Source organism: Nicotiana sylvestris, chromosome 3 (genome assembly GCF_000393655.2).
Source record: "Nicotiana sylvestris chromosome 3, ASM39365v2, whole genome shotgun sequence".
Lineage (NCBI taxonomy): Eukaryota > Viridiplantae > Streptophyta > Magnoliopsida > Solanales > Solanaceae > Nicotiana > Nicotiana sylvestris.
In genome coordinates, this window is record NC_091059.1 from 210,748,771 (window position 1) to 210,820,859 (window position 72,089).

Below are 72,089 nucleotides of genomic sequence, written 5' to 3' on the forward strand. Positions count from 1 at the left end.
AATGAAGAATTTTCTAAAAAAAGGATTTTCTTCTTTGTTTATATATATATTATTTATATATATATTATTATAATAATAAAAAGATTAAGCAAGCAAGAAAACGGATGCGCGAGGCTAACGCTATAGGCTTGAGCGCGTTAGCGCTTAATCAATCCGTTGCTTGTTCCTTTCGTGACTCAAACAGCCGGTACGCTTTCCGGCTCGCAACGACTCAAAGGGGCGGGGGCTATATATTTGCTTGCAAAGCAGGCTGTTCGCCTTTCGGAAAGGGTGAGCCTATTTGATTCAAAAGGCGCTACTAAACTACTCTAGTACAGCTAGTGTTAGTAGTACAACAGAATGCCGTTCACCCCGCAAGCCCTTCGTATGCAAGCCCTACTGAAGTACCAAAGGCGAACGGCATTAGTACAGCTGTTAAGAATACTCTCCGATGTTGACTTTGTAAACTAATAGGCCGGTAGGTTACTTTTGAATCAAAGTAGCGACGAAAGGGGGAAATAGCTCAGTCGGTTAGAGTGCTGGTCTGTCACGCCAGAAGTCGCGGGTTCGAACTCTATACAAAGGGCCTTTCCTTTCAAATGACAACTGCCTCTTCCTGCTGCGAGGGCCTTGAAACCAAACCGCCCCCCGCCCGAAAATGCCCATTCCTTTCTCGTTGGGGGTCAAAATGCTCGCTGTCCTATTACAGCCAGCTCCCAATGAGAAAAGATTCATTTTTAAGAAGTTCATTTGATGACTTAACAAGTCTCACCACCTTCTTTTGAACTATATCTATTTCTTTTAGCACTCTAGACACACTGACGGGAGCAAAAAAATATAGAAGTCCCGCGGAGCTGATGACCGCGGGTGGAGAATTACTCGATAAATAGAAGACCATGCTACCGTTTTGGGCCAACAAGGTCAAAATCTTCGTCAACGCAAGGAAAGGACATGACAATCAGTCCGAATCCAAGCAACACCCATGGAACCCACCCAGCGTAAGGAAAAATATGGCACCAACGGATGTGGCCATACCCAGAAAAGAAAGTTGGCCTAACTCCAGTTTGTTTGATGAAGTTGAATAGTAAAAAATCTTTGGGCGAAAGGCAAATAGGGCTCATCCTTGATTTCATGAAATGCTTCCTTCGCTTCCATGCCAAATTGAAACTCATCTTTCTTCCTCAACATGAGGCTTGTAGACTCGTGACGCAACACGACTGAACGACTTAATGTTTCAGGTTCACAGGAAGATTCTGGACAGAAGTATTCAAACTCTTGGGGTCAAATCAAAGCTGAACTTCTCCACGAGTCTTCATCCCCATTTCAGTTAGGGCAGATGGCCGAAAGGATCAATGCGTTATTGGAGGAGTACCGCTCCGTGGGGCACTTTGTGAGTGCCAACCGGGTGCAGCTGCTGGACGTAGCACAATTCTGCTAAAACTTGCAAAAAAGCTCTGCATCTGTCTGTTCGAGTTAGCGATAGGCCAGCAACCTTTGGCTCCCCACACGGTTGTGGCCGGCTACACGGGAAGGAGCCCCTCTGCTTACAAGTTTGCTAAGGATTGGCAGCAGCAAACTGAGATTGCTAAGGCTTAAACCTTGGAAAGGGCAGCTAATGTTCGAAAGGCCCAACGGATCACCATAGGATAGAACCCTTGCGACCTGCTCCCCTCTGACTTAGGACTCACTACCCGCTTGAAAGCCCTACTTCTGTCTTGCTTAAGACTAGAACCCGGACTGCATTCACTCTTTCTCTTTCTTCTCTACTTGGTAGCTGCTTCTTCACCGTTCAAGTAGCTGTGCTGTATCAATATGGCAACTCGGTTGCATCATGGAAAGTTCATTAAAAAATCTTCCAACATCTCAATATTCTCCTTTTTTCAACACCTCCAATCTCCGCACCATGTTCGTTCTGTGACTCTCCATATTTTCCAAATTTCAAACCGCTACGCCCCAGCAAGAAAACGGATGCGCTAACGCCCTTATTAGAATAGGCTTGAGCGCTAGCGCGCCCCTATCTCGTCAGCCGTTGCTTGTTCGGTCGAGCACTTCGTTCCTTACTTTCCAGTCTTTTTCTGAAGTTCCTTCTAGATTACTGTCAAATAGGTTCTTCTGCCGCTTCATTGGTTGATCGGCATACGAGGGTGTCAGCACTAAGAAAGCAAATCGGACAATAAAGATCAGTACTAAGTTAGAAGGAAACTAAGCATCAGGCCCTAAGCCAAAAAAAATGGGATAGTACCGTCAGTGTCATCACTGAATCGGGTACATCTGGGTTGGTGGAAACTAGGTCCGCGTGTCAAAGAAGATCTCCGTTATTGAGTCCCTTCTAAGCAGGCTCAGGATATGGGCAGCGCATATGACAGACGATCAGGGAATTTTCTTCTTAATAGAGTACCAGACTTCTCACACGGCTATATGACCAAAGATCAGGTCTCCGACCAAACTTCCCTTAGCTACTTTGAAACAACACATTTCACACTTAATTAAAAGGGCTTAACGATGCCATAGTCTGTACACGCCTGACTTATCCCTTATTCAGGATTGGTTATTTTCTCATACCGAAACGAACTTAGTTTCTCTAATTCCAACCGGAGCGATGTTGGGAACTTGCACTCCTGATAACAAACAAAAGCTGGATTCTATCTCTTCCTTCTGTGAAGCGTATCTCTTTGTTGGTTGATTGGCTTGTGGTGCTGCTCTAACCACGCTGTGGAGTTGAACCACAGTTCTTCCTTACCTTTCGTGGTGAAATTCCACTTCCCTTTTTCATAGCTATTATGGAGGAACCGCTGCCCTCACTCAATTCTAATCTCGAAATCTTTACCCGATCAGGAAATGCTTATCTTATATGGCACCATAGGTCTGAGTTTCGTTTCCTATATGCGCTTTCGTTCCATCCGACTTCAAGAACTTGTAGGGGGCCACCCACCCTTTCCCCTTTACCCTCTCACTCCCTAAGGAATGAAAGGCCACATCTAAGCCCAAACCACTGGAATACGAATGAGATCTAGAATTACACCATATAATAGTACATGGCTTTTCTTCTCGAACCCACCTCCTCCAAATAAATTGCACCTCCATAATTCAATTCAAGATAGATAGAATGGAGAATGCTGCTGACAAAGATGAGCCCTACCAGTCTCTCCTTTTTTTATTCCATCAAAGGCCAATTCTAATTTCTCCTTAGAAATTTCATCTATAAGCCTTTTATAAGGCAGGCTTCGGTGGGTCCCCCGGTTCTCTATTTGCTTACGGTGGTCCAAGTACGTATCCAATGAGAATGACCTACCTTTAGGATAGAAGAGCACCCCCTAATCTGGTGCCTTTTCTCTAAAATGGAATCTTCTTAAACCCTGTCCAAATGAAGGGCTTCCTCTATTTTAAGCTCCGTTTGGAATTGGGTCTCAGTTATTGCCTCATAAATATCACTGAGCTCCCGATACCTCTGTCCATCCTCCTGTAACGGATGATAAACCTCAGCAATAGGTGCTGAGGGTTCACCAGGGTTGGGAGAGTCCGAGGCCGGTTGGTTGAGACTAGCTTCAGAATTACCAGGGGAACTGCTTCCAAATAAATCAGTCCACCTGAAGCCCCTTCCTACAGTGCTCTCACCTGATTCTGAGCCAGAGGCCCCCGAAGGAGCCATCATTATCATCTTATTTTCCAGATCAAGACCTACAAAAACCATTGCAAGTAGGAAACCTCCGGAATACCACCCGAACCGACGAACAACCAAGTGAACAAGAATTCGTTGGTATAAGCGCCCCAATAAGATATAAAAAATTAGACCAAAAGATTGTAGTAATAGAGAAGCGAAGCCAATAATACCAAAAAATGAGAAGTGAAAAGACCCTTCCTCGAAGACGAGGAGATAAGGGACGAAGGATATTCATGGTAGTGTAGTTAGTATGATCTCTATTTCCTGTGCAACCCTTGTCCATAGTGATATCCTAATTCGGCTACCTCTCCCACTCATCAAGGCAGACATCAGAAATGAAACTATTTCCAAGGGAATCAAACTCTTGAAGTAACAAGACCCATCGCATCAGTCTAGCTTTGGAGTCCTTATTCGTCATCAAGTACTTGAGTGCGGCATGGTCAGTATGAATAATAACCTTATCACCCATAAGATACGGCCAGATGTTTTCCATAGCAAACATAATAGCCAAAAGTTCCTTCTCGGTCACCGTATAGTTCACTTAAGCATCAACCATTGTCTTGCTCGCATAGTACGCCGGATGAAACATTTTGTTCACTCTTTGACCCAACCCCCCCCCCCCAACCGCAATATCACTCGCATCACACATGAGCTCAAAGGGCAAGCTCCAATTAGGCGTGGTAATGATAGGAGTGGTGGTCAACTTATGCTTGAGAAGTTCAAAGGCTTGCATACACTTGTCATCAAACACGAACTTAGCATCTTTTTCCAACAACTTGCACAAGGGATTCACTACCTTCGAAAAGTCTTTGATAAATCTCCGGTAGAACCTCACATGCCCAAGAAAACTTCGAACTCCCTTGACAGATGTAGGGGGAGGGAGCCTTGAAATCACAATGATTTTTGCTTTATCCACCTCAATGCCATGCTTCAAAATTTTATGCCCAAGAACTATTCCTTCTTCCACCATAAAGTGGCATTTCTCCCAACTGAGGACAATATTGGTTTCTTCACAACGGGCCAACACCCTATCAAGATTCTTCAAGCACTCATCAAATGAATCCCCCACAACACTAAAGTCGTCCATGAACACCTCCAAAATGTCTTCCACCATATCGGTGAAAATGGCCATCATACACCGCTGAAATGTAGCCGGTACATTACACAATCCAAAAGGCATCCTAGAGAAGGCAAAAGTGCCATATGAACAAGTGAATGTGGTCTTCTCCTGATCTTTCGGAGCAATCAAGATTTGGTTGTACCCAGAATACCCATCCAAGAAGCAATAGAAGGCACGCCCAACAAGTCGGTCTAACATTTGGTCAAGGAAAGGCAAAGGAAAGTGATCCTTGCGGGTCACTTTATTCAACTTGCGGTAATCCATGCATACCCTCCAACCGGTGATGGTTCTTGTAGGAATCAACTCATTTTTGGAATTTTTAACCACGGTCATGACACCCTTCTTCGATACACATTGTACCAGCGGAGTCCAAGAGCTATCAGAGATGGGGTACACAGCCCCGGCATCCAACCACTTGATCACCTCCTTTTTCACAACTTCCTGCATTGCCTCGTTCAACCTCCTTTGATGCTCCAAGGAGGTCTTTGCATCATCTTCCAAAATAATCTTGTGTATACAGAATGTGGGGCTTATTCCCCGAATATTAGCTAAAGTCCATCCAATTGCCTTTTTCCACTTTTGAAGCACCGCCAATGTGGCATCAACCTGCATGTTAGTAAGTCAAGAAGAAAGAATAACTGGCAAAGTAGAATTTGAGCCTAAGAACTCATACCTAAGGTGTGGAGGCAGTGGTTTCAGCTCCAACACCGGAGGCTTCTCAATTGAAGGTATATTTGGTGGAGTCTTTCTATTCTCGAGATCCAAAGACAATTTTCTAGGCTCATAAGAATAAGATCCCATTCCATGTAAAGCATTCACGCACTCCACTCGGCTTGCATCCTCATTGACATCAAGATTCAATAATACGGCCTCCAATGGGTCCTCCACATTGATCATTGCACTGGTGTCATCAATTATCACTGTTGTGACGAGGTCAATAAAAGAGCACACCTCAGTACTATTGGGCTGCTTCATAGACTTGCACATATGAAAGACCACCTTTTCATCACCCACTCGGAAGGTGAGTTCCCCTGCTTCCACATTAACCAATGCCTTCCCCATAGCTAGGAAAGTTCTTTCCAATATGATAGGAACTTCATAGTCCACCTCGCAGTCCAAGATCACAAAGTCAGCTGGCAAGATAAATTTGTCCACCCGAACAAGCACATCATTAATAATACCCAATGGTCTCTTCATCGATCTATCCTCCATTTGTAACCTCCTTAAAGTTGTCCGAGGTTGCCCAATACCCAAAGTTTTGAAAATTGAGTAGGGCATCAAAATGATACTAGCTCCCAAATCACATAGATCCTTGGCAAAGTCCGCACTCCCAATGGTGCAAGGAATGGTGAAAGCACCAGGATCTTCAAGCTTCAGGGCCATTGAATGCACTATAGCACTAACTTGGTGAGTCATCTTTATAGTTTCACAATCCATGGAACGCTTCTTTGTGACCAAGTCTTTCATGAATTTTGCATAGCCCGGCATTTGTTCAAGAGCCTCCACCAAGGGCACATTAATGGACAAGCTCTTCATTATATCAATGAACTTTTTAAACTGATTATCAATTTTCTGCTTCGCAAGCCTTTGAGGATAAGGTGGAGGTGGCCTTGGCAAATGAGCCCTAGCTTTTAGCACAACCGACTCCGGCATATCAATTATGTGTTCCCTAGACGGGTTCACATCATTTTGAGTTTCCACCTCGACATCTTGAATATCAATCCTCACTTCATTGTTCACATTTTCATCAACCACATCTTCAACTACCAAAGGGACTTCATCCTCTTGCAACTCAGCATCATCATCCAAGATTTGCTTTTGTTTGGAGGCATTCACATCACCGCCTCTCCCACTTCTTGTTGTAACTGCCATAACATGGTTGTTCCTACCCTTCGGGTTCACTACCGTATCACTTGGTAGAGCACCTTTAGGGCAAGTATTTAAAGACTGTGAGATTTGGCCTAACTGCACCTCCAAGTTTCTGATAGAGGTATTGTGGGAAGCCAACTGTGCATCAGAATCCGCATTCTTCTTCATCATCTGTTCGAACATCATTTCAATTCTACCCATATCATTGCCAGAAGAACTAGGACCTTGAGATGGAAATAGGGGCGGATTGTTCCGTTGTTGGTACATTTGGGGCCTTTGAAAGCCTTGCCCCCGGTTTCCTTGGTTTCCATTGTTCCATCCACCTTGATTGTTATTGCCACCCCAATTATTGTTATTACCATTCCAATTCCCTTGGTTGCCTTGATTGTTGTTCTGATTGCCCCAATTGTTGTTTTGGTTGATGTTCCCCCAATTACCACTGTTTTGTTGTTGGTTGCCCCAATTGCCTTGATGTCTCCACTGTTGTTGGTTGGAAGAGTTGCCCTGATGGCCTTGGTAGTTGTTTACACATTGAACCTCTTCACTTTGGTCATCATAACCATCATTTTGAAATCCATAACAGTCAACATCAAATTGCTCAGAATTCCCTTGGTTTTGTTGCCTTCTCTTATTGACAAGCATATTGACACCCTCCATGGCATTCACTTGGCGAGGGTTTTGGACTTATTGCAACTGTGCCTTAGCCAATTGGTTCATAGTAGTTGTCAACTCCGCTATAACTTGCCCATGGTCATGCAATTCTTTGTGCAAATGAGTAACCGTGAGGTCACCCTAGGTACATTTGCTCTACTTTGCCATACAGAAGAAGTGTCAGCCATCTCATCAAGTATATCACATGCCTCATCACACGACAGTTTCATAAAGTTGCCCCCAGCTAGTTGGTTCACTATGCATTGGTTTGTGGTGTTAATATCCCGGTAGAAAGTTTGTTGGATTATAGCCTCGGTCATATCATTGTTGGGGCATTCCTTTACCATCGTTCTATAACACTCCCAAATCTCATGCAAAGGTTCTGTGGGCTCTTGCTTGAAGGACAATATCTCATCACGCAATGCCACCATATGTCCCGGCGAGAAATATTTAGTAATGAATTTATCTGCCAACTCATCCCAAGTTACGATGGAATGGTTGGAAAGTCTCTCGAGCCAATCTAATGCCTTCCCCCAAAGTGAGAATGGGAAGAGTCTCAACCTAAGAGCATCCTTGGACACATTCGTCTACTTGCTCCCCCAACATGTATCCACGAATCCCTTGAGATGTTTGTAGGCATTTTGATTTGCAGCGCCCGTGAAATACTCACGCTGCTCAAGTAAGGTCAACATCACATTGGTTATCTGAAAATTGCCCACCCAAATTTGGGGTGGGACAATAACACTCGCATAGCCCTGGTTCGGAAGTACTCTGGGAGCCACTCTTGGAGGTGGCAGAGAAGGGTCTGGAATATTGTCATTGGGATTAGCATTGGCATTGTGGCCTCTACGTTGTCCTTGAGTTACAAGAGGCACCTCATCATCTCCGACATCATCTACCTCCTCCCCCACAATCACATTTCCAAGAGGATCATTAGCTTTGTTCGCTGCCATTTGGTACCTAAGTTGTGACACAAACAAGTAAGTAACAAAGAAGGAAATAAGAACAATACACAAAACTAACTAAATAGATAGCCAAAACTGTTAGCTCCCCGGCAATGGTGCCAAAAAGTGACCGCGGCCTACTCCGCACTACTATTGAGTAGCGAGAGAGGGTCGGAGCAGCTTTTACCCAATTTAGAGTCCGAATCGATTTGCACAGAGAGCTAGAATTTGGAATCGAGTATTTATCTAGTGTAGATTTACGTATGTGTTCCAAATTACACTTTTACTCATTTTTGGGATTTTCTTTTTTACTTCTACTATTATCAAAATACAAATGGTAAATGCAACTAGATTAAGCTAAGAGTTAAACTAAAAAGGGTTGTTCAAATAGTTTAAAGGCACTAAAGTAATGACTTTCACCTAGGTGATTAATTGACGGGTAATTGAATCTAAGACACGATTGACATAATTGGGGAGTATGATATAACCGTTGCACGATATTACCCACTATACACCTCTTGGTGGTTCGAGTGATTTTGCCTGAATTGACTTTCTCAAGACCAATTGGGTATGCAAATTTGCACAAGCAATTAGGGTTCAAGTCGGGTATTACTCTCTCGAGGTTTAACCCTTTAATTGGGGCTATCAATCTCTTGAGTACGCTCCAATTCCTTGTTGGACCAATTTCGGACACTTAGGCTCTCTTTCTCAAGAAGAGCCCTAGTCAACTAAACACAAACTAGTGTTTGCAACCACTAATTCAGCAATTAACCATGAAATTGGCCCAAATATCAAACACCCATAGTTAATCTAGCCCTAAAATACAAGACCCATCAATTACCCACACTAGGGTTGAGCCACAACCCTAGCTTATGGGTCTAGCTACTCATAATTAAAGAAGAAAAACAAGAAATAGATGAAGAACAACTCATATTAATTAATCACTAAGGTAAATAATAAAATTCAATGATGAAAGGTAGATAAAATTGCCCAAAATGGCTAAGAAAGTCGAACCCACAAGCGCATCAACGTTACAAAACTATTTGATGCCCTAAAAATGGGAAAAGAAGCTATTTATACTAAGCTAAAAAATCTAGACAAAATTACCCTTACAGGGTTAGTGCGGACTGCACAAAATGGAGTACAACCGCACTAGGGCTCTAATCTTGAAAATATAGCTCTCTGAACTCGGGCAATGCGTACCGCACAGAATGGACTGCAGCTGCAGAGGCTTCTAGTGCGGTTCGCACAGGATGGACTACTGACCGCATTGACTTGGAACTTCACATATGGCATCTCTCTGATCCTTGGGTCTGCGAACCGCACTAAATTGAGTGTGGCTACATTAACTCCAGTGCGGATCGCACAAAACCTAGTGCGGCTGCGTTGCCTCTTTGCCTGGAAATCAGCCTCTCTTAATCTCCTAGTGCGGACGACACAAAATGGTGTGCGGCCGCACTGGGCCTGTTTTGCCTGAGCTTGTCTTGTCTTTGGCACTTGTGCAAGTTTCACTCTTTTTGAGCTGATCTTTGACATCTTGTCACTTTGTTGATCAAACCTGCAATCAAACACAACTTGTGAGCTTTTTGGGACTATTTTGTACAAATTCCAATCAAAACATAAGTAAGAAGGAGTATAAAAGGTATCAAAATCCCTAGTTATCAACTCCCCCAAACTTAAGCCTTTGCTTGTCCTCAAGCAAACAAAATAAGACCCACCCTTTAAGAGAGCATCCAAGAAAATTTCAGCTGGCCAGTAGTCTTTCTGAATGTGATAGCTGAGAACTGTGATTCTTCGCTCGATCAATTCTTGCCATCACGCTCTGGCTTTAGCATCTGCCGAGCACATCTAAGCGAAAAATAGAAAAAACTGGATTTCAATTGGATACCCTTTTTCTCTGTTCCAGGTACAAGTCAAGTTGAATTTACAAAAGAGAATTCAGTGTTAGAAGTATTCAAATCCATAAATTCACTACGAAACAAGGCCGGAACCAAGCCCTAAATTTGAGACTTTGGAAAACTGCAAATAGTAAACTTAAACTATCAATCATATTAATATTACATCCATCTCCACATAGAAGTGTTGGAAAAGAAAGCTATCTGAGGACCTCAGGGAGTTTTTCCAGAGCTGAATTGCATGTGCACTTCTACCAGAGCAGAATCACGTGTGTACTTGGTGTATAACCTCAACAGTATCTTCCACCAGAACCCCAAATCGGCAACTAATATGTCCTTTAGACTTTGCTAGAAATGGCCGAACACTTAAAAATAGGTGGAAAACCAGCTTAAGCTGGTTGTACTTTTAAGTTCGTTCAATTCACACAGCCAGGGTGATTGAGGTGCGTACTTCGCAAGTTTTTTACTTTCTTCACACAACAAAACAAAGGCATGATAGTACTGTACTCAACTGCTCGTGCCGTATGGCTCTTCTACATTCTATAATCTATAATATGTTCATTCATACCAATATACCTGCTAAAACAACCAATAAATTTTCAACCCCTCTCACAGCCATCAAACCTGCAACTCCAAATTCCTCTCCACCCTCTACTCGGCAACGCAATTCACATGCTCACAGCTAGTTAGAGCAAAAAAATCCACCCTAATCTTTCTCTTAAAACTCACCTCAGTCTCGTAAATGTCCTTCCCAAATCCTAGCGTAAGGTGTATGATCCGCCGAATCCATTGCTGACTTCACCACGATCGATTAGGTGACAGGGTTCTGCAAAGTTTGTTTTTTCATACAAGCAGCGTGGTTATAGTACTCATATTGTGCTAGCCATTCAATTCGTACTGCATTGGCAGAATTGCTATACACTCTATAAAAAGAGGCTCGATAAGCCTTCGTGCTCTACAAAAAAAATAAAAAACAGAAATTTTCTACCAGTGTATATCGAGAAGCCATGGCCCTCCCTGCTCAAATTCTCGACATTCCCTAGTGACTTGCTGAAATTAAAGTTGAATACAAAATGTATAAAATTTTCTTCGAAAGACTTGAATAATGTTAAATGCTTTCTTGAGGCATCTTTGCTCCGTGTACCCGGGTGCTATTGAAGCCCGAATGGAAACAAGCCGTCAAAGAATTCAGGAACTAGAAGAAAGACTCCAGGGACTACGCCAGGAGCAGCAGGCACTAATCGTGGAGGCAATCTTCCTTGGTGCCCGAGAAAACTAAAAGAGTCCGTCGACTCTTTTTAGTTTTAGAAGGTTTCAATAAGTGTCTTGAGACGTTTGTTTTCATGTCTAGTGTTCTTTTTTTAGTGTAGATCTACTCTGGTGCCTACTGGAGATAGACTTCTATCTATGCTAACTATCTTTTTTTGGTTTTATTTGTTATGTTTGCATGTATAGTATGGTAAAACCTAAAGTGTAAAATGTTTACCATTTAATGCTATGCTAATAGAATAATTAAAAAAGACTTATTCCCTAAATGACTCCTCTAACTTTGTCCAAAAAAACTGGAATACGAATGAGATCCACAATGCCATCATTGTATGGCCGATAGTAGTACAGTAAATGATGCCTTCCTCTTCAGCACCACGCATAATTGGCTCACGTAAAGGCAGAAGAAAGAAAGCCCGAATGAAAGAAAGCTGACCAGGAGTGCCAAACCACTCTAGTATCTTCACCCTTGCACCCCTTATGCTATTATACTTGGACTAGGGGCCTCCTTCTCTTGTGCTTTTATACACATGGAAGTACCTTTTCTTATCAATTCGCCTTCATAAAAAAAAATAGTAAAATTTGGTGTCTATTATTTTAGTGTTCACCCTCTCATCCCAAACTTACCCTTTTTCCACGGAAGCCCTCCCCTCACTTTATTGTTCTTCATGAGTGGGAAGAAAGCAAAACCTTTCTTATCCAATACCAATCCGGGAATACTAGGCTAAGCATGTAGCCTAACCGCTTCACTCGTCAAAAACAGGCTTAGTTGAATGGTACTAACTAAGAATGCTATTGGATGAGGAAATTTTGACTCCGGAAGACCTAGAAAGATGGAACTACTTTCGGCGGGTCCTTCTATTATCTCCTTCACGGTACCCAATCCGAACTAATGAGTGCCTGTAGCAGCATTGAGTGATCCCCTTCTCCGATACTGATACCTTATGGATTACATATTGTGCCAACTCCCATCTGTTGCCTCACTCTACAACCGGATACTTTTCTTGGCACTGGTTGAATTACTTGGAACCCTAAGAAAGGATCGACTGTCACTCGCTTTACTTTACCAGTATAGCACTTCTTGCTAGATCTGATTGAGAGTGACTTCTTCCGCTGACTAAGGTGTTTCGTTTGTGCGTTTGCAACATTTGAAAGGAAAGTGGTCTCTCTTCCATTCGGAGCAAGCATCGTAATCGTACCGCTATAAAACAATCCATAGGAAGCGGAGCAACCTCTACGTATTGCCCATTCACCATCCTTGGTGAGTCTGATTTTCTGTGCTACGTTATTCTTAGATCTAGCGAAATCATTAGTATTGGTTTTAGAGTCCACTGGCTGTCTAGAAAGCCGATTGTCAACTTGAATGTTTACACAAGAATCTCCAATCCAAGCCTCTTTTGTCAATCCGGGGCAATACGAGTGGCATAAGCTATTTCTTATAAACAGGCTTTCGAGAATAAATTGGAGGACTACCGATTGATTGACCCCGGAAGTAAAGAATGACGGTTCGACGAGCTCTTATTCGCCCCTGGCGGACCTGTATACTCTTGTCCTGTTGGGTATAAAGGACACGGGGAGCTGCCTTGGGTATCTCCGAGGACTTGAGCTAAGGGATTGTTTACTGAACGTCCCATACTTTACCTATCATTCGGTGAAGTGCCCCCTTCCATTTCTTAGGTAAGAGGAATCTACCCGTAATGCGTGAACCAGTGCCCTTTTCTTTTGTACTAATCAACTATATGAAATATAGAAAAGAAGGTCTTCAATCTTCACACTTATGCGTGTTTGGAACATTTTGAGGTCAGCTTTGAGTGGTTGATTTTTTCCAACTTCCATATCAATTATGGAGAGAGAGAGATCGAAGGTCTTGTCGTGCGTCTTGGAGCGAATAATTGCTTAAAATAAAGGCCGTTAAGGTCACATTGACATAGAATAATACGGATTAGCTCGCCCAGTGAGAAAGGCCCTGACCCTGCCAACCAAGTATCAAAAAGAAAGAGAGAAAAATCGGATATGAATAAGGGATAGGCAAGTCCCATTCAATCGATTCCTAATTCAATAGGGGAATCAAACATTTAACTATTTACGATGTCTCCCGCGGGGACGGAAATCAAAATCGGGCAGGATTCGCTCAATCAAAGACAGTTCAATTCGATCTTAGCCGATCTAAGGTTTACCGTCTCTCCGGCCCCGTTTCGGTGCACTATTGGAGAGCTCACTGGGCCCGCCGCTTTCTCAATCGAAAATGGAAACTAGCCTACTGAACGATTCCATCTATCACTTACGTCATTTCTCAAGGTCAGAAATCTCTAATTTATAATTTAAGCATGAAGTCATCGTTCCGTCATCCAACATGCTTCTATCTAAGTGATTTCATACCTTACTACTCCCCTCCGTCACCCTTCTAAGCTCCTTTGCCCTATGCCTTTAGTCTGCTTTGAATGATCCTTTCACTCTTCGAAGGTGAGCGAAGTACTTCGAGGGATTATATGGAAGGAACCTCTGCTAAGAATGGAATGCATTGATTTGGGGCACTTCTTCTCCTTATTTAGCTTTCAAGTGGGAGAGGACTTCCATAGAGTCATTTATGTTAACCCCTGCTTTGTGGTACTATCTCAGTCTAAGGCTTTGGGAGCCTGCATTTGTGGGAGCTGAGGCCACATTCACTACCATCGCAGTCTGGGTCCAACTAGGAGGTCTTCCCATTGAATTCTATTACATACATGACCACATTGAATAGGCTAGGAAAGGAAAGGAATGGAATCTTCGCGTGGACAAAGAGAGAGAAGAGAGGGCTAGGTCAACCTTATGGATAGCGTAGCGTAAGGACGGGATAGGAAAGAGAAATGCTCAATGAAGCGCTCAAGAGAAGGGTGTAGGGCGTTGAGCAGGGCTAGTCAGCGCCCCGAAGTACACAAAATACCGGCTGGTACAAAGCAGGTCAGGAAGCTTGACATGACAGAAGTTCGAGTCGAACCAGACTAGCAGATAGTGGGGCGATTGGTAGTTCGGGCAGTGGAAGGGCTTGGAAGGCAGCTGTAAGGGATTGAAAGCGCGTAGTCCCTCGATTCAGGGATCGGTAGCGTCTTCCTCGGTCGGTAGGTGGGCATGAATGGAGCTTCCAGGAGTTAGTGCATTGGATTCCTGGGCAACTGCATCTAGTAGAGCTGACTGAAGACCAAAGCAATCTCCTTTCTAGTCTAGTCTAGGCTTCTAGCCTTGGAAATGAGTCCTTAAACTCCCCTAGCTGCATTAGCGGTCTTAGCACTTTCCCTCTTTTTTCGGACGAGTCAAGCAAGTCCAGGAAGAGTGAATCGTCGAATAGGGGGAAGTAATATCACGGCAAAAGCCTTTTGGGTCGGAAGAGCAAGCTTCTTCTTTTCGATCTGGTAGGAGGGGAAGGAGGACAGAGCTTTCGATTAAGCATTTGTGTGGGTCTAGCTCTGCTTTCTAAGGGCTTCTTTTCTTAGCTTCACCGGCTGGAAAGATAATTCATGTGCATCAACAAAGGTCTAACAGTTTCATTGTAGGCACATCTTTCTCTTAGTGAAAGCCGCGTTCACACAGCCCTATGCCCCCCCCTTGTGGTATTCATCCGGATTTCTCTGTCCCAAGCCGGTCTGTTCACAAATCTCGGATGTTACTTTTTTGCACGAATCCGACCTTTTCGGGGTTGAAGGCGTAAGCGCAGCTATTAAATAAAATCCGCATCTGCTATTGACTCGTCCCGCTTGAGGTTTGTCGAAGATAAGTATCAAGTCCTCTATGGCTGAACTAGACTAGATTTCGAGGATGAGTAGTGGATAAAAAGTCATCCCGAGGTATACTCACAAACTCTTTCACGAGCTGGACTCGAACCAGCATCTCTGGGAGCAAAAGACAGGCCCAGAGAACAACCTTTCATTTTGATCGTGACAAAAAAAAGAAAGAAGAGAGGGAACTTGGAGTTGGCGCCCACATAACGGATTGCTTGCTTACCAAGCCATCCTGGCTTTCACTCCTCCAGTTAGATTATTCTGCTTTGTCTCACCCAGGCGGCCTACCCGCTTTCCTTTCGTTCAGCTGCCCTCGTGATTTGATCATCATTAGGTGGTGAGAAAGCACGCCTTATGATGAAGGGAGAGAATTATGACCGATCAAGACAGCAGTCTTCCCCCTAATAGAGGGTGCTATGGAAGAAATTAGGCACTAAACTGAGGTTTAGTAGTGCTTATCACTCAGGACGGCCAGACTCCAGTCGTCATTTTATTGGAAGACTTGCTGAAGAGCTTAGTGCAATGGAGATCGAGCAAGGGGGATAAGTTCTTCCAACTGCTGAGTTTGCCTATAAAAAGGATGTGAATCGGCCTATGTTAAGTAAGGGGGGAAGTAAGCATTCGAAGTGGTGTATGGTAAGAGGACTAACAATAAGGGGGAAGCGCAGCGATCAAAGCTTTGGTTTAGGGTCCACTTGGTTTAAACGAAAGAAGAGATCTTTCTAGCGATTCAGTTCCTAGAGGGTTCCAAACCTAGCCTTCCAATATGAGAGCGAGACAAGCAAGCCTGAATCCATCCAATGAAGGAAGTGACGCTTGCTACGATCAATATCCGAACAAGACCTTGACTTTGAATCTAGATTATGGGTGGGACCCCCTCTCCCGCGCGATTTGATCTTTCTCCCATTTGCCGAGTCGAGCTATCACCCCGATTGGAATAGATATACACAGCCCCTCTACCCCCTACTCTAGTCAGCTTTCTATCTCTTTCTCCAACCTTCGATGATCCTCCTGCAGGCAAATCATCGAAGTCAAGAAGAAGTGATGGGCCTGATCTTCCGATATCGATATCTGATCCCTAAGCTGAGCTCCAAAGTTTGGATTTCTTCCTAAAGCTAAAGTAAGGGCAAGGCCCCGGTCGGTTCTCCCTTTCTTTCCTGGTTATCTGTTCTCTAGTCGTATAATCATACCATTCTGCCATACTATTTTCATAATTCATTCCACGTGGAAAATCGTCTAGCTAGGGAACTCTTCATCAGACGATTTCTCATATGATTATTTTCGTGAATTCGACGTAGAAGAAGTTCGCCTTGCCTCCCTTTATTAAGTACTGGGCTAAGGGCGGACCCCTAACCTAAGAGTTCTGGTTATGACCAGCCGAAAACAGGCCCTCTAGATGCCTTATAACCGTCCTTTTAGCCTATTCCCGCTTATGCGTACTTCATGGCTGATAGGCCTACAGACGCTTGACGCCCCGGAATAGCCTTGCTTTCGCGTTCCCCCTCCTTCCTTAGATCAGGTTAGCACTTATGCTGCTTCACAGTCAGCAGTGGAAGAGGGCGTAGCTTTGATTGCTCAAGTTGCCCTCTCATGGTTGAATGTGAAAAAGAATTGCTTTTGTTTAGCAACAGTCTTATAAGGATGATGCTTCCCCTGTGCCTTATCAATAATTAATAAGGAAGACCGGGCTAAAGGTAACTACTTTTTGCTCACCCGGTGAAAGGCATAGTAGGTAAAAAGGCTATTGGTTGCTTTACTTCCTTACCTCGGGTAGGTTGAAAAAGCTGCTAAGAAGAAAAGTTTTCTTTTCTCTTGCGACCTTCCACGCCAAGGAGGGTTGAAGGGATCGATCCCAATAGCCTTTCACGAGGGGAAAGACCCATTCTTTATAGCCGTTACGAAAGCTCCCGAAGAGAAAGAGGTCTTTGCTGCTTTCAAGCGTGAACCAGGTCCAGGTCTTGCATTTGGCATTCCCGCTGTTGACGTCCCATCGAGTAAGCTAGTTAAGGGTGAAAGGGATTTAGGAATGAATAGCAGGCAAAGTCCTTGCTAGGAATTCCGGGTAACTTTCTGTATTCCTTAAGGTTACAGGTGAAGCTGACTTCCTGCGGTAGCCCCTTGGACCTTAGCCTCTTAAGGGTTGGGTTCTAGTGGCGGGCTCTTGGGTCGTCCGTACCCATATCTAGTAAAAGTGGTGGCCTGGTTGTCCCCACACCCCCTTATCATACGTGTCTGTGGGAGCAGTTTGTGCTAGCATTTTAGCGCTCGCCTTATGGTTCTCAGTCCTCTTTCACCGAGATGCCCTTTAAAAAGATTTTTTCCCGCATCGGAACAAGACCCACTATACTAGATTTAGCCAATTCGGGTGAGGATGGGGATTCCCCAATAGATTATACAGATTCGGATTTGGATGCCCCTACGCATAAACATATGGATAGGGATGTCGATTCAGATGCTGCTAGAAAGGCTCGTTTGAGTGATTCATAAACCCTCATCGGGATAAACAAGCAAAGGTTTCATCCTCTACTTATGGGAATGCTGCTTCAGGATAAACTAGATATGTTGCGAGAGAAACTGGATATTTTCCTATGGCTTGGACCCTTTCACTCAAGAACTCAAAGGGGGAAAATAATTCTTCAACATAGTCACAAGAAGGTGGTCTACGACCATTAGATCCCTAGAAAGAGGAGCAAGTAAGAAGAGAGGGGTATAAAAGAACGAAAGGAATGTCTTCGATCTAGCTCTTGTTCCCTGTAGGTTTCTAGCACGCTAGGCTAGCTAAGAAAGGTATTCTATCTTTCTCTTTTTGTTGTTCGGCTCGATAGAATTGTTTAGAATCCTCTCCTAGCTTCCTCTTTCCATAGATATGCAGACTATAAAACGTCGATCAGAGAGCAGGGTTGTTCTAAGATATAGAAGTAGTTAAGGGCTTGACTAAGTAGTAGATATGGGATTGAGGGGCGCAGGAGTAGGGTTTACGAAAAGAAGGCTCCGGGTTGTACTCTAGAGGTAATGCTATACTCCATTCTTCCTCCCGGCTTCCTTTCTATTCTCACTCTCATCCGACTGATGAATGCAATTGGAGTAGAATCGCTTTCCCTTACTAGGTTTAGGAATCCGTAATTCTTCAAGAAGACGAGATTAACCCGGATCAAAAGAAAGCTTCTTATCGAGAGACAGATTACAGGAGAAAGCCCTATATCAGATGGCTTTCACTGCCCTTAGAGAAGAAGAGAAGAAAAGCCCTAGAGTAAGGGAAGGGAAGCCTCACAATAAGAGAGACTTTCTATCTTGCCTAGGCTATTCGATAGCGGACATAGTGGATTAGTTAGTAATGCCTAAGGTAACCCATTCAAAAAGTAAGGGCGCCCCATACCTACTCCCTCAGTAAAGAAGAAGACATCTATCTAATACCATTCTTATCTTTCTTATCTTGATCTAACGGCCGGGGAAGACCCATAAAGAAAGAAAGAGAGAACTCAAAGAGCAACTGCAACCTAAGAGCGGATAATAGCAGCGGATATATCGCTTTCTGTTTCCGCTCTATCTGCCAAGGGGAAATCCCGGTAAAGGGAACCCCGACCCCGAGAAGACCGTACTCATGTGCAACTAATTCAATAGGACCGGTTATGAACCCAAGAGCGGATAGGAGTACTCATACTCAAGGACCGGAAGCTCTCACAGCGTCAAGGCAAAGAATAACTCCTATTGGAAGAAGAGCGTTTACGATCAGAGCTAAAAGAGTGGGAGGGAATGAAATAGCAATAGCCGCTACTTCTGTCTGCGGCTATCTTCTCCTATTGATTAAGCCCTTCAAAGGCATTTTTTTTCTTTCTTCTTTCTAAAGGCAAGGCTAAGCCATCCGCCCTTCATTGCAGGGTAAAAGGGGAGACGGTTCCCAAGGGGTGGCTAGTTCGAGTAAGAGAGACAGATACAGATAAGGTCCTTTTTTCTGAGAGACCCGCTCTTGACTTTAATCATACCCACTAGTAAGCGCAGTGGATGCTCCTTCATACAGGGCACAGAGAGGCAAGTGATGGGCACTACTCATCATAAGAAAGCAGTCATGCAGATAGAAAGAGTAAAACAATGACTCTGACTAAGTAAAGAGATGAGGTTTTTTTTTCTCATCTATTTTCCATACCACAGCTCTAGACTTGTGCCCCTATTCAAACTATCTTTCAATCATACCACCCTTGTGGGTTGTTCGCAATTCACATTAAAGACCCTTTCCAAAGGTTGAGTACCTTGGCTCGGGTAGGTGGTGCTGGGTTCCGTGTCCTTGGCAGGCTCGACCATCGGAGATCCGTTCATTACGAACGTTTTTTCTCGATGTGGACCAAGCTCCGACTTCCTTTTTAGCTTTGGCTCGGAAGAGGTCGGCCTTTGAGCCCGTATTGGAAGGGGATCTTGGTTTTTTTTATTATAAAAGAAACCCCAGGAGTTACGTCTTATTCCCGAGGAGATGTTTGATCTCCCTAGTCTAGGGACTTCTTGTAAGGGCCCCTTATTTATGGAATGGGTAATGTGTTAAAGGATAGCTTAGGTACTGCAGTTGGTTTGGAATTAGACTACCTTAATATCAGACATCAAAGACAACACAGAATCCAAGTCCAAGACTTGAGTGATAATGCTAGAGAACGTATCCTTCTTGGCAAGGCAAACAACCTTTGCCAAGGTTCCGAAGGAAAGATAGATCTGAACTAACACAATCACTATAATCATCCCTCTTGTATGTATATAAGTTTTTCGATGAAAAGAGGGGATTATGATACCCTAGGAGCGTGTCAGAAAGATGGGTACGCGAAGTGAGTAATGGTTAAATTCTCCGCCACAAGCCCTCTGAAGCGAGGATGCACACTGCTTTAAATAGAAAGCGCAATGCAACATCCCCGAACGTCGGGCCGTCCTCATTACCGTAAGAGCAAACAGGTAAGCTCCAATACATAACTCCTTAGTACGTCAGCGGCTATCAAGATCGCTTTGTTAAGCAGTGACCTTAATAACCGAGAGTCTTCTAAAACTCTCTGCCACAAACTAAAGAATTGAATTACCTTGCGCCGGTATCATTTCGCTTGAGCCGGGAACTCCTGTTTACCTTGAGACAGGTATTCCTTCTTATAGATATCACCGAAAAAGCGGAAGACTAAGAAGACTTTGTCTCGCCCACGCCCAGGAAAGAAAAGATCAGATCAGCAACGGCTTTCGAGTAGAGGATTTTTTTTCTTTTCATTATTCCCTCGGAGTTGAGTTATAGTTAGCAGATGGGATCTAATTCATTAGAGGAAGGGATGGTGATTAACTGATAGAACCTCTTCTCTTCTTTCAAATCGCATCTCTCAAGTGAGAAGAAAAGGCCCCCCACGGAGCGGTGGGAAAGCAAGGGCGTAGCAGGAAGAAGAAGTATGAAAGCAGCAAATCTTTCCTCCTCTGATGAGGCTTAGTTCAGCTAGCCCTAGACAGATCACATCTCATTAGAAAGGCAGGTATTTTCATTTTTATTTAGGATCTTTCTTATTTACCTTTAAGGCATCCTATTCCCCGTTTTGACTTTCTTTTGGAATCGTCTTCTTTTAAATAAGATCTTCTCCCTTGTTCTTCCCTCTTCCTATGATGAAGACCTGCTAAGTGATTTCCGAAAGCTCCCACTATGACTAAAAAGCTCCCAATAGGCCACGTAGCAGCTTAAGCTTATATTATAATAAAGTAAGTAGGAAGGAGCGAAAGCTACTCGACCAGACGGGAGAGGCGACCAAAGGAAGCTGGTTCACCTTCTCTCCTCCGTTACAACATAGGTCGTTCCAATCCCGGATGAAAATATTCCTAAACTGAAGTCAAGGAGGAAAGTTCCATCGTGTCCTTCAAAGATCGATCTGATAATTGCGTATATAAGGTTTTACCTAACTAGCCCTAAAGGTAACTTAAAATCCTCAAGCTCTTCTAGATACGTTTTCTCGGGATTTTTGCTTTCATTAGAGTGGTATCAGAGCTCTATTCTGAAGATTACATATAGAATAGTTCCTCTTACGATTAGTCGTAATTATTTATTTAATAGTTAGATTGGAATTTACCCTGATGAAATCCCTTGTGGGCTTACGAAAAGAAAGATATCCTTAAAGAAAGCATTACACATGAAGAAGAGTAGGCTTGCTTCTTTCAAGGCCACTCTACTGAATTCCTGACAGCAAACGAGCGGAATACTTGACCCAGGAAATACCCCGAGAAAGAGGGATCTCCGAGATCCACGGGAGATATGTCTTTTGTAGGTGCTGAAAAGGTGTAGTTAATTCACTACAAATAGACTGAACACCGTAGTAGGAGCTACATCTCTCAAAGATCGACTCGAAGGTAGCCATACTTATCTTACGATATAAGTGGACTACCCGCGATATCGAAAACCATGAGAGATAAAGCAGAACCGGTCAGCCTTTGCATCACGACGTCGAATCATCTTTCGATGAAACGACGGTATGATGCGAGGAAGCCCCGTCCGCGTCAATGATACAGCGGGTGATAACTCTTTGACTCCAGGGATGGCCCCATCTCGGCTGTGGATCTAATCAGCTCCACGTTCTTTACAATCATAAGCTCGATCACGAGGGTCCAAATCAGGGTCTCCATCTCGCCTTATTTATTAACTAAGTTCGGGAAAATCAAAATTTGCATAAGTTATAGGTATAGCTCAGGAGATGAGATTGGATCCACATCATTTGGAACTAAAGAAGTGTCGCGCCCCCTTTTTCTCGAGCGAAATCGGGTTTATGACATTTGGGAGGACAACTCATTCCCTTTTGGGAATTTGGGTTTGAATTGAAGAGTCTCCACCTAATGATTAAGGTGCATTAGGACACCAAGAGGGTTTGATTTTGAGTAACCAGAGATTGAGTAAGGGCTTGAAATTATTCCAAGGGGAAGGTGTTAGGCACCCCTCAGAATCCACTAGTGTGGTTCCTGGCTAGACTATTGTTGTGAACTTAGGTGCAAGTAACATGTAGGCAAATAAAACTTCAAATAAGAGGGGATTTTCACATAATGGTTACAAACAAAATTGGAAAGAATTAAAAGGAAGCTGATTTTCTTAAAAGAAATAGTTTAAAATCTTTAGAAGAAACAAAGAAACGAAGGGAAATGGGGGTCCTAGGTTTATTAATAATATGGATCACCCCACACAATGCTCAGTAATCACTCCTCAATGAGGGGCTACATGTGACATTATTGTGTGGTCATCATATCCATATCTACCCTTCCCTCCCCGTTAAGGTATTAAAGCGTGAAATGATCTCGATTACTTATTGTATGCTATTACCCATCCCAATCCTATCAGTCCGGAGGCATTTATTACTACTAATCCTACGAGGGAGGGATATTAGGCTTATTTATAGTTTCAAAGGCAAACTTCTAAGGCGACATACAAAAACATGTATAGCAAGTTGGGGAAAGCACATAACAAGTAAAAGGCTCAGATATACCTCCTTGAGCAAAGAAAGCACATAATTGGCATGACTTTCACATACTATTTATGGTCTGATAAAGAACTTAAAGCTTGAGGCAGACTGATTGATTACATAATTCAGATAAGAAGCCCGAGTTAAGCCTGCCTGCTGGTTGTAGTTAATAGCACAGATTCATTTTACAGCTATTACCCTAAGGCTTGCCTAAGTGTTAGGACAAAGGTCTTATAGGCATGATTCAAAAGACAATAAAACTTGAAATGAATTATTTGAAACCCTATATGTATACTCGTTAAACTGGCTAAGTGAGAGACTCAGATTATTAAAAGAAAGGCAAAATTTAAACAAATTGATTATAAGCTCTGCAACTAACAGTATCTATTGTTACTGATTTTATATCTAACATTAAGTGAGGCGAATCAGATTCAATTAGAAACTCTTATAGGCATGCTTTCTAGGCGTTACTGATTTTAAAACCTTGTAGACGTAGTATAAAAATGCAAAAGACTTGTCTTAAACCTATGAACATGATATCTAGATGTTGAAGTCTGTTTAAGACATGATACCTAAGTGAAGTTGAATGTTTAAGTCCTATGAGCATGGTATCTAGGTGCATAAATTTGTTTATGACCTATGAACATGATTTCTATATGAGAAAATGGATATACAGTATTCAGAAAGACCTATAGGCATATTTTCTATATGCATATGCAGAATTCAAATTGACTTATAGGTATGATTTCTAGACGAGAGTAGCAAACCTATGATTATGATTTCTATATGAAAATGGACATTCAAAATTCCCTATAGACACGCTTTATGCATTTGAATGTGCAGAATTCAAAAACCTATAGACGTGGTATCTATGCAGAATTCAGAATTCCTATAGACGTGGTATCTATGTGAGAATGCATAATTCAAAATTCATATAGGCATGGTATCTACCTTTTTTGCATACATAATTACCCACCTTTTTCACTAATCAGCCCCAAATGTTTATTACAAAATTATTACAGCCCAGAATAAAGTAAAAGAATACATTAGAAATTAAAAGTACAACCAAGGAGAGCCTGATTCAGACTTCATGTCTGAAATATAAGGTAAACCACTCCAAGAGATTCATGATCCAAAGTCTTTCTCCCATTTGAGTGTGTCAGAGTTCCCTAATAGTCTCAAATAAACTGCGGGCAGTGCTCACACCCAAACGTATTACCAGATTAAGATAAGTGCAGTGGAAAGGCCAGCCCTCAAGTGTCCAAGTTCAGAGGGAACTCAAGGTCCCAAGGAAAGGCTCGCAAGAGGGGTGGGGCAGAACTTGAAGACTAAGAGAGAGCGCAAGTGCATGAACAAAATTCTGAGAGGGGGAAAGGGGAAGGGAAACGATTACAAATAAGTACACATAGGGGTTCAGGGGAATGGGGAGATTGTAAAGAGGCAAGGGTAGGCTGTGGGCATACCCAGCAATGGAGAATGCTAGCACACCCATAAGCCTATTAGAACATACTATTTAGAGGCTAGGATCCCAAGGGATCAAATTTAATTCATGGACAATAATTTGCATATTGCCATGCCTTAAACCATAGCTCAAACACATAGGGGGCAGGGGTTTGGGACTCATAATAGAAACAGGCAGAAAGAAATCAGCATACTAATTTAAGTGTTGAACTGTACAGAAATAGTAAGTAGACATGGATACAAAAGCAGTAAATAAACACATTATCGTGGTGCTAAAACTTAAATGAGGACATACTAGTTTCAAAGAAACAAATAGAGAAAAGCAGTAGGTCTTGTAAGCAGGCCACAGTGCAGACAAGAAGAGAGTATAAGGGTGAGTTCAGAAAGACTATGAATGAGTCATCCTCCTCCTTGTGTCAATGAAAGAGTCGTGTATTTATAGTGTGAAAAATAGGCAGAAATAAGGTAAGAAAACAGTTAAGGAATTGAATATCAATTAAGAATCAATCTCACAAGACTTCCTTTAATTAAGGAACTCATATTCAAACGAGAAAACTATTTAAGGGAAGAAATCAATAAACATCTTGTGCAAAGCATTCAATTAAGGGCAAATACATAAAAAATTACTTAAGGATAGAATTTTGAAATACCTGGTTACATAAATAAGGTAAGAAAAATCAATTAGTAGCTAGTAAATCAAGGATCAAAGATTTTGTAATCAATGGTCCATGAATGAACCGAGTCAGAAAAGTTAAGGAAAGTCAAGTAACTTAAATCGAGTCATAGGGAAATCAGCAAATAAGGAAAGAAATCAATCAAACATATACAGAAGGAAGTCTGAAACTAATCAAGATTTGAAAGCCATTTTAGAGGGGAAGTCCAGCACATATAAAGAGCATACAAACATGTTAAGCTGAAAGAAGATGTCGTGTCATTGCAAAATCAGTAGATAATAGACTACAAGAGCATGGTTGTCACATAGGTTAGCAATGTAGAAGAGAAGTAACATCTAGTAGCATACAAAAATCCAGTGTAAAAGTCCTTAGAAGAGTTTAGCAAAAGTCAAAATTATATTAAAAACAAGGACTTCAAAACTCAGTTCAGAGACTCGAAATAGGTCTGAAAGAGTTCGGGTTTCTTTTGAGATAAAACCAGTTCAAGCAAATCACATATCCAATGGTTTCCAAACTTGGAAAAAAACCCCCCCAAATTCTAGGGTTTCTACCATCAATCGAGTGTAGAGATGAGAGGGCAAGTAATTAAGTCGAAATAGGTTCAGAGGTCTCAGAAAAGAACTGAAACCTTTAACATGTTCCTTCAGCAACAGAAGCTCATGAGAAACATGGTAGAAGAGTAACATGCGAAACACAGTAGAAGCGCTCAAAAAAAACATAGTAGAAGAAACTAATACACAGCATAGTAGAAGAAAACTAATCAGAACACAGTAGAGGAAACCTAGTAGAAGAAACATAGTAGAAGAAACTAATGCGAAACATAGTAGAAGAAAACTAATCAGAACACAGTAGATGAAACTTAATAAGAAACACACAAGAACACCGTAAAAAATACAGTAGAAGAAACACACGAAAGAAAGAGAAAATCAGAGAAACATCTAAATAACTCAGAAAACCCTAGATCGAAAAAAAGAAATGGTTTCGAAAGCATAGTTTTTTTTTGAAAGAAAATCGTTTAAAAAGCTTTAGGGAAAGCATAGATCTGGAATAGATCTAAAGTAATCAGAAAAACCTCAAAAGCTTGGGTTTTCAGAGGAACCCAAATGATGAGAAAGGCTTGGATCTAAGCAAGAAGAGTCGAGGCCAGGCTCGAAACTGGCATGGCTCGCCGGAGCAGGCCGGAGATGGCCGTGGAACTTGAATCAATAGAGGTCCAGACCCAACTCTTCGTGGTCGAGTCATGAAGCTCCAGTAACCAAACGTGAGGAGCCATAGGTGGCTTGGTGGGTGGTGAAACCACCATGGATTCAGGTCAGAAGGTGGCCGGAGAAGATGAAGGGAACTTGTCGGAGAGGAGGTGAAAGGGGGAAGGTTCTAGAGAGAACCAGAGGTAGAGAGATAGAGACGAGTGAGGAAATGAGGGGTATTGGGGGGGGTCGTTTGGAATTAAAAATGGTAAGAACAAGTGAGGGCCGATGATCTTTTAGATCAATGGCCAGAATTTAATAAGGTTTTGGGTCGGGTAGGGGTAATTGGGGCCTGGGTCGGGTTTTATTTGAAATTGGGCTGGAAATTGGGGTCCAATTTGGGGTAAGATTTTAGGCTAAAATTGAAACGAATTGGGCTATTATTTAAATTGCCAATTTTTCCGTTTTAAAATTATAAAAAATAGTAAATTAATTTCTGGGAGTAAATTAAAGGTACTAAAATGATTAATAATATATAATGATGAAAATAAAAATACTGGAGAAAATTTTATAATTATAAACACAATTAAATCTTGAAATAAGCTAATATTGCAATTATATGCAATTTAGCTTAAAAAATACTAAATAAATTTGTAAAAATATAAAAAAATTAAGTTAGCTATATTTTAGTATAAATATGAGAATATAATAAGTGAATCACCAAAATGATAATTTTGGGGACAATTATTGGGTTTTCTTGATAGAATAAAGCAGTAAATTGATTTAATTTTTTTTTTTGAAAAATTAAGGGAAAATAATGGGATCTTGGGACATGCTTGTATATGCACATACATGCTATTTTGCATATAAAAATACAGGAAAAAATTGGGTATCAACAAGAAGCTTCGGGGTCTTGATTTCCATTCTATTATGCATATGGAATTAGAACCGGACAACCCCATGATCGTGATTTGATCATCATTAGGTGGTGAGAAAGCATGCCTTATGACGAATGGGGAGCATTACGCCCGATCAAGACATCAGTCTGCCCTCTAATAGAGGGTGTTATAGAAGAAATTAGGCACTGAACTGATGTTTAGTAGTGCTTATCAGTCAGGACAGCCAGACTCCAGTCGTCGATTTACTGGAAGACTTGCTGAAGAGCTTAGTGCAAGGGAGACCGAGCAAGGGGGATAAGTTCTTCGAACTGCTGAGTTTTCCTATAAAAACGATGTGAATCGGCCTATGTTAAGTAAGGGGTAAGTAAGCATTTGAAGTGGTATATGGTAAGAGGACTAACAATAAGGGGGAAGCGCAGCGATCAAAGCTTTGGTTTAGGGTCCACTTGGTTTAAACAAAGAAGAGATCTTTCTAGCGATTCAGTTCCTAGAGGGTTCCAAACCTAGTCTTCTAATATGAGAATGACCCTATTAAAAAGAGCATTAAGTATACATCGACTCTCTTGGATTTCACGTCATAGCATATATATACCTGGACTGAGCATATCCAAGAAAGACACAAGTGGTAGCCTTGGGGACAATTTTGCTCTTAACTGCGGAGGAATATGAACAAAACACGTGCATCCAAACATTCACAAATGCCTATTATAGTACTTCCCCAGTAAGAAGTTTGTGAGGTGCCGCTGCAGCTTGGATTATCGTAGAATAAGAGGAGCCATCTTAGGAAATGACTTAAAATATAGATGCCGCCACTGTGAGGTGAGGGAGCAACTTGTCTGGTCTTGCGGTGCACTCATTACCGTTACGAGAATGAAATGACGCCCCAGTTTGACTTGAGACCAAGACTCCTTATAACTCGTACCAATAGCGGCACTGAGCGGCCGGAGATTGATTGAAAAGGCAGGCCCAGCTAGCCCTCTCCCCCCTAGCTGGCGGAAATAGCTTATTGGTAGAGCATAGCCTTGCCAAGGATGAGGTTGAGGGTTCAAGTCCCTCAACTAGCTTAGCCACTACCAACTGGCTTTCTAAGCCCGCTTATTCCGACTAAGTGATCCATTGACAAAAAGAGGGTCTTCCTCCTTCTTGCTTGAAGCTTTGACAAAGAAGCATTCTATTCCAAAAAGGCTTAGGGCTAGGCTAAACCTCCCTCAAAGCCATGAAGTCCCAGAGCTCTTATTCCAAGAACTGGTGATATTCCCTTAACTGCAGATTCAATAGCACCAGTTATGAACCCCAAAAACAACAGGAAAGAGAGCACCGTCTACTTAGACTGTCACACCAGCAATGAGAGCAGTAAGAGCAGATAGTGGAATAGAACTAGGAACAGATAGGCATTCAGTTAGCTTGAAAACAGACTCGTAGTTAGAAATCAGATGCTTCCTCAACAACTATCTTTAGAATGTCCTATCTCTCTCTTCAACGCTTTAAAACGAGCTAGAAGGCTTCTCTTAAAGCAGAAAATAGGAGTTATAGTAGTTTCAACTATTCGATTTGAATGAGTTCCCTCACTTCCTTTCCTTACTACGATATGCCCAAAAAAAAGAAAACAAAAGTGCAACATATCAAAGAGCGATGACACAAATTATCAGTGACCTCCTACATAACATATGCGAGCCTTACGTGGACGATTTGGTAGTCTTTTCAAAAGAAAGAACTGACCACATCGAAAATTTATGCAAGGTCTTCGAAAGGTTAAGAATACATCAATTGAAGATGAACCCAAAAAAAATGTGCATTCGGGATCGGGCGGAGGCCTTAAATCAGCAGGGCAATAGCATAGCTATTATTGACCTAACCCATATTACATTACTTAAGACTACTCTCTCTTCAATATACGAAACGAGCAGCCGAAAAAGGCTGTCCCTATTGTATTTTAGATGGAGTCATCTACAAGGATAAGAATCTTACCTTTACTTAGAGAGGGGTAGTGGTACCATGCTCTTCCGTGCTCGTAGGTTGACTCACATATGCATCCCGACTAAGGTCTCACAAACGTGCACTTCCCTTATGCATCCAACCGCTTCACTAATGTGAATAGGTTATATAGAAGGGTAGGTTGGTTATATACTCGTATGCGCCTTCCTTCTTCGAACCTTTTGGTATGTATTGCCCCTACCTATAGATCAGATCCACCAGACAAGAAAATCAATTCCGCACTGCTGCTGAGTCGTCAGACTTAACCACCCAGGGATTCATGGAATTTCTGTGGATTGCGTTGGGGGAAATCTACCAAAGCTAGGCAGATAGATAGACTCCTTTCCTGCTGCTAAGGGAGAGCAAGAAAGAAAATCAAATGATTGTTTTTTAACCAGTGCCCTCTTTTGGGTATGTAGGTACTAAGAGTCCTCTCACTACCAACCAACAGACATCATCTGGCTGGGTCTTGACGGTATCAACAACAAGGAAGAAACAACCAAATAAAAATAGAAACTAACTATGGCTATTGGCCCACACAACGTCCTAGGCATAGGGGAGATCGGAGCAACAGGGAACACCTAGACGACGTTTTTCTTCCTGAGCTGCAGTAAGTAGATCGAGAGGTCGTTCCGCCCCTTGTCCCCGAATATGGGGAATATGTTCTCATAAAATCTTGCTCCAATCTGACCTAGCTGGCGAGCGATCCCAATTCGTGATAGAGAACAAGACAGCAAGCGAGCATACTTTTGTTCGCTTCTTCTCTACCAAGCACGTAAGTTTAAGGATAACTGTAGGTCGGTGGCTACCTAAGGAAAATCCGATTCGATCCGCCCCCCGGCTGGGAGGCATTTACCTCATCCCGATCACAAGGAGAGGTTCACTATGATGGGGGTACTTGTAAGCACGTGATTTTTGCTTCACGGACAAGCACTCCAAAAGAAAACAAAAATAGTGACCAGTGACCTCGCTGTACAAATTTTCCAATTTTTCACGACATGTACTGCTAGTCATTTGTGGTTCATCCCATTTTTTTGCATTTTTTGATCTTATCAGTCAAAACACAAGGTATGTCTGTCATAGTAATCAAACCGTAATTCAGTAGTTAAAAGAAAATTCAAAAATATATGTGCATTGTTCGTTCTAGGTTGTGATTTAACTTACTTGAACATTTTAATTTGGTGTGATAATGGTGTTGAAGTGTTACATTGTTGTTTGTTTTAATTTCATTTGTTTTACTATTTATTTGTTATTTTTCATTTTTTGTTTTAAAATTAGAAAAAACAAAAAGAAAAGAGTTGAAAATCGGTTTGGGCCCAAAAATGAAACGAAATAGGCCCAAAATCGGCACTCAAGTCCAGTCCAAATCCGGCCTGCCCAAGCACCAATTCAAACGACGCCGTTTCAGGCAAGTCGATCTGAGCCGTCTAAGCCTCTTGATCCAACGGTCCACATCCGCACCCGTGACCCGACCTGTTTAGCCGGTCCAACCCAATCCATCACTTAAACCCAAACGACCCCGTTTTAATACCAAACGACCTCGTCTCACCCCTCACCATCAGATCCAAGCCGTTGAGATCATCTGATCCAACGGCTCAGATCTAAACCCCTAGACCATATATAAGCTTTCTATCACACCCCACGCCCCCTAGTCGAAACCCCCCCTTCACTCAGCTCCTTCCTCACCAAGCCCTGAAACCCCCGAAACCCTAGCAGCCGCCCTAGTTTCCCCGTCACCAGAACCCGGCGGCATGAATGCCGGTGACCACCTCCTGAACACCCTAGGACCCCCTCACTCTCCTGAACATGGATCTATTACCCCCTAGCCTCGAATCCCCTTCCTTCATCTCGAATTTTCATTTGAAGATTCGAGTCGAACCCCGACCTATACCAAACCTCACCATCTTCATACCAGACACTCGCCTGACCCCCATCGTGACCAAACCAGGCTTGGTTTGGTCCGAATCTACCCACAACTTCTAAAAAACCAGATCTGAAAATCCAGACCTTAGAACACATGAACCTGGGGAATCCGGCTAGCCTTAACGGGGGTTTGAGGTCTAATAGACCTTAATCAAGGTGTTCTCATGTGAGAACACCCTGATTAAAGTTTGTTCGGCCTCAAAGGGTCAGAGTTGAGTCAGATTTGGGTCAATTCTGTTTGGACATTTTTCGGTAAGTTTTTCTTTTCCTTTTTGTTTTATTCAACTGCTAATTAAGTTGTCAGCATGTTTCGTTGTGTTTGTTTGTTATTTTTGTTATTTTTCATTCGGATTTCTTCCATCTCTGTCAAAGACCTTTTATTTGGTCGATTGTTTTCTGTGTGTGATTTGAACGTATCCTATGATAAACATGTCCGATTAGGATAGTCGTCGCATAAATAACTTATATAGGTTCCCAGTGATTGACCAAAGTTGTCCGAAGCCCTTCAGGTCCCTGTATGTATTGGTTTATATGAACGACTGATTGTTACCTGTTATAATTAGTATAGTCGACTTGATAAATGTCGTCGATTAACTTCCTACGACTGAATGTTCAAATATTCTAATTCGTACAACTTCACGTAAGTGAATGAACCTGTTGATTGTTAATTGGATGCTTGACATTAGCTGTGACTACTAGCTTGTAACTGCATTGTAAACAAATTAAAAGAATCAGGCTAGGGCAGTCTTGAATTGAACTTTCAGAAGTTCAAAATGCCCTGATGCTGCAAGGGGTTTAGGGCAGTAATAATCAAGGTTAACAAGGGTAGTCTGGGGTTCGAGAAAAACAGGAAAAAGCTTAGTTTAAGTGAGCTGACAAGTAGGGTACTAATTTAGGATTAAACTAATGCAAATGGGGAACAAGACACAAGAGTATGGGGGTTTAAAATGAATACTTAAATGAACCCATAACTCTTGATTAAAGAATAAGGCCAAGCGTGGGGAACAAATGGCTGGCATCAAAAAGATGCTTAGGCGTGGGATTTAATAGGTATGGGCAGTCTGCAAATTGGCAGGATCCAGGCAGCTTGACTGCACTGGTTGTTTGGCTTATAAATAGGCCATTTCAGAACTTAAAAGGGGCTGAAAATTTTAGTCTTGAAGGGAGATCTTGTGAGTTAAAGAAAACTGAAAAAAAAAACATAAAGAAATTTCCAGAAATACTGTAACTGAACACTGTCCAAAAAACTGCAAAAAAGAAACCAAGTTGGTTATCCTAACTGGGATTGTTATTTGTTCCATTAAGAGAAGTCTATGTTCTTCTGCTGTGATTGCTACTACCGAGCTTTCTGTGTACTGTGGCTTGAGTTTTGATTGTCGAAACTGTGCTGGTTATTTGCTGAGCCTTGGTGGTTATTGAACTTTTGTGGCTATAGCCCAAAATACTCTGTTTCCTTTCTCGACTGGTTTTGTTGCCTATCCTGTTTTTCTGGGAGTATTAGTCTGTTGCTCGACCAACGTGTGAACTGCATCTTTGTGGTTGTTTGGTTGTTGCTGTGTTGTGCTATTTATCTGCTGCTGTTGTGTACCACTCAGCTGATCATCTTTCTTTTTCTTTTGCTCCTCTATACCAGGTACACAAATATACTATCACTGTAACTTGAAAGGTTTGAGCATAAATGCAAAAGAGAAGATCTGCAGATGCTTATATATACATAGACTATTGTGTTAGGCCTCTTATAATGTATAATAGTTTACATTCTTGTTTTGGATGTTAGAGATAGTCTTCATGCCTAATAAATGTTAATGTATGGTAGTTGAATGTTAGACTGTGTATATAGGTTGGTGATAAGAGTATACCCAAGGCAGTAGGTTGTATCTCAGATTTAGTTCAATGGTGTAGTATAAGTCTGTAATGTATGCCAAGCATGAAAATCGTACACTACTAGTTAAGTTCTTTCCTTTCTGATAAATTGCCATATATAACTGTTAAACCATGTTTTAAGACAAAGAACACAGGGCTTGCAATCTCAACCTCACGAAGGTCGAGCCCAGGTCAAAACAGACCAAGCAGGCCTGCATCGGACAAATAATGGCCCAGGTCTGGCCCATCACGCATGGGCTGGATTTGGGCCTTTAATTTTTGCTCGGCTGACTGTGTACGTGGCCGTGCTTCTGATTTTGCGCAAGCACTAGGAATTCTGTTATAGATAACTTGCAAGCATGTAATTAATTAGGGCTATCTACTGTTTTCAATTAGTAGAGACAAACGCGACAAGAAACGTAGTTGCTATAGGATATCCTTTTAAAATAAGGACGAGATGAGCCTCGACAAAAATAAAGAAAAACGCACAAATTGCTGGGCCCTCGTTAAATGTATATATTGAAGCATTCAGTCCCTAAGGTGGGTCATTTAGCAAATCTCACGACCTCCCGGAATAATAACGCGATAGCCTTTTCACCGCGTATTTAATAATTTTACCTTCTTAAATTCGGGTGCGCATTTATGTGACCCAAATCCAAATCTCGACGGATTCGAAATGTGTTTCTAATCACGGGTACATTGATTGTGACGTGGTTCGAGATGCATGTCCATGACGTCGCAAATTCCTTTTAAAAATAGAACGAGACGAGCCTCGACAAACAAAATGTACAAAGCTGCGGGGCCCTCTAAATGTATGTATATATTAAAGTGTTTAGAATTCGGGATGTGCCGTTTAACGGATTTTTACGACCTTCCCCAAAATAACAAGACGCTAGTTGCTTTAGGCGCGCCTTTAACAATTTATTTTTCTAATTCGGGTGCACATTTATGTGACCCAAATCCAAATCTCAACCAAGTCGAGATATATCGATAACCACGGGTGCATTGATGTAACGTGGTTCGAGATATGTTTTCACGACGTTGCAATTCTTGTAAAATAATAATAACGACAAAAGTGGTTAGAAGTTAAAATTTGCACATAAGTTCATGTTTGTATAAAATCAGATAATCAAGCCGAATATAACAGTTGAGCGACCGTGCTAGAACCACGGAACTCGGGAATGCCTAACACCTTCTCCCAGGTTAACAGAATTCCTTATCCGGATTTCTGGTACGCAGACTGTAATATAGAGTCATTCTTTTCCTCGATTTGGGATTAAAATTGGTGACTTGGGACACCCTAAATCTCCCAAGTGGCGACTCTGAAATAATTAAACCAATCCCGTTTCGATTGTCCTTTAATTGGAAAAAACTCCCCTTGCGCCCTATCGGGTATGTAAAAAGGAGGTGTGACAGCTCTGGCGACTCTGCTGGGGATCTTTTTGTACCCAGAACCACTGGTTCAGGGTTCAAGAATTCGAGCCTAAAATAATTGTTATAGTTGGCTTTATTTTTTATCTGATTTTTACATGATATATGCTTAATGTGCTAAATGATGCTTTTACCGCTTTAATATTATCTGAATTGTGTATATAAAACTGCTGCGAAACCCTTCTTCTTTCTGAGTCTTCTAAATTTATGGTGTACACGTGCGCGTGACCCGCCTTTCTGTTAGAGGTCATACCAAATAAGACGAAGTTGGGACAAGTAACTAGGCCAGGTAGACTTTCGTGCTCCCGGTACGTTGCCCCCGCTTCGGCTCAAACTGTCCGTTTGAGTAAGCCAGGTTTAGAACAATACGCCTCAGGTTTTTACTTAGAATAACTCAGCCATGTACCGGATCCCTAGTAGGAACGTCTATTTGCATCATGTACAGCTGGCCTTGGAGACTCAACACAGGGGTTGGGTCTATCTAGGACAGTTGAACCCGAAATAAAAAGACCATCCTGATGCATCCTACTTGCTACCTGTGCATTCATTTGCCTCGAACATGCTTGTTGACCGGCTTAAACGAAATCATGGTAAGAACTGAGGAATAAAATGGGTTGTTAATCTTGAAAGAATATAGTTTCAAATCTTGAATAAAGGCATTTAATCTTGAAAGGTATTTAATCTTGAAAAATAGTTTGAAAAATTCCCAAAATAGTTTTAAATCTTGAAAATAGTTTTAACTGAAAATGGTTAGAGTATATTTTCAAAATGAGTCTTGACTTTATTGAATTAAATTTCAGATACAAAATGAGCACCACACAAAACCCCTCATCCACAAATACAGAAGAGTTTCTATTCCAGCTTCAAATGTGGTGGTGTGAATTAGGCGAAGATGGTCAAAAGTGGGTCATCAAGCATTTGGGAAATCTCCCGGATATTATGAAAGTTAAACCCCGTGATGATCTGATTGCGGCATTAGTAACTTTTTGGGACCCTGTTCACAATGTCTTTCGTTTCTCTGACTTCGAGCTCACTCCTACATTAGAGGAGATAGCTGGATATGTTGGTTTTGACGGAAGTTTAAGGAATCAAAGCTTGATATTCACAAAGGCTCCCTCGGTACATCGATTCTTCGGTCTTCTGAACATCAGCAGTCAAATCAGGAAAAGCAATGTCATCAATAGATGTTTTTCTTTCAACTTTTTGTATTCAAGGTTCGGATAGTCAGATGGGTTCGAAATTCATGAGAAAGGCCATACTAACAAGCAAGACAAAGACGCATGGCAGGTTCACCGTCGCTTCGCCTTCATGGTGGCTTTTCTAGGAATCATGGTCTTCCCAAACAAAGAGCGAACAATCGATATTCGCACCGCAAAAGTTGTGCAAATCCTCACCACCAAAGAAAACCACACCCTCGTCCCCATCATTCTCTCAGACATTTATCGGGCTTTGACTTTATGTAAAGCAGGAGCGAAAGTCTTCGAAGGATGCAAAATTTTGTTGCAAATGTGGGTGATGGAACATTTCCAACAACAGCCCAAGATCATACAGTATGGGCCAAGCAACGATAATTGCATCGAGGGTTATGAGGAAAGAGTAAAAAATTATCAGGTTCCAGAAGGGATAGAAGCATGGGTATCTCATCTAAGGGCTTTAACGGCAAATCAAATTGAATGGACTTTGGGATGGCTCCCGATGAAGGAAGTGATACACATGTCAACCTCAAATAGTTATCTGTTACTATTGGGATTGAGAAGCATCCAGCCGTATGTGCCATTGAGAGTCCTAAGACAACTAGGGAGATATCAAGTAGTTCCTGATGATGAAGATTTGAGTACGCAAGAAATCGAATTACACCCAGAAGCCACTATTCCTGAGGCTCTACTTCAGCAGATGTGGAATGGATGTCGATACTTGAAAAGTGATACTCAAGTCCTAGACACTACAAAGGGTGAGATAAATCCTGGATATGCAAGGTGGTTCGAGAAACGGTCTCGCGTGGATGATGTACCAGAACCTGAGCTAAGAAGGCCAACCAAAAGACCCCATATTCAAAACTTTAATGATAAAATCCAAGAGCGGTTGATCTGGGGAGAAAAAGAAAAGGGGTACAAAGCAACTATCCATGCCCTAAAGGAAAATCTAAGGAACCTCAGTCTGGAGAAAGATTTGCAAGCACAAGAAGCTGAAGGCGAGAAGAAGAGTCTAGCCTGTGAGAATGAAAGTCTTCATGCTCGATTTCTGAGAATGAAAAAGGCTTCTGAAACGCCAATGAGGAATTGGAAGGATCAAAAAACCATCGCCAATCTTTTTGAAAGAATGCAAGATTATGATTCCGTTCTTGCTGCAAATGAAAGGGCGTTGAGCAAAGCAAAAGAAAGGATCCAACAATTAAACGAAGAAGCCAGATCTGATAAGGAACGCCAAGATAGGCAATCCGAGAAAGATAGGGCACAATTCAAGAAGGAAAAAGACCATTGGGTACGATCAGAAGACCAACTTCGTGCACAACTAGAAGAGGCAAGAAGGTACAACAGAGAGCATCAACAAGCGGACATTGACAGAGAAAGAGCGCAGGCGAGATTAGAGCAAGCCAGACTCCGAGCTCTATTAGAGTCAGCCCTAGATCGTGAAGACCGTATCAAAGATATAGCCACCACTCGCCAACAGCAACTGCAGAATCAAGGCCAACATCTCTAAGATTTCAGGGCACAGATCCACGACCTGGCAGTCTACACCTCCCAAAGTTATGTAAACTGCCAAGGAATGGATTATGAAAGGTTTACAGAGCATGCACCCACTTTTGCCCGTCATCTAGCGATGGAGTTGGAAAGGATGTATCGTACGCTGGGAGGTCATCCAGGTCAAGCCCCGCCTTGAGCAAATTATCTAATAATTTACAATGCAAGTGGGAAGTGGGGCACGTTGTGAGATGTTAAAAATTGTATCTTTTTATTTCGATTTAAATAAGTGTATTTCAAGACATTTTCTTACAAAGTTTTCAAATGTAATGTCTGTTCATCTTTTTATAAATGAATGAAAATGTTAGCCTCATGGCAGAACTACGCCTGGTCTGATTCGCGCGGGGACGTGATACGTAGGCAATCCCCATAAGATTCGACCGCTTTTGATAAAGAAAGAAAAGAAAATACAAAAATAAATAAAAAGGGGCAAATGAGCAAGCCGGGATGGCGCATGTTGTTTGAAGCAAAGCACGTAGAAACGGTTAACTGCCTAGGAGCATTGCATCCTCTATGTGTTATGATCAAATCTGTTAAACTATAACGCTAACAAAGTTTGTTGTTGTCTGAATCCAGACAAGTTAGTTGTTAAAGAACTCTGGCAACACACTCCTACCAAACCAGATCCAAAGGACCGATAGCAACAAGCATGACTACCTCAGAGAATAGTAATGAGGAAGAGAGGCCGATGAGCCAGTTGTTGAAAGAAGTGATGGAAAAGATTGAAAGGATGGGACTAGAGATGAGTGCAATGCATCTAGCCATAGCCAAAACACAAAAGAGCCCTGAAACACTGGGACACACGCCGGAATACCCTCACTCTGGCCCTTCCACAAGCCGCCCAAATCCCCTTTATCATCAAGAAAGAAGCCCTCATGATTCCCAAGCTCCGCCACCCCATCAACCTCTCCCAACACCCAATATTCCCATTTTTGTGGGACCAACATCAGCCCCTTTGCAAAGAACGACCAGTGAGCCATTGTTTCAGGCTCACGATACACAGTACTATCCCCCTGAGCCTACGTTTCATGCCCCCGAACCACAGGCTTACAATCCACATTTGGAAGTGCCGACAGAGATTGAGAAGCCGGCTAAGGCCCCTGAACAGGATGAAGTATTGAGAAAGTTCAAAAGCCTGGAGCAGTCCTTCAGGAACTTGCACGGGCTGGGCAACCAAGTCAACGTAGCATACAAAGATCTGTGCCATTTCCCAGACGTCCAACTCCCGGCTGGGTTCAAGATGCCTAAGTTTGATTTATATGAAGGACACAGTGATCCCATGACACATTTGCGGGGATTCTGTAGCAAAATGAGAGGGGCAGGCGGCAAGGATGAGCTGCTGATAGCTTATTTCGGCCAAAGTCTGAGCGGATCTGCACTGGAGTGGTATACCAGGCAGGATTCCAGTAGGTGGTATACTTGGGATGATCTGGCGCAGGCTTTTGCAGGTCATTTCCAGTACAATCTCGAGATAGTCCCTGACCGTCTCACATTATTAAGAACTAGGAAGAAACCCGGGGAAAGTTTTCGCGAGTTCGGGTTCCGCTGGAGAGAACAAGCAGCTAGAGTCGATCCTCCCATGAGAGAGGGAGAGATGGTGGACTATTTCTTACAAACATTGGATCCAACCTACTTTGGCCACTTGGTGACAACAGTTGGAAAATCTTTCAACGAGGTGGTCAAGATAGGGGTCATGATAGAAGAGGGTCTGAGTTCTGACAAAATCTTGAACTATTCGGCACGTAAGGCCACGACCCAGGCTATTCAGAGCGGCACGGGAGGTGCGCTGAGAAGAAAGAAAGAAGAGGTTGCCACGATCGAGGCAGGCAGTTGGTCCAAGGCTGGCAGGCCACACTACAACCAACCCAGTCCTCACAGGTCAAACTACCCATACAACCCACCACAAAATTTCTATCCACCTCGAGAACCACATTGTTTCGTACACCACGCCCACAATGGCGCGCGCCGGCTCCCCAGAACATATATGCACCACCACAAAACACCTATCCTCCACCGAGGGCGTATAGAAACCCTTCAGGGGCAGGCTTCCGGGGAAATCCAGATGCTAGGAATGACAGGTTGCGGAAGCAGAGAACTTTCACGGAGTTGGGAGAAACCTACACCGCTTTGTTCCACAAGCTGAGGCAATTGGGTTTGGTTAGTCCTGTCCAGACTCGAGAACCAAATCCCCCACCTCAGAATTTGGATCGATCAATAAGTTGTGAATACTGCTCAGGGATGCTCGGGCATGACACCGAGAAGTGTTGGAAGTTAAGGCATGCCATACAGGATCTTATCGACACCAATAAGATCGAGGTCCAGGCACCGGAAGCTCCTAACATCAACCAAAACCCACTACCAGCGCACCACGAGACTCACATGATTGAGTTGGTGTATGAGGGAGGAGAGTTGAAAAAACCCTCACAAACAGTGATGATGATCCAAGCCGCCCCGAAGGAAGTCTCAACCAGTGGGGGAACGAAGGTACAGTCACAGGGAGAAAGCATCAAGCCAGTAGTGATATTGGGAAAGAGCCCGTCCACCATAACAAGCAAACCCGAGCCAAACAAGTTGGTAATATCAGGGGTTCCGCCCGCACCTGCTGTTGTGTTAAAGGGGGCATATAGAGAAATGGTCACCGTAAAGCCTGTAGTCCAGCTGCCGATGATTGATAGCAAGGTTGTGCCTTGGAAATATGAAAAGGCGGTGGTGATGTACAAAGGAAAACAGGTAGAAGAAGTTAGTTGTGAAGCGCAAGGACTGACTCGATCAGGTCGATGTTTTGCTCCGGTGGAGCTAAGAAGAACCAACCCAGTTGCAACCAAGAAACCTGTGTCCGAAGAAGAGGCTGAGGAGTTCCTGAAGAAGATGAAAGTGCAGGACTACTCCGTGGTCGAACAGCTGAGAAAAACACCGGCCCAGATCTCGTTGCTGTCATTACTGATCCATTCTGAGGAGCATCGACGGACTTTGATGAAGATATTGAACGAAGCTCATGTACCCAATGAGATTTCTGTAAACCACCTGGAAACCATTGCCAGCAAGATTTTCGAGGTGAACAGGGTAACATTCTCAGATGATGACCTGCCGATGGAAGGTACGGAGCATAATAAAGCTCTATACCTAGCTGTCAAATGTGAAGACTCGGTAGTAACTCAGGTATTGGTGGATAACGGTTCAAGTGCCAATATTTGCCCATTATCCACTCTGGACCAGTTAAAAGTCGACCGCGGAAGAATCCGCAAGAATAGCATCTGTGTCCGAGGGTTCGACGGAAATGGAACAGCCACTGTGGGGGATGTTGTACTTGAATTGACCATCGGTCCAGTCCTGTTTACCATGGAGTTCCAGGTGTTAGATGCCACAGTGTCTTATAACCTGCTGTTAGGGCGACCATGGATTCATGCAGCCAAGGCAGTGCCCTACACCCTACATCAGATGGTGAAGTTCGAGTGGGAAAGACAAGAGGTCGTGTTACACGACGAGGATACAACGTGCACCACGGGCGGAGCCATTGTACCTTTCATAGAGACCGCTGATGACAAAGGTCCTTGGGTCTACCAGATTTTCGATACAGGGTCGGCCAACAAAATTTCTGAAGGAGAAATCATCCCGCACCCTAGGGTAGCTGCCGCAACAGTCATGATGGTCTCAGAAATGCTGGGTAATGGATTTGTGCCAGGAAAAGGCCTGGGAGTCGAGCTTCAAGGGATTGTCCAACCTGTCTCCCTTCCTAAAAATCTGGAAACTTTCGGATTGGGGTTCAAACCAACCGCAGCAGATAGGAAGCAAGCGCGAAAAATGAAGAAGAGGGTCTGGTTTCTGCCTAAGCCGGTGCCACGTCTCTCAAGGTCTTTTGTCAAAGCAAGTGCCAGGGGGTCACCGGTCCCAAAGATTCTAGGACCAGTGATCGGTATAAATGAGGACCTAAATCAGAGTTTTGAGAGGCTATTCGCTGATGTCAGTGTGGTAGAAGTTGGAGAAGGTTCCAGCAGAACATAGATACAGTTTGTGGGGCCTGAGGCCAAGACCAACAATTGGAAAGTTACTCTTCTTCCTGTCCGAGGGGAGTCTTGGTAGTAGGCTTTGATTTATGTTTTGTGTGTTTTGTTTTGTCCGGATTATTCTAGGGTGTAATCCAAATTTTACGTTTGTCTTGTAAAAGTGTGAACCCTTTTATCCCGCAAGTTTAATAAAGTTCTCTCTTTTGTCCTATTTTAATTTTTGTTTTGTTTTTTTTTCTTTCTGAACAGTTCTCTTTTTACTGGTTCTAATGACATGGCATGCACAGCGGATCTTCGACCTAGTCTAATAAATCAATCTGAATCCGACTCAATGATGCGAGAGGTCGTTTGTGACGATGAATCTGAATGTGACGAAGGTGAAGCCTTCGAAGAGATAAACCGAGAACTGTGCCAATTTGAAGAGAAACCCAAGCCTAACCTAAATGACACTGAGGCTGTGAATCTAGGAGACGCTGATAACGTCCAAGAGACCAAAATTAGCATCCACATTGAGCCGAATGTCAGGGAAGAATTGATCAAAACCCTCATGGAATTCAAAGATGTTTTTGCATGGTCATATGACGATATGCCTGGATTAAGCACCAATTTAGTGGTTCACAAATTGCCCACTGACCCGGCATACCCTCCGGTCAAGCAAAAACTAAGGAAATTTAAAACAGAAATGAGTGTAAAAATCAAAGAAGAAGTGATTAAGCAGTTGCAGGCGAAGGTCATTCGGGTCACTCGATATCCCGAGTGGTTGGCCAATGTGGTACCAGTCCCAAAGAAGGATGGAAAAATCAGGGTGTGCATCGACTACTGCAACCTCAACAAAGCAAGTCCCAAGGACAATTTTCCATTGCCCAACATCCATATCTTGATCGATAATTGCGCTGGGCGCGAGATCAGATCCTTTGTAGATTGCTATGCGGGTTATCATCAGATCCTAATGGACGAGGAGGATGTGGAAAAGACAGCGTTTATTACGCCATGGGGAACTTACTGCTATCGGGTAATGCCGTTCGGATTGAAGAACGCTGGGGCAACATACATGCGAGCAATGACTGCTGTGTTTCATGACATGATACACAAAGAAATCAAGGTGTACGTCGATGATGTGATCATCAAATCTTGGCGTCAGGAGGACCATGTAACAGACCTAAGGAGATTTTTCCAAAGACTCCGAAGGTATGATATCAAGCTTAACCCGGCCAAATGCGCATTCGGGGTTCCATCAGGAAAGCTGCTAGGATTCATCGTCAGTCGACGGGGGATTGAGTTAGACCCATCCAAAATTGAATCCATTCGAGATTTGCCACCGCCAAGGAACAAAACAGAGGTAATGAGTTTGCTGGGTAGACTCAATTACATCAGCAGGTTCATCGCTCAACTCACCGCAACTTGTGAGCCCATATTTCGGCTGCTGAGAAAGGATGTTGCGGTATGTTGGACGGCAGAGTGTCAGGAGGCCTTCGACCAAATCAAAGGGAATCTGTCTAATCCACCCGTATTGGTCCCGCCTAAGCCAGGGAAGCCCTTAATTCTTTATCTGACGGTCCTGGAAAATTCATTTGGTTGTGTGCTGGGGCAACATGACGACACAGGAAGGAAGGAGCAGGCCATCTACTATCTTAGCAAGAAATTCACAGTACATGAGGTCAAGTACACTCAACTCGAGAAAACATGTTGTGCCCTAACTTGGGTAGCTCAGAAGTTGAAGCACTACCTGTCTTCATATACTACTTATCTCATATCCCGTTTGGACCCATTGAAGTATATCTTTCAGAAACCTATGCCCACGGGAAGGTTAGAAAAATGGCAAATTCTGCTCACAGAGTTTGATATCGTCTATGTGACGAGGACAGCCATGAAAGCCCAGGCGCTGGCCGATCATTTGGCAGAGAATCCCGTTGATGAAAAGTACGAGCCCTTAAGAACGTACTTTCCCGACGAAGAGGTAATGCATACAAATGAGATGGAATTAACTGAGGAACCGGGTTGGAAGCTTTTCTTCGACGGAGCTGCAAATGCAAAAGGGGTTGGAATAGGAGCAGTACTCATTTCTGAAACAGGACGCCATTATCCTGTTACGGCTCAACTACGCTTCTATTGCACCAATAATATGGCCGAGTATGAAGCTTGCATTCTGGGTCTGCGCTTGGCTGCTGACATGGATGTCCAAGACGTCTTGGTCTTGGGAGACTCGGACCTCTTGGTACATCAAATTCAGGGCAAATGGGAAACACGAGATCTAAAGCTCATACCATACTGACAATGCTTGCATGATCTGAGCAAGCGATTTCGATCGGTGAAGTTTAAACATATCCCGAGAGTTCACAATGAGGTTGCGGATGCCTTGGCCACCTTAGCATCAATGCTGCACCACCCTGACAAAATGTATGTTGATCCTCTGTACATCCAGGTCCGTGATCAGCACGCTTACTGTAATGCCGTAGAAGAGGAGCCAGATGGCGAACCCTGGTTTCATGATATCAAGGAATACCTCGGAATGGGGACATATCCAGAACAGGCCTCTGGAGACCAAAAAAGAGCCCTTCGGCGTTTGTCGAATGGTTTCTTCCTCAGCGGAGGAGTATTGTACAAAAGAACCCCGAATTTAGGATTATTGAGATGTATAGATGCCGGTCAAGCCACGACGGTTATGGCAGAGGTACATGCTGGAGTTTGTGGGCCACACATGAGCAGATATGTATTGGCAAGGAAAATCCTTCGAACAGGGTGTTATTGGCTCACCATGGAACACGACTGTATCACTTTCGTAAGGAAAAGCCATCAGTGCCAGATACATGGAGATCTAATCCATTCTCCGCCAACAGAGTTACATACGATGACAGCACCCTGGCCGTTTGTAGCATGGGGCATGGATGTCATTGGACCTATCGAACTAGCAGCATCCAACGGCCACAGGTTCATTCTTGTGACCATTGATTACTTCACCAAATGGGTTGAGGCTAAAACCTTCAAGTCGGTAACCAAAAAGGCAGTGGTGGACTTTGTTCACTCCCATATCATCTGCAGATTTGGAATCCCAAAAGTGATCATCACGGATAACGGTGCGAATCTTAACAGCAGCCTGATGAGAGAGGTATGCCAACAATTCAAGATTACCCACCGCAATTCCACCCCATATCGTCCCAAGGCGAATGGAGCGGTCGAAGCAGCCAATAAGAATATCAAGAAGATACTGCGAAAGATGGTGGAAGGATCCAGACAATGGCACGAGAGATTACCCTTTGCTTTGTTGGGTTACCGCACTACTGTCCGGACTTCCATAGGTACAACTCCTTATTTGTTGGTGTACGGAACTGAAGCCGTAATACCGGCGGAGGTCGAAATTCCATCCCTCCGGATTGTCGCTGAAGCCAAGATTGATGATGATGAATGGGTCAAAGCTCGGTTGGAACAGTTAAGCTTGATAGACGAGAAAAGATTGGCGGCAGTGTGCCATGGTCAGCTGTACCAGAAGAGAATGGCAAGAACATACAATAAGAAGGTGCGCCCTAGGAAGTTTGAAGTAGGGCAGCAGGTATTGAAGAAGATCCTCCCGCATCAGGTCGAGGCAAAAGGCAAATTCGCCCCAAATTGGCAAGGGCCTTATATCGTGACCAGAGTATTGTCCAACGGTGCTTTGTGTTTGACAGATATCGAGGGGAGATGTGTCGACATGGCTATCAATTCTGATGCAGTCAAGAGATATTATGCGTAATTTCTTTAATTATGGCAATTATTGGTTCGTTTGTTTGTATTTGGCATTTATTGGATAATGAGATGACGGAGGCAATTCTTTCTTCTATCCAAACACTTTTAACCCTTGCTTCCCCTTTTGAGCCTTAAGTTATTCTTTCATACCCCTCTTTTGGAATCACTAATGGAAAAGACATGGAAAAAAAGAAAAAAAAAGAAAAGAAAAAAAGAGAGAAAAGAAAATCTTTAAAGGAAAATGAAAAGAAGGAGAAAGAAAAGAAAAAAAAACAACAAAGAAAAAAGAAGATAAAATCATAAGAAATACAAAACCGTGGGAACTACGTTTGACCTGATTCCTCAAAGAGGATACGTAGGCGCCTCACGGCTCGGTCATAGTGTGCATCACAGTGTATATAGGATGCATAATGTACATAGTGTGCATAATAGGCACAGTGTGCGTAACGCACGTAGCTCAACCTAAGTGTAAAAATAAGATTCCCCAAGCAAGAAAACTGGGGCAGAGGTTATGTTTTAAGTTCCAACAAAGGTTTGATTCCAAAAGTTGTAGCACATCACCCATCAAATTATTTTCATTTTTATAGCCTTTCTTTAGCCCCACACCAAAACCAACATCAACGTCCAAAAGACCTCCCAATCAATGTCCAAGAGATGCCAAGTCAGGCAAATAAGGCCGAGAATAATACACCGATCACCAGTAAAGAAGAGGATCGTAAGACTGGGAATGAATTGATGGTTAAAGGAATCTCCAGAAGAGAGGGCCGTATCAACAACACCCTGATTCCTCGAAAGAAATAAAATGAGAGAGTCTTATCGGTGAAAACCTTCACAGGCACCGAAAGGCGACGTAAGATGAGGGATATAAAATGAGAGAGTCTTATCGGTGAAAACCTTCACAGGCACCGAAAGGCGACGTAAGATGAGGGATATAAAATGAGAGAGTCTTATTGGTGAAAACCTTCACAGGCACCATAAGGCGCCGGGAGATGAGAGAAAGAGAGAGTCTCATTAGTGAAAACCCCTCGAAGGGCACTATGAGGCGACAAGACAGATCAACAAAAAGCGACCACATTCGCAACGAAATGGACACTCATTTATCATCCCCAGCAAGTCAGACCATCGGGAAAGTCAATTGATATGAATAGACTGGGTCGGGAATACTTTTAAGCTCTAGGTCGCCCACCAGTATAATGCGGGAATACATTTAAGTTCTAGGTCGCCCACCAGTATAATGCGGTAATACATTTAAGTTCTAGGTCGCCCACCAGTATAATGCGGGAATACATTTAAGTTCTAGGTCGCCCACCAGTATAATGCGGGAATACATTTAAGTTCTAGGTCGCCCATCAGTATAATGTGGGAATACATTTAAGTTCTAGGTCGCCCACCAGTATAATGCGGGAATACATTTAAGTTCTAGGTCGCCCACCAGTATAATGCGGGAATACATTTAAGTTCTAGGTCGCCCACCAGTAAAATGTGGGAATACATTTAAGTTCTAGGTCGCCCACCAGTATAATGCGAGAATACATTTAAGTTCTAGGTCGCCCACCAGTATAATGCGGGAATACATTTAAGTTCTAGGTCGCCCACCAGTATAATGCGGGAATACATTTAAGTTCTAGGTCGCCCACCAGTATAATGCGGGAATACATTTAAGTTCTAGGTCGCCCACCAGTAAAATGCGGGAATACATTTAAGTTCTAGGTTGCCCACCAGTAAAATGCGGGAATACATTTAAGTTCTAGGTCGCCCACCAGTAAAATGCGGGAATACATTTAAGTTCTAGGTCGCCCACCAGTAAAATGCGGGAATGCGGAAGGTTACAACATAGACCCCAGGTAGGAAACAATAAAATCCCCAGCACCAAGAAGCAGAAGGCTGCAAAGGCAAGCGCGCGATTCAAAAGGAAGAAGGAATGCGTCTCAAAAGAAGCAGTTTGGGAACGTTATAGCATGCCCTACATAACAATCTTGATGAAGAAAGCCATACCACTGAAGAAACCATTGAAAGGCTTAAAGAAGAGGGCTATGTCCCCAGCAGATCAAGCGAAGTGATGAAAACTGGCATTCGGAAAAAGCGAAGGACCAGTATCATCCCCCAAGTTCACAAAATAAAGGCATCGGAGGAAAGCATCAGCCGACAAGAAAGCAAGGCAACAAGAACAAGTTGAAGATAGATGAGACCTCATGATCCATAGTCTAGCTTAGCTTCTTGTTTTTCCTTTCAGAACAATGTAACAAGGAGATCGGCGAGCGGTAGCATCCTGCAGCAGCATGCAACAGCGCACGACAACAACAAGCACTACAGTCACACAGTAGTCCCAGCTACCAAAATTTCCTGAACTACATTGACCTGATTCCTGTTCAGCCCAGGATATGTAGGAAACCTCTGAAGCAAAGGTTCGGTCAAATCTTTTTCAAAAATGCTTCACACGGAGTACTCGGACGAGCAAAAATCGCCCGCTTTATCTTGGCGCGAAAACCCTTCGTGTCTTCGTGCAAAGAGGGGCAGCTGTAAGCACGTGATTTTTGCTTCACGGACAAGCACTCCAAAAGAAAACAAAAATAGTGACCAGTGACCTCGCTGTACAAATTTTCCAATTTTTCATGACATGTACTGCTAGTCATTTGTGGTTCATCCCATTTTTTTTGCATTTTTTGATCTTATCAGTCAAAACACAAGGTATGTCTGTCATAGTAATCAAACCGTAATTCAGTAGTTAAAAGAAAATTCAAAAATATATGTGCATTGTTCGTTCTAGGTTGTGATTTAACTTACTTGAACATTTTAATTTGGTGTGATAATGGTGTTGAAGTGTTACATTGTTGTTTGTTTTAATTTCATTTGTTTTACTATTTATTTGTTATTTTTCATTTTTTGTTTTAAAATTAGAAAAAACAAAAAGAAAAGAGTTGAAAATCGGTTTGGGCCCAAAAATGAAACGAAATAGGCCCAAAATCGGCACTCAAGTCCAGTCCAAATCCGGCCTGCCCAAGCACCAATTCAAACGACGCCGTTTCAGGCAAGTCGATCTGAGCCGTCTAAGCCTCTTGATCCAACGGTCCACATCCGCACCCGTGACCCGACCTGTTTAGCCGGTCCAACCCAATCCATCACTTAAACCCAAACGACCCCGTTTTAATACCAAACGACCTCGTCTCACCCCTCACCATCAGATCCAAGCCGTTGAGATCATCTGATCCAATGGCTCAGATCTAAACCCCTAGACCATATATAAGCTTTCTATCACACCCCACGCCCCCTAGTCGAACCCCCCTTCACTCATCTCCTTCCTCACCAAGCCCTGAAACCCCTCGAAACCCTAGCAGCCGCCCTAGTTTCCCCTTCACCAGAACCCGGCGGCATGAACGCCGGTGACCACCTCCTGAACACCCTAGGACCCCCTCACTCTCCTGAACATGGATCTATTACCCCCTAGCCTCGAATCCCCTTCCTTCATCTCGAATCTTCATTTGAAGATTCGAGTCGAACCCGGACCTATACCAAACCTCACCATCTTCATACCAGACACTCCCCTGACCCCTCTCGTGACCAAACCAGGCTTGGTTTGGTCCGAATCTACCCACAACTTCTAAAAAACCAGATCTGAAAATCCAGACCTTAGAACACATGAACCTGGGGAATCCGGCTAGCCTTAACGGGGGTTTGAGGTCTAATAGACCTTAATCAAGGTGTTCTCATGTGAGAACACCCTGATTAAAGTTTGTTCGGCCTCAAAGGGTCAGAGTTGAGTCAGATTTGGATCAATTTTGTTTGGACATTTCTCGGTAAGTTTTTCTTTTCCTTTTTGTTTTATTCAACTGCTAATTAAGTTGTCAGCATGTTTCGTTGTGCTTGTTTGTTATTTTTGTTATTTTTCATTCGGATTTCTTCCATCTCTGTCAAAGACCTTTTATTTGGTCGATTGTTTTCTGTGTGTGATTTGAACGTATCCTATGATAAACATGTCCGATTAGGATAGTCGTCGCATAAATAACTTATATAGGTTCCCAGTGATTGACCAAAGTTGTCTGAAGCCCTTCAGGTCCCTGTATGTATTGGTTTATATGAACGACTGATTGTTACCTGTTATAATTAGTATAGTCGACTTGATAAATGTCGTCGATTAACTTCCTACGACTGAATGTTCAAATATTCTAATTCGTACAACTTCACGTAAGTGAATGAACCTGTTGATTGTTAATTGGATGCTTGACATTAGCTGTGACTACTAGCTTGTAACTGCATTGTAAACAAATTAAAAGAATCAGGCTAGGGCAGTCTTGAATTGAACTTTCAGAAGTTCAAAATGCCCTGATGCTGCAAGGGGTTTAGGGCAGTAATAATCAAGGTTAACAAGGGTAGTCTGGGGTTCGAGAAAAACAGGAAAAAGCTTAGTTTAAGTGAGCTGACAAGTAGGGTACTAATTTAGGATTAAACTAATGCAAATGGGGAACAAGACACAAGAGTATGGGGGTTTAAAATGAATACTTAAATGAACCCATAACTCTTGATTAAAGAATAAGGCCAAGCGTGGGGAACAAATGGCTGGCATCAAAAAGATGCTTAGGCGTGGGATTTAATAGGTATGGGCAGTCTGCAAATTGGCAGGATCCAGGCAGCTTGACTGCACTGGTTGTTTGGCTTATAAATAGGCCATTTCAGAACTTAAAAGGGGCTGAAAATTTTAGTCTTGAAGGGAGATCTTGTGAGTTGAAGAAAACTGAAAAAAAAACATAAAGAAATTTCCAGAAATACTGTAACTGAACATTGTCCAAAAAACTGCAAAAAAGAAACCAAGTTGGTTATCCTAACTGGGATTGTTATTTGTTCCATTAAGAGAAGTCTATGTTCTTCTGCTGTGATTGCTACTACCGAGCTTTCTGTGTACTGTGGCTTGAGTTTTGATTGTCGAAACTGTGCTGGTTATTTGCTGAGCCTTGGTGGTTATTGAACTTTTGTGGCTATAGCCCAAAATACTCTGTTTCCTTTCTCGACTGGTTTTGTTGCCTATCCTGTTTTTCTAGGAGTATTAGTCTGTTGCTCGACCAACGTGTGAACTGCATCTTTGTGGCTGTTTGGTTGTTGATGTGTTGTGTTATTTATCTGTTGCTGCTGTGCCTGCTGTGTACCACTCAGCTGATCATCTTTCTTTTTCTTTTGCTCCTCTATACCAGGTACACAAATATACTATCACTGTAACTTGAAAGGTTTGAGCATAAATGCAAAAGAGAAGATCTGCAGATGCTTATATATACATAGACTATTGTGTTAGGCCTCTTATAATGTATAATAGTTTACATTCTTGTTTTGGATGCTGGAGATAGTCTTCATGCCTAATAAATGTCAATGTATGGTAGTTGAATGTTAGACTGTGTATATAGGTTGGTGATAAGAGTATGCCCAAGGCAGTAGGTTGTATCTCAGATTTAGTTCAATGGTGTAGTATAAGTCTGTAATGTATGCCAAGCATGAAAATCGTACACTACTAGTTAAGTTCTTTCCTTTCTGATAAATTGCCATATATAACTGTTAAACCATGTTTTAAGACAAAGAACACAGGGCTTGCAATCTCAACCTCACGAAGGTCGAGCCCAGGTCAAAACAGACCAAGCAGGCCTGCATCGGACAAACAATGGCCCAGGTCTGGCCCATCACGCATGGGCTGGATTTGGGCCTTTAATTTTTGCTCGGCTGACTGTGTACGTGGCCGTGCTTCTGATTTTGCGCAAGCACTCGGAATTCTGTTATAGATAACTTGCAAGCATGTAATTAATTAGGGCTATCTACTGTTTTCAATTAGTAGAGACAAACGCGACAAGAAATGTAGTTGTTATAGGATATCCTTTTAAAATAAGGACGAGATGAGCCTCGACAAAAATAAAGAAAAACGCACAAATTGCTGGGCCCTCGTTAAATGTATATATTGAAGCATTCAGTCCCTAAGGTGGGTCGTTTAGCAAATCTCACGACCTCCCGGAATAATAACGCGATAGCCTTTTCAAGCGCGTATTTAATAATTTTACCTTCTTAAATTCGGGTGCACATTTATGTGACCCAAATCCAAATCTCGACGGATTCGAAATGTGTTTCTAATCACGGGTACATTGATTGTGACGGGGTTCGAGATGCATGTCCATGACGTCGCAAATTCCTTTTAAAAATAGAACGAGACGAGCCTCGACAAACAAAATGTACAAAGCTGCGGGGCCCTCTAAATGTATGTATATATTAAAGTGTTTAGAATTCGGGATGTGCCGTTTAACGGATTTTTACGACCTTCCCCAAAATAACAAGACGCTAGTTGCTTTAGGCGCGCCTTTAACAATTTATTTTCCTAATTCGGGTGCACATTTATGTGACCCAAATCCAAATCTCAACCGAGTCGAGATATATCGATAACCACGGGTGCATTGATGTAACGTGGTTCGAGATATGTTTTCACGACGTTGCAATTCTTGTAAAATAATAATAACGACAAAAGTGGTTAGAAGTTAAAATTTGCACATAAGTTCATGTTTGTATAAAATCAGATAATCAAGCCGAATATAACAGTTGAGCGACCGTGCTAGAACCACGGAACTCGGGAATGCCTAACACCTTCTCCCGGGTTAACAGAATTCCTTATCCAGATTTCTGGTACGCAGACTGTAATATAGAGTCATTCTTTTCCTCGATTCGGGATTAAAATTGGTGACTTGGGACACCCTAAATCTCCCAAGTGGCGACTCTGAAATAATTAAACCAATCCCGTTTCGATTGTCCTTTAATTGGAAAAAACTCCCCTTGCGCCCTATCGGGTATGTAAAAAGGAGGTGTGACAGTACTTTTTTTTCCCTTAAGGAAAAAATGAAATGCATAGGAGACCATCCTTTTGTTGCGGCATGCTCCTCAGATTTATGGATTCGCAAGGGGCCTCAGGCCCTACTTAGTTTCGCAAGCCTTTGTCATTGTCAGTCAACTAAGTAGGGCCTTTTCCTTTTTGTTTGAATAACTCATTCTCATTATCTTTAATAAGTAAAGTAGGCAAACCTATAGGTCCTTAGTAGCATTGACAAAGAAGAAGGAGCCGGTTAAAACAAAGCGAATCTTTTCATTTTTCTTATAATTATATAATAATATAAAATAGAAAGAAATTTCTTATTATTATATATAGGCCAGCTTGACAAGCAACCCTTCCTCTTGATCTGAGGTGCGAAGAGAAAGATTTCTTTTTTATGACTTCCACTTATCGATCCCGGCCCAGAAAAGTGACCGATCAGGGCAGGGCCCTATTGATAAATGAAAGAAAGGGTTTATGAGCCCTAGCCCTGTAAGCCCACACCTGTGTAGAGTAGATCGTTCAACACCTGCGGCACAAACCCATTTTGAACCTATTGGTCCTAGTATCATAGGCGACCGAACGGCCGCCCCCTAATTACTAGACCAACCTGCTATAATAATTCCATAAACACCTAGCGAAGATATGGCAAACAAATAAAGTAGCCCTATGTTCGGATCTGACAATACCATACCATAATCAAAAGGTACAACGGCCCGAGCGACCAGACTTAACATAAATGTAGCCACTGGAGCCATTCTAAAAAGGGAGAAATTAGCACTACTTGGTGAAATAGGTTCTTTTAGAATCAATTTCAAACCATCTACTAGAGGTTGTAACAATCCAAACGATCCCACTACATCAGGACCCTTTTGACATTGCACAAAAGCCGTTACTTTACGTTTAGCTAGCACTAAAAAGTCTACTCCTAGTAGAAGTGGTAGAATTATTCCATGTATTTCAGCTGGAACATCTATGTACATTTTTTTCTATTCACTCATGATCTGGCCTGGTCGACCCAATCATGATATTGAAGAAGGGGACCTTTTCTTGAAAAACAAATTCTTGCAACTACGAAAACCACAACACAAGCACCCCTTTTCCATTCATTCTATCTAAGAAAAAAAAATCAGTATAGACCCCGACCCCCCCCCCCATTTTTTCATTTCTTTATCTATATTTTGCCAGGTTAAAGAGTCCCCGCTCTCCATATTCTTGAGAAAGTTTTTCAGCTTGCTGACTAGGGTTGGCATCTAAATTTAGTCTTCGAGACCCCATAACATAAGAAAGTCATGGAGTGAATAAGCTCTTTTAGAGATATGGGCGACTTTCTTGTGGTAGTAATTGCGTATGAGCAAGTAGGGGGCGGCAACTAGAGAGATAGCGAGACTGACCGCAATTTCAGGAATAGGTTGACTTTCTTTCATTTTTGTTATGGAAAGTGAAAGTTGTTTCGTGTAGTATGAGATCGCTTTACACCTCGCGGTGCTTACACCTCTTGCCTATCGAAGTTTTGTTCAAAAACATCGTCCGAGAACTTGTATAGAGAAGGATTTCCCACGGTGCAGCAGTTTTTCCAAACCAACTTAGCTGCCAGGCGCTGCTATTGGCATACCAATTGGTATACCATAGGTTAGCCCAACCTAGTCCTCTCGTACTAGGGTTAGCTCCTCGCAGTTCTCCCTTTAACACCAACAGTAGATAGGAACCGAACTGTCTTACGACGTTCTAAACCCAACTCACGTACCACTTGAATCGGCGAACAACCAAACCCTTGGGACCTTCTTCAACCCCAGGATGTGATAAGTCGACATTGAGGTGCCAAACAACTCCGTCGATAAGAGCTCTTGGGAGTCATCAGCCTATTATCCCCGGCGTACCTTTGATCCGTTGAGCGAGAGCCCTTCCACACGGGACTCCCGGATCACTATGGCCGACTTTCATCTTTGTTTTCAGTCTCACAGTTAGGCAGGCTTATACCATTATGCTCACGAGCAGAATCTTAGCTTGAGCCTACCTTCACACACCTCCGTTACTCTTTACAAGATAGGAAAAAAGTCTTTCATTTTTTTTAAATTAATTAACGGCTAAGAGATTTCTTAACCTGAGCTTTCCTTAACCAGGCTTTAGGGGCGGAATCGAAGCGAAGAAATTAGTTTATGCCATGACGATCTATATAGAAGGGAAGTTTTGGAAGATATGGCACTTTAACTTTAGGTCAAATGCTTTTTTGGATGAAACTTTCTTATTTACTATCTCGAGTAGTAAGATTTTTAATACATATTTTAATACGGATACTCTATCTGCTACTAATTTCTTACTTATTAAGAAAGGGTCATGATCATATAGACATTTTGCTTTTTTTGCATTTTTTTGACTCCCCTTCCTCAAGTGGAGAAACGGATTCGTCCAGTTCTACTACTACTATAATTATAGGGTCATCCCATACAAATTCACTATCAGTTAGGTAGGATAATCCGGTGCCCCCCCCCATTCTCTCCAATTCTCATTTTCTTTGGGGTCGTCAATTCCCAGAGCTTGAGGATCTGGAGATAGACCTCTATGCTCGAATCCGTCTCTTAGAAGCATGCCTAATCGACCAATTACCTCCTCAACTTAACGCTGGGGGATACAAAGAGTTAGTGAGAAGCTTTTTAAATGAAACCCAAACTCCGATTGAATTTCTATCAGCGTTAAATAATGAGCTGTTCGATATCAAAGTTTTAGAGTTAAAAGCGAATCTTCAGGATCTACTTTTTAATCTCTTTCTCAATGAACCAGACAGCGAATTTCTTCCGATTTTACGTGAATCCCCTTTTAGGGAACAAGGCTTAAGGCCAGAAATCCTAGAGTATATAATTCTGCAGTTAGATAGAGCCGGTCTGACAGATCCGCATCCCCGCGATCCTGTAATGAAGACAGTACTCGAAGAATTTCTTCGGAGAATGCTACTTCAACTACAACAGCAAGGGCGAAACCCCGTCTATCATGACTTTCTCTGCTATTTTCGGAATGGGGGAGACTAGGTGAGGGGTGCACCTTCTGTCTGATTCAATCTGATGCTTTCAAATCCGCTTAAAGAGTACTTTGGTGTCACTTAGTATAGGGAAGTGTCCCTTTTTGTTGTCTTCGTCCATCTTTTTTTCTCCCATGCTTTCCGTTGGTCAACAACCAACCAAAGTGATATATACTTCTTCACTACTCGTACAGGCTTGATGGAGTTAAGCTGTATTAAGGGAATTTGTTTTAATCAATCAAGAATGCCTCAACTGGATAAATTCAATTTTTTCACACAATTCTTCTGGTCATGTCTTTTCCTCTTTACTTTCTATATTCCTATATGCAATGATAGAGATGGAGTACTTGGGATCAGTAGAATTATAAAACTACGGAACCAACTGGTTTCACACCAGGAGAACAAGATCTGAAGCAATGACCCCAACAGTTTGGAAGATATCTTGAGAAAAGGTTTTAGCACTGGTGTATCCTATATGTACTCAAGTTTATTCGAAGTATCCCAATGGTGTAACATCGTCGACTTCTTGGGAAAAAGGAGGAAAATGACTTTAATCTCTTATTTCGGAGAAATACGTGGCTCACGAGGAATGGAAAGAAACATATTATATTTGATCTCTATGTCCGTACATAGCAATCCTGGGTGGGTCATCACTTGTAGGAATGGCATAATGCTAATCCATGTTCCACACGGCCAAGGAAGCATCGGTTTTTAATCTCATTATGACTTGGTCGTTCGGAGGAGCAATTAATTCGATCAGAATAGTGGAATGGAAGGCAGTAAAAGAATTAAATACTACTTTCTTTTCCAATCGCCCCGCGAAGACAAACGTTCGAAAAGGTTCTCGAAATTCTCAATCGCTCTTTTTAGTGGGGAGGAATAGTGCGGGAAGGGAGCGAAACCAAGCCGAGCCACTGGTAGAGTAAGCCCTTCCCACGTGTCAAGTTGAATATGAATAAATGAATGCAGCCTCAACCAGAGAGATCAACCTGCGCCTTTGAGTTGAGGTCGCTGGCAGTGCAGAATGAACTAATCCACGACCAGCAAGTTTTCCGAAAGCGAACTGAATGGAATTGTTACTTTCAAAAAATCTTGCTTCAAATCAAAGAAAGAAAGTCTATTTTCCCACGTAGTTCGTTGGTCAAACCAACGATTCTCTTCTCAAAGTAATAGAGAGTGTCTTTTTCTAGTTAGACTTCTATCAATGGAATGAAAGAACCATCCCTTCCTCTTTCTTTGTTTGTCCTGTCAGATAGAAAGAAAATTAGACCCCAAAGAGCCCTTCTTTACTCTACAACTTTAGGGGGTGGGGGTGAAGGGGGGTTTACATAGAACTGACGCAAAGTGGTTTATGATTGAATCTCAGAGGTATTCTTATCATTTGGTAGATCCAAGTCCATGGCCTATTTCGGGTTCACTCAGAGCTTTGGCAACAACCGTAGGAGGTGTGATGTATATTCACTCATTTCAAGGGGGTGCAACACTTCTCAGTTTGGGCCTCATATTTATCCTATATACCATGTTTGTATGGTGGTGCAATGTTCTACGTGAATCAACATTCGAAGGACATCATACCAAAGTCGTACAATTAATACCTTGATAGGGTTTTATTCTGTTTATCGTATCGGAGGTTATGTTCTTTTTTGCTTTTTTCGGGCTTCTTCTCATTCTTCTTTGGCACCTACGGTAGAGATCGGAGGTATTTGGCCCCCAAAAGGGATTGCGGTTTTAGATCCTTGGGAAATCCCTTTTCTTAATACCCTTATTCCCCTTTCATCCGGAGCTGCCGTAACTTGGGCTCATCATGCTATACTCGCGGGGAAGGAAAAACGAGCAGTTTACGCTTTAGTAGCTACCGTTTCACTGGCTCTAGTATTCACAGGCTTTCAAGGAATGGAATATTATCAAGCACCCTTCACTATTTCGGATAGTATTTATGGTTCTACCTTTTTCTTAGCAACTGGCTTTCATGGTTTTCATGTGATTATAGGTACTATTTTCTCGATCATATGTGGTATTCGCCAATATCTTGGTCATCTGACCAAGGAGCATCACGTTGGCTTTGAAGCAGCTGCATGGTACTGGCATTTTGTAGACGTGGTTCGGTTATTCCTATTTGTCTCTATCTATTGGTGGGGAGGTATATGAAGGAAGGAATCGGTGGATTGAGGAATGAAAGCTCGAAGACAAAGAGAACTGGGCTTTTCCAAAGAATTACTGCAGCTTTCCCACTCCCTTTGATTATTATATACAAAAAGGTCTCTTCCACTTTCCTACCAAATCTATCTTTATTCTGGCACATAAATGAAGGGATCAAAGAGATTATGGCAGATCATGTTCACCAAGAAATGACTCGAAATTGGATCTTGCTCTATTTGATACTGTTCCTTTTAATCGGAATCAAAAATGTTTTCTTGTCTCTCATTTCTTTTCTGAAAAAAAAGAACCTAATGGATCGAACTTGAACTCCGGGTGACTGGATCGTCCCGGCGGGGTCACTCTGACGTAGAGGGCCCTGAGAAGCGCAGTACTTCCGTAACTGATCTTTTTGTAGGTGATGGGACATAACGTACTCCGGTCGAGATTGTGGACCGGAAAGGTAGTGATAACCAAGTGGCGGACCACTTGTCCCGCTTGGCGGAGGAGGGGAGGCCTTGTGATGGCCTAGAGATCAATGATTCATTTCCCGACGAATAACTCCTTTCGGTGTCAATGAATGCCATGGTTTGCCGATATTGCTAATTTCCTTGTGACTGGTATAATCCTGTGTGAGCTCTCTTCTAACCAAAGGAAGAAGCTCAAGCGGGATAGTTTGGATTTCTATTGGGATGAGCCATACTTGTTCAAGATTTGCATGGATGGTGTGATCCGAAGGTGTGTCCCGGAGGAAGAGCAATTGAGTATCTTGGAGGCTTGTCATTCCTCTCCCTATAGTGGCCATCATGGAGGGGCAAGGATGGCTTCTAAAGTTCTTAGTTATGGGTTTTATTGGCAACTTTGTTCAAAGATGCGGGTGATTTTGTGAAGAGATGCGACGAATGCCAAAGAGCGGGTGGAATTTCGAAGAAAGATGAGATGCCTCTCAATACAATTCTTGAGGTTGATTATGTTTCTCAATGAGGCCCGGAGTGTTGTTGCATTTCTCAAGAAGAACATTTTTACAAGGTTTGGTACTCCTCGTGCAATCATAAGTGATGGGGGGTTTCATTTTTGAAATAGAGCTTTCGACACTTTGCTTTCAAAGTATGGTGTCAATAACAAAGTTTCTACCCCCATCATCCTCAAGCAAGTGGTCAAATGGAAGTCTCCAACAGGTAAATCAAAAGCATATTATCAAAGACGGTCAATGCAAATAGGACCGATTGGTCGAAGAAGTTGGATGACAATCTTTGGGCTTATAGGACTGCTTAAAAGACTCTGATTGGTATGTCTCTGTATCGGTTGGTGTTTGGGAAATCTTGCCATATACCGGTTGAGTTAGAGCACAAGGCCATGTGGGCTTTGAGGAAGCTAAATCTTGAGTGGGATGTTGCAGCCAATCTTCGTGTGGAGCAGCTTAATGAACTTGATGAATTCTGATTCCATGCCTACTCCAGTTCGTCCTTGTACAAGGACAAGATGAAGTACCTTCATGATAAATATGCTCGTGGAAAGGAGTTTAAAGTAGGTGATTGGTTCTCTTGTTTAATTCTCGGTTACATCTATTTCCAGGAAAGCTTAAATCAAAATGGAGTGGACCGTTTGAAGTAGTGTTGGTGACCCCTTTTGGTGCTTTTGATTTGAAAAACAAAAATGGAGAGGTCTTCAGAGTTAATGGGCACTGGGTCAAGCATTATCTTGGAAAAATTGATGACAGCCACATGGTGGCACTTCTTCATTTCAAATGATGTGATGGTAACCTGCATCATGCCGCGACGCTAAATCAGACGCTTCTTAGGAGGCAACCCATGTGTTTTGCTTCTTGTTTTTTTTGATTTTCTTTGTAGTATAGGATTGATTTTTGGGCTAAATGGTTATGAGATGTTACAGGGTTGTGTTGATGCAGTGCAGGACTTAGTAGAAAAAAGTGCCAGGTCTCTGAAGTTGCTAATGCGGCCGCACTACATTTAGTGTGGACCGCACTGGTGAGGGTGAAATGTAGACCTCTCTGAAGTTTGCCACTGCGGCCGCACTACATTTTGTACGGTCCGCGATGGACCATTGCGACCGCAGTCCATTTTGTGTGGACTGCAGTATGTTGCCTCCTCAAGCTTGAAAATAGTTGTGCAGTGCGGACCGCGGTCCATTTTGTGCGGTCCGCACTGGTTGGTAAGATTGGGCCCCAGGTCCTTTTCTATAAATAGGTCCTGGGGCCCTCCTTTTACCCTTTTCGAACCTTTGGATCTCAAAAGCTTTAAGACAATGTTCATCACTTCCCTTGCTTGTAACTAATTTTTTGGAATCGTTATTCTTCATTTCATCTCATATCTGGTACCATTACTTTCCTTTTACTTGTTCTCTTTAGTTAATTTCTTTTAATTTGTGTTTTTCTTGCTTTCCTTTCTCTTCTTCCCGTATTTTCTTTTGTAGAATAGATTAAGGTAGTTAATCTTTGGATTAATATAGACATAGTTAGTTACATATGCTGGGCAAACTCTTAGGGACAGGACTTGGGTGTTAATTAAGCTTAAAATCAAAAATCCATGAACCCTAATTTAGTGCCACAGCTGGGCACTCAGTGCAGACCGCTGTCGTTTTTGTGCGGCCCGCGGTGCCCCTGTGTGGTCCGCAGTACCATTTTGTGCGGACTACACTGCTTATTGTTCTAAAAGCTGAACCTCAAGGAATGCGGCCGCACTATATTTGTGCAGACTGCATTGCCCCTTGTGCAGCCGCACTGCCTGGATACAGAGAGTGGGTAGTCTGAACCCTACCTCGATGCAGACCGCATGGCCATTTTGTGCAGTCCGTATTGGCCCCTGTGCGGTCGCAAACCATTTTGTGCGATCCGCACTAGGTGACTTCTGCAACATGTCTACAACTTTTCCTTCCTGTCCTGCAACTCTATTCTTAATTGCTTCTATTGATACTAACAAGTTTATTGGATGGTGTTTGCAGATAATGGTGAAACAACAAGGTAAAGGTTCTAAACAACCAGACAGAGGAGAATCCTCCCGGAAAGGGAAACAGAAATGATTAAACTCACTCCCCAAGCCAGGAAAAACATCAAAAACATGAGAAAGATGATTAAAGTAGCTGATAGAGCCATTGACATATAGGGGAGTGAGTACGAACCCTCCCAGGAGATCTCTTCAAACTCCGTGCCAGAATACATCCCTAACTGGCCAGAGTGGAACAGACTAAGAGACATACCTCCAGCATCCCCCACTGCCCAAGCGTCAGTGAATATATCTTCTGGGTCGTCTGAGGGCTCAACAGCAGGTAGTGGAGATGAATACTCCACCTCTCCCACAGCTTCTTTATCTAGAGAGGGTGCAGTAGGAGACGATGAGGAAGTAGGAGGAGAACAAGAAGTAGGAGAAGGAGGTGAACCATAGGTGGGAGGTATTGCTAGAACTAGGAAGCCGAAGGTGTGGCAGGACCGATTTGTTAGTGAGGTAGCATATCATAAATTTCGGGAATGGTGGCTGGTGAGGAAGTTGATCCCGGAGAGGAGTTTTGTAGATAGAGACTTGCTACCTCACAAACCCAATGTGAGGAGGCAGTTTAGGGCGAGAGTAGGCTGGGAACATTTTTTGGATGAGTGTGTGAATGCCAACGAACACTTGGTCACAGAATTCTACACCAACGTTGCCCACATCAAAAAGGGCTCCAAGGTTCGAAACCTGAAAGTGTTGTTTGACGGGAAGACAATAAATGATTACTTGGCTTCAATAAGGAGGATGAGACCCTATACATGGAAAAGATGGAAATGAGCAAGGAGGTCCATCCCTGGCTAGCACAATACTTGGCAATCTCGGGTATCACCCCTGATTGGTTGATTGCGGGCGTCAAGATTCTGAGACATAGTCTGAATTTCAAGGCACAAGGGTGAGAGACATTTGTATGCAGCAGGTTGGACCCCACGACACATGACAACTTCCTACCTCTTCATCGGGTAGTTTTGGTGGCGTCGATCATGGTGGGGTACCCAATAAATGTGGGGAATGTGATATCAAGAATTATTACTAGTGGGTGTTGAGCATGACAGAAACTACATGTTCCCTAGTTTCTCACTATGTACTTCCGGGATCTAAAAGTGGAAAAGAGGCCCTTCGACATCAAAGTCAAAGCAAAGGCCCCTTTTTCCTGGCACAGCATGTAGGGGGATGCTTACCCTAAGAGCAAGAGTTTCAAGGGTACAGTTACTGCTCCAACTGGCCAGTCTAAAGAGCCAGTTGTGGTAGTGACTCCTACTGAGCCTGCCTCTACTTCCACTGTTATCCCTCCTGGTCCATCCACCTCAGCGGACCCAGAGATTCCATCCTCCCATGAACATCTTATTACTGCCCACCGACTAAGCCAGGCACTTCTTAGTATCAACAACTGGATGCAGAGTGCGTCCTCCTAATTGTCTACACTTACTACCACGGTAGAGGATCAGTCGGCACCTCCAGCCTCGCAGGTTCCCCAGTCGATAGAGGATGCTGTCAAGGAGATACCAGACAACTAGAAGAAAATCCTCGACACTCAGAAGGTGCTCACATATCCAGTTGCTTCACACAGCCAGTCTCTCAAGGAGCTTGCTAGGGAGCACAAGAAATTGAGGAAGACGCAGGCTTCCAAGGAGTCCGTAAAGGCGTTGAGGGTTGATGTTGACCAGTGGAAGGCAGACCAGCTGCCTTTGGACTTATTGCTCGACGATCCTATTCCAGCAGCTCATCCCCAGCCAGAGCAGTCATAGAGGCCTCTAAAGAGAAAGAGGATGATTCCCACAGCGAACGATGTAGTCATCCAGTTGGCAGACCCACCGGAGGCCTCATCCAGTTAGCCACATGATGCACCTCAGGAGCCTATCCAGGACCAGGTCCCAGCAGCACAGCAGAAGGCCACATGCAACTACTCTGAGGTTCCCAAGCACAATGAGGACCCAGGGGCCACTCAGGAGCCCATGCAGGCAGACGGGCCATAGGGAGTTTCTATATCCTTTTTCCCTTTCTCTTTTTGGTGCTTTATTTAGTTTAGTTGGCATTGGGGACAATGCCATCTTTCATTTGAGGGGGTAGGCCCTACTTTTGATGGATTCATTCGGATGATTGTATATATTTGGCATTTTTTATGCTTTCTTGATTTTTCATCTTTAGTCTGTATATAATTTTGATATTTCGTTACATTTCTCGTACTTTTAGTTTACTTTGGGTCTGTATATAAAGTTATGTTACATTGTACATATTCATCCCATCTATTATATATTCGGCACATCCCCTCTTGTATATATTCATTTTACTTTCCGCAATTTTTCTTCCCATAGCTTCTTATTTGTGATTCGTAGCTTCTTATTTTGAAAGTTTGCAATAAGGCTTTGGTTTTCTTAATGTCACGGTTCTTTCCAAAGGTGGAGTGTTATGTGAACTGGGTGACTCTTCCCAATGATAGATGGCGTGACAACCTTCTTAAGGGTTTGAGTCCGTTTTTCTTTTTGTTTTTGGTAGTTAGTAGTTAAGGGTTCCTCAAGAAAAGCTTCACTTGGGCCTAGCACATTTGCCTTTGATCTTATGGTCAAAAACAAATTGTTGTGTTTAGGATGGTAAAGGTCGTGGCCTTGAGACTCTTGTGTTGACCGATAATCATTAAGTGGTTTTCAGGACCATTGTGTGCTCAAATCTTATCAAAGGTTGTTGTGGGCCCCCGACTCTATGTCTTTAGCGATCCAATAGCTTGTGTGATGAGTAATTGCATTGCAAGTCCAAGTCCCAAGTCATTGGTCTAGAACTTGCCCTGAATGTTTGTTGAGGCGAAATCCTAAGCGAATTGTGACTTGAGACATGATTATACGCTCTCCTTGGCCCAAATAATAGCTTGAACACTTCCATAACCTACCAATGATAAGATCCCTAGTCAACCCTTTTGATCCTTAGACCTTTTTCCTTCAAAACCCATAATACAAGCCTATACTCGTTTTAAAAGATACCCTCTCTTGGAACCCGATCTTTCCTTACCACATGACAAATGTATAAGTTTGGAGGGGAGAGACGAGGATTGCAGCAAAGTGGTAAAAGGGCACAAAAATGAAGAAAAGTAAAGGCAATGAAAAGAAAGAAAAGCAAAAAAGACAAAAAGAATGTTCAGTATGAAAGAGAATAAAAAGGGATTCAAGAAAAGCAAAGAATGAAAGGTGTGGAAAGTTGAAAAAGGAGAAAAGATTTGAAATGTATAAGAAAGAGTGACAGTGTGTCTCCCTAACCCCTAAAGAAGTAAAATGACTCAAAGAGTCAAGTGAATATGTGTCAAATGAAGCAAAAGAAGTGCTGAAGGGAAGATGGAACCTACTTAGACCAGACATTTCCTACCCTGAACCAAAAGCCTTCACCATGACTCCACAAAAGCCCTATATGATCTTGAGTTGAATGAAACTTACATTAGTGGTGACTTACATAAGGGGCAAGCATATGGTAATTAGAGCAGGACTTGTGACTCTTTTTCTTGAAAGTGATGAGTGTGAGCACGTGATTTTTGCCCTACATGAAATACTCCCATAAATTCAAAACAAAGTAATTTCGTTTCATTATTTGCAATTTTGTGGATTTTGTGGCATTTATTGTTAATTATTTGCATTTTTTGTCTGTGCATTTCATTTGTTAATTAATAAAAAATACAAAATATGCTGCATTTACATTTAGGATTTATTTTTTGCATGTTTGAAATAATTAGTAATTTAGTGTTTTATAAAAATGGAAAAATTACAAAAATAGTTCATTTTTGCACTTTAATTTTAATTTCTCGAATTTTGTTAGCTTTCTTTAATGTGGTATTTAATTAGTTATGGTAATTATTTTTAGAGTTTAATTAGTCAATTTGATAGGATAATATTAGTTTTAATAACTAATTTAGGTTTTATTTCTAATTTTGAAAAGAAAAGAAATTTGGAAATTGGAAAAGAAAAAAAGACTCAAAAACAAAGGGAAATTCGGATTTGGGCCATTAAATCTCCTTCAGCCCAATTTCCCCCAGATCTGTACAATTCCAGCCCAAACCCGCCTCTATACGGTCCGGATCCCCCTTCAAGCGAAACGACGCCGTTTCGACTAGTGTCAATCTGAGCCATTGATCCCCACTTGATCGAACGGCTCGGAACTAAAGCATGGGGAGTATATATATGTCCGAACACCCCCACCCCCTCAGTTCATCGTCCCAACACCCTCCAACTTCAGAAACCTACCCCCAAACCCTAGTAGCTGCCCCAGAATTCCCCACCGTCCGGTGGCGGCGCCGGCATCCAATCGCCACCGAATTAACACCATGAACTCCCTTCCACCTCCCCATCCCAAATCCCTTCCAATCGCCTCGAATCTCAGATCTGAGGTTAGCACCCGAAACCCTAAAATTCCTAGATCCACCCAAAATCACACCATGCAACCCCTCATCTCCTTCCTGCCTCAAATACGTGTTTGTTTCATTTCAAAATGGTCCACCAGTGGTAGAGCAGAGGTCCGGATAGCCAAGTCTCTCCCTGGGTTCCTTTCTAGCTTAGCAAGGTCAAGTGAACCCAAAACCATCATTAATCGTGTGTCTTTTGTTAAGGACAACCGATTAATGACTGTTAAAGGTTCACTTTCTTCTTCAAGGTTGTTCAAGTTCATGCAGTTCTTGCCGAAGCAGGTTTGGGATATTTTCCTTTGCATCGATTGGTTTCCTTTTGATCTCTTCTGTTTGTTTGCTTGGTTGTTTGTTTTTTAAGTTTTCGTCCTTCAGAATTTTTGTTCTTGCTTAATTGCATTATGTTCTGGTTGTAAGTTCGTTAGTTAGCTTGTTTGCTTAATTGTCAATAACAATCGGCTTCATAAGGTTTGAGTTTAATTTTGTTTCAATTCATGAGATTTTCTTCTTTCCGCTGGATTTCATTTCATATTTGTGAATTAGTTTTGGAACTGAAGCATTGAGATTAGTCAAGTATAGTTCATCGTTCGCATTAATTCTTGTTTCAAGAACATTTTCTGAATTCATGTTTATGTGTGAAGGGTATTAAAGCTAGTTTCTCATAGTTTCAATAGTTGTTTTGAGTTTGAATTTGTTTGAAAGTGTCAGCCCATTTGTTTACTGTTATTGTGATTGTGAGCATTCAGAATTTAAGGGGGGTAAGTGAATAATGGGGAACTTTAGGGGTAATTTTGGAGATTGTTTCAACTTGAAGAATCTTTAATAACTGATGGGAAGCTTCCTAAATGGATAGCTGCCAAAATGGTTAGGGAAAACAGGCTGTAATTGAAAATATCTGAAGGAAATGGACAGCTGTCCAAAATCAGTTTTAAAAGATGCCCTATGAGGGTACTTTGGGAAAACTCTGACTGCCTTGCCTTGGAAGGCACACAGCAGACCCTTAGCCTTTAAAATGAACCCTTCTTCTCATTCAAGACAGTTTTTTTTACACCTTAGAGAGACCAAAAGGGCTGAAAATACAGGAGAAATCAGAACAACTGGAAAAAAAATCATTGTTCCATTGAAAGTTTTTCTGTAATTCTTGAGGCTCTCACTTCTGAAATGATCCCTGAACAATCGAGGGTTAAAATGGTTTGAGCTTGGTTGATTTTCAAAAGTTTGGTTCAAATTTTGGCTGTTCTTTTTTGATTGTTGGGTATCAATGGTTATTTCTGCTGGTTTAAAGTTGGGTCCAAGGCTGTTTTCACTGGTCATTTTTGAGCTTACTACTACTGCTGAGTTTGGGATTTTGTTCTGTTGCTGCTGCCTACTGATCTTTACTCCCTTTTGCTTTCCCCTTATTCCCAGGTACATGATCTCTGAGTTCTATCTAATGTGAGGCCTGATTCAAAGATGAAATGAAAATCTGGAAATTTGAGCATAATGTCACCATTGTCTGCTCATTAGATTTAGCTTTATCTTATTTTAATTGCCTTATTTTGGAATCATATAGTGCATTGTATCCTGCTGGTTGCTGATAGTATCCTTCTGAGAGCTGAATTTGTTTGTAATTGGTGGGTGACTCCATTTTCTATCAAATGTCTCATAGCTAAACGTTGGTTTTGGGCATGTTGAACTCCTATCCCTGAATCTGATCCTGGACTATCATAGAAGCTTAATGAACAATTTGTTTAGTCGAATCAGTAGTTGTGTTTTACCATCAATCATGCAAATCGAGTAATGTAGATTGTGTGAAAGCTTCCATTGCTGCGTAATTTATTTGAACTGTCACGGCAGGCTTGATGTACTTAGACATCAAGAGAAATGTTTCGTATTCAGTTTTATAGTGTATTGGACAAGAAAATTTTTGGCTCGTCACTTCAGGGTCTGAGACGTATATAGAATTACCTTGATTATCTATAAACATGTTAAATATGAGTCAATTGTTCAAGTTCAAATTCACTTACTTAGCAGTCTCATGAGGTGTAATTTGTTATTGAAATGGTTTAATCGGGTGTAGGGTCTCGCGTTATTGTTTTTTGTTGAATTAGCTGAAGGGCTGATTTGTTTGAATATGAAGGTCTGATGTCCAGGATCTCGGGTCTTGATTGGCCTTGCGTTAGTCTGTTTTAAAAAAACATTTACTTTGCCTTGTGGTTTGGATTTCGAACCCATGTTGAGACAAAAGGGGGATGGCTTGTATTCACAGTTTTTGTGGGCTCATGATTAGAGCCCATTTTTTCCTCTTTAATCCTGAACGGACATGCCACTTAAGTAATTAGGCCTGTCTTATTTGGGCTCTCTTATTAATTGAATGAGTGTTATTTTGGTGATGGCCTTGTAGTCGAACGAGCTCGGATTAAGTCACTCATTCGATAGTAAGGGTTCAAATTCCATTAGTGCTTAATTAACTGGATTCCGCCAAATAGATTTGAGACAAGTCATAGTTAGACACTTAGTAACAAATGGATCTTGTTTTAATTTCATAATGTAGATGTAAAATAACAAATATTCGTAGAGAAACCTTTAGGGCCGTTTAAAATACAATTGTGATTGTGTACACGTTCGCGTGACATAATTACAATTCTAAAAACCAATTCGGAGCATGCGTTCGCGCAACTTCGAACAAACCATCTTAATAATAAAAAATGGGTTTTCGTAGGTTATTAATTAAATTAGCTCATATAGTCCGAGGTGCGCCGTCTACCATTTAATCATACAAATTGACAAATGTTCGTAGTTTGCTTTAGACACGCGCGACTTTTGCCAAACCTTTCTCCTTTTTTATAATATTAAAGTGTTATTAATTGTGGACACATTTGCGTGACATGATTTTCTGACGCGCCAAACAAATGGGTACACGTACGCATGACCCGTTTCGAGATAATTTTCTTAATTTAGAAGCGGTAACAGGTAAAAGCACATAGGTTCTAAAATGAATAATTAAACAATTTTAATAAGCCAAGTATGATCAAAGCGACCGTGCTAGAACCACGAAACTCGGGAGTGCCTAACACCTTCTCCCGAGTTAACAGAATTCCTTACTCGGATTTCTGGTTTGCAGACTATTAAACAGAGTCAATCTTTCCTCGATTCGGGATTCTAAACCGGTGACTTGGGACACCATAAATCTCCCAAGTGGCGACTCTGAATCTTTAAATAAATAAATCCCGTTTCGATTGTCCTTTAATTGGAAAAACTCCCTTATATTTATACCCTTTCGGGGTGTAGTAAAAAGGAGATGTGACAGCTCTGGTGACTCTGCTGGGGATCGAACCCAGAATCTCTAGTTCAGGGTTCAAGAATTCGAGCTTGTTTCATGATTTTTACTTAGCTTATTTATTGTTCATAATACTGTATTCTGTGAACCTTTATGCTAATTGCTATCTGTTTACCGCTTTGATATTGTTGGAATTGTATATAACTGTCTTCTTACGCCACCCATCTGAGTCTTCTGAAAATGGTGCATTAGTCCGCGTAGCCCGCTTTTCTGTAGAAATTCTACCAAATAGAACGAGGTTGGGCAAGCGACAAGGCCGAGTAGACTTTAGTGCTCCCGGTACGTCGCCCCCTCCTCGGCCCCAGTTGTCCGTTCGGGTACCCCAAGTCTAGACCACAACCCCAGGATTTAAACCTAGAAAAATACAGCCCCATGCCATATCCCTAGTAGGAACGTTTGTTTGCATCATGTGCATTTGACTTAGGGGACTCAACACAGGGGTTGGGTCCGTCTAGGACAGGTGTGCCCAAAATAACAGACCATCCTGATGCATCCTATGTGCTATGTGAACATTTATTTGTTTTGGCTTGCATGCTAACTGGCTAGGGAAAATAAAGCGAAAAAAAAGAAGAGAGGAAAACCAAGGGTGATATAGGGAAGGAAATAAAACCCAGTTCTAAAACATCCCGGTATTTGAAAAACGTCCTGAAACTCTGCCCAAAATTTTTCAAAAGAAAAAGGGTTATTTTTAAAAGAGTCAAACACTGTGTTCTTTCAAATGTGTCAAAACTGACCGAACTACGAAGTCCTGATTCTCACCGGATGTGGGATACGTAGGCAACATACATAAGGTTTGGCCTTATTTTTTGAAAATAAGAGAAAAGAAAAACAAGAAAAGAGAATTGGTGGTCGAATGAATGCAATCTTGATTTTGGTCAAAATAAGCCGATCCAACTTCGGCTATGTCTTAAACCTTTCTTGCCGAGGTAGCCTCAGAGTATTTTTCAGTTGTCAAAAGGCTATTTTCGTAAAAGAATGGACAAGCTTGTGAGGGGTCATAAAATAATTCCCCTGGCCTCAAAATTCGCGTGAAATTGGGAAGGGGCCGCATTTGTGAAAACAGCCATTTGGCTAAAGTTGGCATACAGGGGAAGAGATTATGGTTCTTTTCTTCTTTTATTTGTTCTTTTTCTTTTCTTCTTCGAAAACCTATTTACAAAAGGGTCAACTCGAGTCAAACCCTAACCTTAATCCTCCACAGGAACAATGAGTACCATCCAAGAACCGCCAGAAGTGGCCAGGGAACAGGCTCGGCTGCACTTGCGTATGTGGTGGAGTGATCTAGATGGAGATGGTCAGAAATGGGTGAAAAAGCACTTGGGTCCTCTTATAAACATCTTTGAAATCAAACCACGAGAAGATCTGATCAAAGCTTTGGTAACGTTCTGGGATTCTGTCCACAATGTCTTTCGTTTCTCAGATTTCGAGATCACCCCTACTTTGGAGGAGATAGCCGGGTACATTGAATTCAGATGGGACTTGAGGAAGCAACAACTCATATTTCCAAGGGCTCCATTGGTGCACAAGTTCTTTGACCTCTTGAATATTAGTAAACAGACAAATAAGGAACGTGTGAGCAACGGGTGCTATGCTTTCCATTTCTTATACTTCAGGTTCGGGCATTCCTCTGGTTTTGAAATGCATGAAAAGGGCCTGAGCAACAAACAAAACAAGGGCCTTTGGCAAATTCATCGTCGGTTCGCATTTATTGTGGCATTCTTGGGGATCATGGTTTTTTCAAATGAGAAAGGAACGGTGGACATTCATATGGCTAGAATTGCACAAATCCTCACTACCAAGGAAGATCATACACTTGCCCATTGGTGCTAGCAGATATCTATCGCACATTGACTGTATGCAAAGCAAGGGCTCAGTTTTTGAGGGTTGCAGTATCATTCTGCAAATGTGGTTGATCGAGCATCTTCTCCATCATCCCAGATTCATAAGTTACAGTTCGAGCCCAAACAACTTCATCATTAGTTACGAGGAGAGGATAAAAGATTACAACACACCAGAAGGATTTGAAGCATGGGTTTCTCATTTGAAAGTTCTTGACGCAGGTCAGGTTGAGTAGACTATAGGATGTCTCCCGAGGACAGAAGCCATCTATATGACTGCTACCAAAGGATACCTGAGGATAATGGGCGTAAGGAGTATTCAGCCATATGCACCGCAGAGGGTCTTGAGGCAATTGGGGAGGTATCAGATTGTGCCTGAAGATGAAGATCTAAGCATCCAGGTCATAGAGTTGCATCCAGAAGCCGCATTGCCTGAGGCTGTAGTTCAGCAGGATTGGAATAGCTGCCGGTATCTCAAAAACGGCACCCACGTACCAGACGTCGCCAAGGGGGAAGTAGATCGAAATTATGCTGCTTGGTTTGAGGAAATGTCTTATGTAAACAATGAGCCAAAGACCGAAGGGCCCGCCAAAAGGCCTCATGTTCAAGTCTTTGATGATAAAATTCAAGAGAGGTTAGCTTGGGGGGAGAAGGAGAAGGGATATAAGTCCATTATCCACGGTCTGCGAGAAGAATTGAGAAATGTCACCTTCAACAATGATTTGCAGGCACAAGAGTCCGAAGGTGAAAGGAGAAGATTGGTGCGAGAAAACGAGGCCCTCAGAGCTCAGGTTTGATAGTTGAAAATTGAAGCCGAGAACCCAGGCCGAAGCAGGAAATATGAGAGGCTCATTTACAACCTCACTCAAAAGGTACGTGACTATGAATATGACCTGCAGAAAGCTGAGTCTAAACTAGCAAAAGCACGGGCAAGGTTAGCCAAAAGCACTGAAGGGCGTGCAGCTTTCGTTCAACAGATGAAAGAAAGATATGAAAGAGGGGTCACAGGTTGGGGAAAGGCAATCGGCAACCTCAAGGGTGAAATGGCTAAACAAGCCAAAAATTTTAAGGCTGAAAGAGAACATTGTTACGCCTTAATGGCACGGATAGAAAGGGACTTGCAACAACTCCAAGAGCAGAACCAGGTAGTCGAACGAACTTTGGAAGCCAGAACTGAACAAATTAGGCGTTTGTTGCAAGAGAAGGGCGTCATAAGAGAGCGAGTCAAAAGGGTTGCCAACTATATCGCAATGAAGTGCAGTAGCTGTGAGGATATGACGAGATCCATGTTCTTCGCCACTGTGATGATTTTTGTTCGCCGGGTAATGGAAAATCTCTACCACCTTCAGGAGGATTTAGCAAGTCGGCCCGCAGCAAGGCCGAATGACACCCCGCGGGTCCCAGGGATAGTTGAGGCAGTGATGTAATCGTGATTTTTTGAGTCTGTGTTTTGTTTCCGTTAAAGTCTGCCAGTTGTTTTGGAGTCTGTATTTCTGTTATTAGAGCATGCAGGTTGTTTGTTTTTGAGTCTGTATCTCAAGTCTATTAGTTTCTTTCGAGTCTTTTAGTTTCAGTCTTTGTAATAGCGTTTTTATATGAAAACTGAAAATCCCAAATGTTTTTACTTTATTTTACACTTATCCACAAGAACTATGCTTGGTCTGATTCATGTGGGGTCATGATATATAGGCAATCTCTATAGGATTCGACCGCAACCAAAAAAAAGAGAGAGGAAAAGAGGGAAAGAAATTAAGAGGAAAAACAAGAGAGAAAAGAAAGGGAAAGAGAGGAAAAACAAGAAAGAAAAAAAGAGAAAATAAGAGAGAGTAAAAACAAAGAGAGAACAGAGGTCATAATGAAAGGAAAGGAAAGAAAAGAAAAGAAAAGGGGATGTTTGCAATTAAAAGAAAGAAAAGGCAGGGATGACGCATGCAACCGATCAAATACATAATAGAGACGGTTAACTGTTTAGGTGCATTCATGCCCAATATGTGGTTGCCAATCTGTTAAAGCCTAATCGCTAACAAGGTTGTTTGTTTGATGCATTAAGTCCAGGAAGGTGGTTAGTTGACTGACATTCTGGCAACTCACTCCTACAACACCCGATCGAAAGATAGGCTAAATATGGTCGACTAGGAACCGGAAACCAGTATTGTTGATTCATCGAAAGAGATGGAAGAAATGGACGTTAATGCAATGAATGAATAAATATATAAGCTAAAACAACAGATGGCTGAAATGTACCAAGCTTGGGCTAAAGGGCATCCACCACCGGTTTATCCTGCCAATCCTGCTTATATCCCACCATCAGCCCAACCTCCGGAGCCTCCCACTATGAATTCATCTCCAGCCTTCCCCCTCTACCAACAATGTCAAGGCACCACTTCACATACTTCTCAATCTCCACCACCCAAACAAGTCCTGTACCCTCCCCCACCAATTACACCTGTTTTTGTGGCACCCCCACCTGCTAAGTTACACAGATCTTCCAGTGAACCCCTGTTTCAAACTCACGACAACCAGTACTATCCCCCTGAACCCACTTTCAAAGTTCCAGAACCATATCCTTACACTTCTTATCTTGATATCTCGGCAGAGACCGAGAAACCGCCCAAAATTCCGAGCATGAAGAGATGATCAGAAAGGTCAAAAGCTTAGAGCAATCATTCCGAGACATGAAGGGGTTAGGAGGCCAAGTGAGTGTGGCCTATAAGGATTTGTGTCTGTTCCCAGATGTTCAGTTGCCAGCAGGGTTCAAAATGACCAAGTTTGATCTGTACGATGGGCATGGCGACCCGGTAGCACACTTAAGAGGATTCTGTAGCAAGATGAGAGGGGCAGGTGGAAGAGACGAATTTCTAATGGCATATTTCAGCCAAAGTTTGAGTGGGTCGGCGCTAGAATGGTACACCAGACAAGATCATAGCAGGTGGTACACAAGGGACGATTTGGCCCCAGCCTTCGCCTGTCATTTTCAGTATAATCTCGAAATCATCCCAGATCGTCTGTCATTGACGAAGATTGAGAAGAAGCCCGGTGAGAGTTTCCGAGAATATGAGTTCCGTTGGAGAGAGAAAGCAGCGAGGGTTGACCCCCTGATGAAAGAAAGCGA

The 72,089-nt window shown here is 42.4% G+C and overlaps 1 protein-coding gene and 2 pseudogenes across 1 annotated transcript; all 3 read left to right on the top strand.

Moving 5' to 3' along the window:
* Nucleotides 1–26,021: 26,021 nt before the first annotated feature.
* LOC104221127 (uncharacterized) lies at nucleotides 26,022–29,669 on the top strand (annotated as a pseudogene).
* Nucleotides 29,670–54,548: 24,879 nt separating this feature from the next.
* LOC138886964 (cytochrome c oxidase subunit 3-like) lies at nucleotides 54,549–56,456 on the top strand (annotated as a pseudogene).
* A 14,750-nt stretch (nucleotides 56,457–71,206) lies between these two features.
* On the top strand, nucleotides 71,207–71,614 carry LOC138888630 (extensin-like). The gene has a single exon (XM_070170527.1). The coding sequence runs from the start codon at nucleotides 71,207–71,209 to the stop codon at nucleotides 71,612–71,614; it is 408 nt and encodes a 135-aa protein (XP_070026628.1).
* The last annotated feature ends 475 nt before the right edge of the window (nucleotides 71,615–72,089 follow it).

Bases quoted from the DNA above. Each gene is read 5' to 3' on its own strand.
- LOC138888630 (XM_070170527.1), top strand. From the start codon at position 71,207: ATGGCTGAAATGTACCAAGCTTGGGCTAAAGGGCATCCACCACCGGTT.